This window comes from Propithecus coquereli, unplaced genomic scaffold (genome assembly GCF_000956105.1).
Source record: "Propithecus coquereli isolate 6110/MARCELLA unplaced genomic scaffold, Pcoq_1.0 Scaffold37, whole genome shotgun sequence".
Classification (NCBI taxonomy): domain Eukaryota; kingdom Metazoa; phylum Chordata; class Mammalia; order Primates; family Indriidae; genus Propithecus; species Propithecus coquereli.
This window is the reverse complement of record NW_012149396.1, coordinates 10,351,621-10,423,709: the sequence shown is the minus strand read 5'-3', so window position 1 is coordinate 10,423,709 and position 72,089 is coordinate 10,351,621.

Here is a 72,089-nt window from a genome sequence, read left to right as displayed (position 1 = left end):
GGGACTACAGGCATGCACCACCATGCCCGGCTAATTTCTCTCTCTATATTTTTAGTTGTCCAATTAATTTCTTTCTATTTTTAGTAGAGATGGGGTCTCGCTCTTGCTCAGGCTGGTTTCGAACTCCTGAGCTCAAACAATCCGCCTGCCTCGGCCTCCCAGAGTGCTAGGATTACAGGTGTGAGCCACCGCGCCCAGCCTGAAAATGAGGTTTATTGAGGAGAGAAAGATAGGATTATAGAGCAAGAGCAAGATACAGGTTTACAGGGCATGATATATACACCACAGATGATGACCGGACCCATCGTTGCAGCAAACGGAGAGCAAAAGGAAGGGCACCCAAGAAAAGGGCAAGCCTTTCTGAAGACACGGCATTTAAGCAGACATTGAGTGAAGTGAGGAACAAGCCAAGGGAAACAGCCACACATGGAGAACAAAGGGAAAAGTCTTAGAAGCAAGCAGCGAGAAAAGACCCACTACCCACCAGATCAGCGGGTGCCTTTTCAGCACCGAGGGTAAATGCTATAAGAACTCTGTCCCCAAGTAAAGCATTGAGGAGTGAGAGTAGAATAGACATTGTCAGACGCCAGAGCCGGGAGGGTTTGCTGTGAGCAACCCTTGCTGAAGGAACTACTAAACTGTATATATTTCCTACAGAAGAAAGTGAAGGGAGAAGCTGCGGTCCACAAAAATATTGTTAAAATATGTTGGGTCGATTGTCCAAAATAATAAGCTATGTTTTTCCTATATTTCTAAACTCTCGTATGTAATATACAAGACAAACATCTTGAAGATGGAAAGTAGGGAAATTCGGAGACGTTAAAGTGTTTAAAGTCCTTGTCTTGAGGAGGAAGTTAGAGATTCTGATAAAATTTAGACTTGGTTAGAAAAAATACACAGCCTCTCCTCATTCTTCATGGCCTGGAATGGATTGAACCTCCTTCACGAGTCATCTCCAATTACCCCAGCACTCTTTCATTCATGTCGGGAACCCCTCTAGCACTCACGGCCTGCCCGTGCAATTTAGCACTTGGCTACATGGTGTCACTTGTCAGCACAGGGCTGAGGGCTCAGGATCTCAAGTCCCCCCTGACTAACAGGCAGGAGTGGCATTGAGAGGAGAGCCCCGCTGATGGCCTGCTTCTGACACTGCCGCTCGTTAGCTTGTGAGCTTGGACACATTGCCAACCGCTCTATGTTTCAGTTTCCTTTTAGTCTGTAAAACGAGAGGACACGATGAGATGAGCCCTAAGATCCATCCCGGCATGAAGAATCTGTGCTTGGTTCTTCCACTCCCTTCCTGCATGCCCTGGAGAACCATCCAGAAGGACAGTCATGTGAATCCATGATATGGCAGAGCTAATGGGCAGATATCAATAGCCACCCCTTTGGGTGCGCCCCACCTCTTCTCCAGTTAGGGGCTCTCACTCCTCTCTTAGCCTTGCTTGAGGACGGTTCCCTGAAGCGCTCTGGAGTGGATACCATTGACTCAGTTGGGGCCAAGGGGAGCTTTTGGTCATCAAGGCTTTTCCTTCTGCTGGTGCGCTGGGCTTATCATGCAACACCTCCCACGAACTTGTTTCTCTGTTGCATGCTCTTTTTACCTTCCTGTCCCTCACGCACTGACATTCTCCCTAGATTCTGAACCCTTGACTTAATCCACCCTTTGATACCTGCCTAATCCTTTAAGCCTCACCCAGATCCCGCACTTCTCCACAGATGTCCTACATTGGCTTCTGCCCCCGCTGACACCTCCCTGGGTTTGGGTGACTCCCTTATCCTAGGTCATCAGCCTTTTCTTTAGCTCCTCAGCTCCCAAGTGCTCACTCATTGTATATAATGCAACATGACAGCAAAAAACATATAATTCTTAAAAGCAAAGACCTTAGGAACTATTGGGGATGTTGAAAAAATGATTCAAAATACGTAAGGTATTATACGTCTCTCTGCTGGCCGGCTCTCTTGCAGCACATTCCTCTATAGCCTCAAGGTCAGGTGTTAAGGGTCAGAGCCGGTGTGCTGTGATGGAGAACAGTGAGCTCTCTTCTTCTCACAAACATGACGGCATTGATTTGGTTCTCCACCTCCACCTAGACTCCCTTGGATGCATATTTTTAGGCTTTTTAACACAAACAATAATAATCTTGTTTTCTCATTTAGTGACAACTTTTTTGTATGAATTTAAGGGGTACAAGTTGCAGTTTTGTTATGCAGATGTATTGCATAGTGGTGAAGTCTAGGCTTTTAGTGTAACTATCACCTGAATAATGTACATTGTACCCATTAAGTAATTTCTCATCCCTTACTAACCTCTCACCTTCCCACCCTTCTGAGTTTCCAATGATAGTGACAACATCTCACAGTTTCTGTGGGTCAGGAGTCCAGGCCCAGAGTAGCTGGGTCCTCTGCTTCAAGGACTGTCACAAGGCTGTAATTAATGTATGGGCTGGAGCTGCAGTCTCATCTGAAAGCTCACCTGGGGAAGAATCCACTTCCAAGCTCACATGGTTGTTGGCAGAATTCAGTTCCTGGAGGGCTGTTGAACTGAGGGCTTCAGTTCCTTGCTGATTGTTAGCTAGAGGCCACACACAGTTCTGTATGTAATATAATCATGGAAGTGAAATCCCATCACCTTTGTCATGTTCTGTTGGTTGAGAGCAAGTCACAGGTTCTACCCACACTCAAGGGGAGGAGATCACACATGGTATGAACACCAAGTGGCAGGGGTCCTGGGGCCCATCCTGCAGTACATCCACCACAGGCAGTAAAATATAGTGGGAAAGGTGTGGACTTTGGACTTGTCTGCCTGCTTTCAAATCTAAGCTTCAGCATATAATATATCCATGCCTCTCTGTGCCTCAGTTTCTTCACTTGTATAACAGGGATAAAAATGCCTTAAAGGGTTGTTGTGAGGATTAAATGAGTTATTGTATTTAGAGTGCTCAGCATGGCCTGGCATATAGTAAGTGCCATATAACTGTTAGCTAATTATAACCCTTTCTCTTTTGTGGTGTGTAATACTTTTGGAGAGATAGGTGTGGCACTTGGGCAATGTTTGCCTTCTCCCTGAGAAGATTTTACACTCCTAGGCAGCGAAACTTTTCATTCATTTCCACATACATATCATGTGCATGCTGTGGTTTTAAGATAATTACAAATAAGCTGCACGTTAAGCATTTGACAAATTGCTTCCTATTGATTTATATCAGGTTCCTCAAGGGGAAGGAGGAATGCCACAAATGGTAAGTAAAGTGACTAGAGCCAACTATTCAGATAGAAGAGTCTTTGGGGACAATTTGATACTGTACAAAGTGGTTTCATCTTTAGGAACTGTTAAGATCAACCATCAAATATTTATGGGCCGTTAGCAGGAGCTGTTGTCCTTCAGCTAGCTGTGGAGTCTGATACAAGGGTTATGAATAAAAACTATTGCCTACAGGGAGTCTTTGGGAAGAGTTCTCTGTAGAAGATGATCTTTAAAGATATTTTAGCTTTGCGATTGAAAGAGTGGGTGGAATTGGACCCTGTGGTAGTCTCCAGGCGGAAATTTTAAGAACTTTGTTTACGAAAGTGATGTGAAGTTTTAGGAAGAAAAGGAGGTTTAGAATAAATCCAGAAAAATCATACATCATTGTGATATTGTGAAACATATCTTTGGTCTTTGTCCCCGTTGGCATACAGCTCTTAAAATTCTTGGAATCTCCTGAGCGATAAGAGTGTCTTTTGTATGCTAATGATTTGACTGGTGGCTGGGGGCCCCTAAATAGGTTCAGGATAGGGCTGGTCACCAGATAGAACAAGGGATCTTGTTGGGATTGTCAGCACAATCCTCCAACATCCACGCGGGGAAGAGGGGCTGAAGGTTGAGTCGATCACCAATGGCCGATGATTTAGTCAATCATGCCTATGTAATGAAGCTTTCTTAAAAACTCAAAAGGTCTGAGTTTGGAGAGCTTCTAGTTAGCTGAACACATGGAGGTTCCTGGAGGGTGGTGAGCCCAGAGAGGGCATGGAAGCTCCACACCCCTTCCCACATGCCTTGTCCCACACATTTCTTCATCTGTATACTTGCTAATATCCTTCATAATACACTGTTAGATATAAGTAAGTGTTTCCCTAAGTTTTGTGAGCTGTCCTAGCAAAATAAGCAAACCCAAAAAGGGGGTCATGGGAGCCTGATTTATTGCCACTCAGCTGGAAGTACAGGACACAACCTGGGACTTGCGATTGGCATCTGAAATGGGGGGCAGTCTTGTGAGACCGAACCCTTAACCTGTGGGATCTGACACTGTCTCCTGGTAGATAGTGTAGATAGAAACCCCTACACATCTGGTGTCAGAAGTGCTGTGTTTTGGGGGGTGGTTAAAAAACTCTTTGTTTTTTTCTCCTATCCCTAATAACTATACCTCATCAAATTAAGCAAACATACACTAGTAATGAAAGATTTCAGAATTTAAATAGCAAACAAAATTGGAATAATCACCACTATTCACTATTTTCAGGAAGTCTGGCAAATGACAGATTTTGTCCAGTACCATACCAGTAGTGCAGGCCCAGGGAGGCGTCAGTCAAGACAGACGCAAACATCTGTTGCCAGGATAAGTGGCAGAATGACAGAGCCGAGCTGGCAGATGTCAAATGCTCAGATTAAGTGCATCCATTAGGATTGCATTTAGCTGCAAGTAATAGAACGTCTAACTGACAAGACTTAAACAAGTAAGGGATTTATTTGCCACATGCAACAGAAGATCTAGGCGTAGATGATCCTGGAGAAGTACACCAATTCCAGGTGTCATTAAGGACAAGACCTGTTTTTCTTCCTCCTCTCTCTTCTCAGCAAGTGGCTTTCATTTCCATGGTGTCCAGATGGCTGCTGTACCGGCAGGTGTCACACCTATTTTAGGAAAGAAAATGAGGAAGGGGAAATGCTGAAGTATGGTAGGTAAGGATCTGTGCTAGCCAAGCCTGTCCCTTTAAAGAACTTTCCTGAAAGCTCTATTCAGTAACTTCCTTTTATCTCATTGGCCAGAACTGTGTAACACAGCCATATCTAGCCACAAGGCAGCCTAGGAATGAAAATATTTTATCCTTCTGGTTTCTATAGTAGAGGAAGGCAAGGGAGCAAAGGTTACAAATGGTCTTTGGGTTTTTGATCCGCAGAGCCTGCCATAGTAATTTCTGGAGCTGCACGTATGCCTTGTCACTCCTGGTTACATATTGCAGTCTGAGTTTTCAAACTACTTCTTTTGTCTATGAGCAGAGAGACGGTTGTAGATGTTTTATGGGGCATCAGAAAATCGGGTAATTTGATGCTAATAATTAGCTGAATCATGTGCGTAAAGAAAGACTTTATATCTGGTCATACCCATCTCAAAGGCCACAAAAGAATTCCTACCTCTAATCCCATGCATGAGCAGGCATTTGGACAATATAATTTTAGTAAATTGGGCCTTACTGCCTAGTGGTCAAGAGCAATGAACAAAAATATTGTCCACAGAAGCCTGTCCTTGTAGACTGGAGACTGTGACTTGTTTGTATTCTACAAAATCCCCATGGCTGCCAGCTAGGACATGGCAGTGCTCAACCAATACCGGAATCAGCAAGTGCACAGTCCTTTCGTCTCTCACTGTGTTTCTCTCCCATGGTTACAAGGCGAAGGCTAGTAAAGCAACCCCCTTGCATGCAATATTAGCCCTCTAGCATATAACATTGAGATTCTGCAAGCAGCAATGCTCCTGCTTGGTTTCCATTGGAAGATGAGATGTGCTCATCCATTTGCCCAGCGTAAATACCTCGATTCATGTCTTGGCAAAGTGCCTGCTCAGTTTTCTGTATCACCATATTGTGTGTCTTACACGTGGAACATTCACTAACTCATTTTGGCCGTGGCTGTTCTCATTTTGCACAAATTATCAAGGTAAATTGCAGCGATCTCTTCTTGATGCAAAGGTCCAAAGACAGAAAAAAGAGGCTGGAATCTCATTTTCCTTTTGGAGCAGCATGTGTTGAAGACCATGGGGCACCCAAGCATGTCACATCTGTCGGTAGTGGTGAGAGGGAAGAGGGGTGGGATAAGAGGGAGAACTAAGTCTGTAAAGCTTAAATAAATACCCTGGCCTGATTCCCATTTAGGAAGATGCCAAGTCTTTGAGGAAAATACCTAGCTGATCATTAAGCAAGCTGGCAGAGTGTGTGTAATGAGACTGCAATCATGTGTTCACCTCAACATTTGGTCAAATAGCTTTGACACTTTATTGACAAGAAAAATAAAATGCTTAAATGAACCCAGCCTATACATGGAAAGAGAGATTTTTGAAATTTTTTTCAAAAACACTATTTTGACAAAACAGTATTACTTCCCTTGTCCCATCCAGCCTCTGGGAACTCTAATCCTTTGAAGGCTATTGATTTCCTTTTGTTTGATATGGCAAGGCACGCTTTCTTGCGACTCAATTAGAACGCATTTTTCCAGTGGGCAACGATCTTGATCACATTAGCATTCATGAGATGAGCCTGCGTCCCACTTGTTTAATAAAAGAAATAGAATCCGAGGATATTATTCAGTCATAGTGGGCCATCACCTTGGGACAACATTACTATTGCAATTCCATTAAAAGCACTGGCAATGGAAAAGAAAGTAGCAATAATAAAAAATTGTTGCTTTTAGGCAACAAGTAGAAAATTCTTGCTTGTCGTGAATATCCTCTCTTCGCCATTTAATCAAGAGTAGAAGCAGACATGCTCCAGGTAACTGGAGACACCGCAGTGGAACAAAAGGAATGGCCATGGAGACTAGACCGAAATCTCACTCATAAAGCAGAGAGGCACCATGCTACTCCTCAACGTTGCCTTTTAGAGCTTCCGTTCTACTGCAAAGACAGCCCACTGCCACTAACAAACTCCTCCTCTTCCTTTTTGGGATATCTAAGGAGCATTTTACCAAGCATTGTGCCAGATGCCTTCTACATATTATTTCACTAAATCCTCACTACAAGCCCAAGTGGAAAGTAGCATAACCCATTTTATAAATCGTTGTCATTAAGCATCTTGCCTAGAGTGATATTGCTAGTAAATGGTAGAAACTAGGGCTCAAAATTAGATCCTTGTAAGTCACAGAGAGATAGAGAGAAAAAACACTCCATCTTGGACAATGTTGTGGTTAGAATCCGCTGGGAAGGGCAGGCTGGGAGTGAATGAGGGACTTACACTGATTGGCTGAGTGCTGACGTATAAACAGAGAACAATGACCAATGTCGTGAAATAAATTTAGGTTTGTACTCTTCTTCCTGAGGTTTATTATTGCCTCTGATTCTTACCCTTATGGATGTTTTCACCAAGCCTTGCTCCCTGGAGTGAAAGTCACACAAGTGAAGAGTAAGCCCATACAAAGGTGTGCTCTCGTTAGCCAAAATATAAGAGCAAATAAAGATTCATTCTTTGTGTTTTCCCAGATCACTTCCTTGGCTACACCCATAAGTGGTCCCTATATTATGACCCCTTCTCAGGAATGAGCCATTGTCTTAGTTCGCTCATGTTGCCATAACGAAATATAATAGACAGGGTTCCTTAAACAACAGCAATTTATTTCTTACGGTTTTGTTTGTTTGTTTGTTTTTTGAAACAGAGTCTCCCTCTGTTGCCCAGGCTAGAGTGCTGTGGCGTCAGCCTAGCTCACAGCAACCTCAAACTCCTGGGCTAAAGCAATCCTCCTGCCTCAGCCTCCTAAGTAGCTGGGGCTAAAGGCATGTACCATTATGCCTGGCTAATTTTTCTATTTTTAGTAGAGATAGGGTCTTGTTCTTCTCAGGCTGCTCTCTGACTCCTGAGCTCAAGCAATCTGCCTGCCTCAGCCTCCCAGAGTGCTAGGATTACAGGCATGAGCCACTGCACCGGCCTTCTTACAGTTTTAGAGGTTGGGAAATCCAAAATCAAGGTGCTGGCTGATTCAGTTCCTGCTGAGGGCTCTCTTCCTGGCTTACAGATGGCTACCTTCTTCCTATGTCTTCACATGGTAGAGAAAGAAATAACAGGCTCGCTGGTGTCTCTTCTTATACGGGCACTAATTCCATCATGAGGGCCCCACTCTTGTGATCTCATCTAACCTAATTACCTCCCAAGGGCCCCATCTCCAAATATTATCACATTAGGGGTTAGGGCTTTAACATGAAAATTTTGTCAGTGGGGGTGGGGCCCAAACATTCAGTTCATAACAGTCATCAACAATGTCTTTCTCAGGCCAGATGCTTAGGGCACAACAAAAGCACTTATCCTGTGTAAGGATGCTCAGCAAGCCCAAGGTGGATGTGCTCAGGAGGCCAGCCCAGGTCTGCCAGACTGGGGTAGCATCCAGCTTCAGGGGAGGGGGGGAGAGCAAGGTAGACATTCCCAAGGGCTGCACACTTCATCCAGATCCTCAAGCCCAGCCACTTCCTATCCTAGGTCCTTCTCTTTGATTTTTCCTGGTTCTCTGTGAAGTCCCAAGGGGAGTCATATATTAGTCTTTCTTACAGAGGAAACAGCATCGCTTCTTTCTCCATGCCCTGCCTGCATCCTGAGTCAGGCTGAGCTCAGCCCCAGCACTCAGCATCAGGGCTGAATGGTAACAGTCCTGGTCCAACCCACAGAGGCCCAGTCTGCCCTGTGGTGCCTCCAGCATTGCTCTGTCTGCAGCACCCCTCCCTTTGGGCCGCCTGTCCCTGGTTACTATTCCTTCTCCTGGGGTCCTTGGGTTCATTCTGTTATTGTTTGTGTTCTTCCCACTCTCCTGGCTGATGTTTCAGCCACCATAAATGTACTTTCAAATCTTTCATATGTAAAATTCACATAAAGAGACCTCATGTTGAGTAGACATTAGGGAAGGACATAGAAAATTCAGGGCTTTTCATCCATTCTGTGAATGTGAATGGGTTTTTATTTAGAAGAAGCCTTTTTTTTTTTTTTTTTTACCTTAACCAAAGAACACTTAGTTACTGCATAATGAATAATTAAAAAGCCTCTTCTCAGGATTGGAGTCAGGAGTTTTTCTTTGTTCAAGTTAATCCTGCTCCTTTGGCAAAGGAAATCTTTATAAAGGATAATACCAATATAACATTTCTAGTTATTATGGAATTGGGATTTCTTTTATTGAGTGGTTCAGAAATAATGATGCTTTCTCTTAATTGGGTAACTGAAAAATGTAGAGGGAGCTATTATAATGACCTTGGGGTTTTCTTGAGACCAAGAGGCTTCACAGTGGCCACCCGTGTCCTTGGCCGTTTTGGGGTAATTTGATACAGTCTCTCAGTAATGAAGGAAGAGGAAATTTAGCCTGGAACAGGGTGCTTTTGCTTAATGAAAATTACTGCTTTCTTACTTCTTTGAGAGTTCAAAGACCTAGGGTGATTTCCCTAAATGGGTTCAGCTAACTGGATGCAGAAGGGAAGATGAGAATTAACGGCACCCTCACTGGAAAGTTTAAAGTCTAATGAGCTCTCAGGCTGGCTGGGTTTTGTTAATTCATCAATGGATTCTAGGAGGGCAAGCAGGCCACGCAGGCAGTGAGCGCTAAGTTAGAACGAAGAGTGCAGGGAAAAGCAACCAACCGGGATGATTTGTTCCGCATTTGGACCCACCCGGCACATAAGCCACTACTGACTTGTTACCTTGTTAATAGGTTCCAGGAGAAACTTGGAATAGTGGCCCACTTACACTTCTGATTAATTTTCTATAACTCAGGATGCTGTAAGTAAATGGATTAAAGAACCATTTGATCTTCAAAAAGAGGTTTATGGTTGCTTTGATGATTAAGTACCCAGGGGACACATGGATTATCATGGATAATGGATTAGGAGAAGTGGGATATTAAATATGAACTCTCCTCCCTGGCCATGTATAGATGGTGCTGAGTGGTTAAACGGGGACTGGGTTAACGCTGTCATGCACTTGACCGAACAGTAGGGATAAGCGGAGTGAAGTTGGTTAACCCAAGGGAACCCATTTTTCTCATTCCTAGAGGGAAAATCAAGAGTCATGTTGGTGGAGCTTTGAAATGTAACCTCCCTTATCCCAAGGTGATACATTCTTGGGAAAATACCTTGGCAAGTAACAGTTCAGACCTGAAAAAGGACTCAGAAAAATGACACGACCTCTGTTTGTTTACTAGAGGTTTACCTCTGCCCAAGGAGGCCCTACGACAAAATATCAACCCATGGAGAAAAGCTCCCATACAGAAGACTCCCTTGGCTGGGTGCTTCATTTCCACTCTAATTTTTGATCTTTTCATGGAATTATAGCTCATACGCACAGAGTAAGAAATGGCTGTGTCCCTGAGCTGCAGCTGTGGGGTGGGAAAAATGGTGGGAGAGGAGGGTGTTTTGTGATACAGCATACGACTTGTCATGGTGCAAGAAATAATATTGTCCATTGGTCTCCTATCAGGGGTGACTTTTCCTGCCAAAAGGAAACAAATTTCAACTCTCTCCTTCATTTCAGCTCTTGCAAGAAGGTGTATCAGGAATTGGATTTGCCTGACCTTTGCAGGCAACCGTAACTGAAATGATACTTTCGAGTTAGTGCATGTTTGTTGACACCTAATTTGTTGTTTGGATTTTGGAATGCAATTTGTAGCTTTGCTGCCACGTACTATTTTTATTTCAATCAAGCAATTGCTGTTCACTGGGCTTAATATTGAAACATCTGGCCCTCAGTAGCTGTGTGACATTGAAAAGATCACTCAACCTCTCAGAACCATGCTAATCTTATCTGTAATATCTTAGTAGGTGCTTTAGGAGACTAGAAAGAACATGTTAAATACTGTATCTTATACATTTTAAAAATAGTGACTTATGTAGATTATGTAAAAGACCTCCAAGACCACTTACTCTGTTTTCTCCTGTTGCCCAGGGAGAAACAGTTGATGATAAATAAAGTGCCACAAGAATATTTTGGGGAGGGGGGAAGACACACATACACACACACACACACACACACACACACACAGTAGCTTACTAAATACCTGAGAATATGGATGGTTTACATGTATTATATACCCTATTGTTGGTATATGAAAGCCTAATATTAATAAGTAAGCCAAAAATATTGTTGAGACCAATATGTATCACCACTCAATTTAAAGCAGGAGTGGAAACTCAGTTGCCTGCCATGGTCAGAATGGTAACCAATGAGGAAGTGAGGCCAGACATCACTGTGTGTGCATTTATTATGTGTGATGGGGGCTGTGCTTACCTAGAAAGTAGGCCTCTTCTAAGGGGTAGACACTACTTGGCTCCAGCTAACTGTTGCAGTGTAAGAATGTGAAGCCTTGTTAACCAGATTTCCTAATTTTTCAAGAGAGGGTACAAGTGTGGAGTTTTTAATGAGAAATTTCTCCCTAGTAAAATTCTCTACAGGCTGAATTTGCCCTGGAGGGAGTTTAGTTTATGATTTTTGCTTAAGGGTTAACTAAGTAAACCACATTAAACTAATGATAAAGTTACACCCACAATAGTTTATTATTAAAAAGCAAGAATAAATGACATATTTAGGTGTATATCTAACAAAATATGTACAGGAGTTGTATGCTGAAAACTATGAAACACTGATAAAAGAGATATACTGTGTTCATGGATTGGAAGACTCAATAATGGTGTCAATGTCCTCTAAATTGAGATACAGTTTTAACACTATCCTTATCAAAATTCTTGCAAGATTTTTTGTTGACGTATAGACAAGATTATTCTAAAATTTATATGGAAAAGCAAAGGAACCAGACTATCTAAAATAATTTTGAAAAAGAAGAAGAAAGAAGAAGTAATTACTTTACCTAATTTCTAGACTAATTATATAGCTATGGTAAGCAAGACTGTATGGCTTTTGTGAGGGGATAAACACATAGATCAATGGAACAGGGAACAGAACAGGTAACCCAGAAACAGACACACACGAGTATGGCCAACCGATTTTGTACAAATGTGCAAAAGCAAGTCAATGGGGAAAGATAACTTTTCCAACAAATGGTCTGGGGCAATTGGATATCCATAAACCAAACAAACAAACTAAATTTGAAACTGTATACAAAAATTAACTCAAAATGGATTATAGATTAAAATGTAAAGCATAAAAATTTTAAAATTTTAGAATAAAATATAGGAGAAAATATTCAGTATGTAGAACTTTATGAAGAGCTCCTAGATATAACACCATAATCTAGAAAATAGAAAATAGGCAAAAGACATGAAGATAAGGTCACCTACAAAGATAAATGGATGTCAAATAAGCTCATGAAAAGATGCTCAATATCACTAGCCACTATGGAAATGCAAATTAAGAAAATGATGAAATATCACTATGTAGCTATATGAAGAGTAAAATAAAAAATAATGACAATACCAAATGCTGGCGAGGATGCAGAGAGACTGAATGTCTCATACTTTGTTGGTGAGAATATAAAACAGTGTAGCCACTCTGGGAAATAGCTTGGCAGTTTTAAAAAAAATCCAAACTACTCTTATTATACCATCATTCACCCCCAAGAAGTGAAAACTTACATGTACACAAAAACCTTTACATGATTATTCATAACAGCATTATTTGTAACAGCCCCAACCTGGGAATCTTCAGTGGGTGAGTGGTTATACAAATTGTGCTATATCTATACCAGGGATCACTACTCAAATAAAAAGAAACAAACTATCGATAGACCCAATGTGGTAGGCAGAATAAGGCCCCTCCCAAAGATATCCACATCATAATTCCCAAAACCTGTGACTATGTTACCTTTCATGGTGAGAGGGATTTATCAGTTGTGATTAAGTTAGAGACGTTGAGAGTGGAGGTTCATCCTTGATTATCCTGGTGGGCTCAATGTGATCACAAGTGCCCTTTGAAGAGGGAGGCAGAAGAGACAGAGTCAGAGACAAGAGACGTGATGATGGAAACAGGTCTGAATGATGCAGAGCCAGGAACCAAGGAATACAAGCAGCTTCTAGCAGCGAGAAGAGGGTGCAGGAATCGACTTTTCCTTAGAGCCTGCAGAAGGCATGCAGCCCTGCCGACACCTTGATTTCAGCCCAGTGAAATTGATTTTGAGTTTCTGACCTCCAGAACTGTAAGATAATAAATCTGTGTTAAGTCACTAAGTTTGTGGTAATTTGTTACAGTACCATAGGACACTAATGCTCAACAGCTTGGATGGATCTCAAGGGCATTATGATGAGGGAAAAAAGTCAATCTCAAAAGGTCACATACTATATGATTCCGTTGATATGACATTCTCGAAATGGCAATATTATAGAGATTGAGAACAAGTTAGAGGTTGCCAGGGCTTAGGGATGTTGGGAGGTGTGCGTGACTGTGAGGGTAGCCGGAGGGAGATCTTTGTAGTGATGGGGTAGTTCTGTATCTTGGTCATGCTGGTGGTTACAGGAACCCACACATGTGATAAAATGACATAGAACTGTGTACACACATTGTGCCAGTAGCAATTTCCTGGTGTTGATACTGTGTTATAGTTACATAACACGTAACCAATGTGGAAACTGCGTGAAGGGTACATGCGTTCTCTCTGTATTATCTTTGCGAACACTTGTGAATCTATAATTATTTCAAAATAAGAATTGTTTTAAAAAAATAACAATTATAATTAAAACAACTAATTCAAAACTTGTAACAAAATATCTTCTCTGAAAATATCTTCAACTGTAACTATCTGTGTAAACACATACAAGACTACAAATTTTGCTATTTGGAGTCCATCTGCATTAGTACATAGCTCTAGTAAACTCTAAGTGATCATTCTGATTTATGAATACCAAATCTCGGTGACCCTTTACTCAGCAGCTTATTAGAAAGTAGCTCTTAATGGTTCATAAAATATCTGAAAGTCTTTGCATTTGTGGTTCAGCTCTTGGCCCATCAAGAGGATCCTGGGCTGCCCAAGAATCACTGGGCATTTAAGCAAGTCAAATAGTGTCTGAAGAGAACTGTCCCCTGGATTGAGTTCAGAAGGACTCTGTATTAGACAGCTTGTGCTGCCATAACAGCTGTATTTACTGTATTTGGGCTGTATTTACTGCTGATGGGCGATTTAGGCAACTAAGTTATTTCTCACAGTTCTGGAGCCTAGAAGTCTTTATCAGGGTGCCAGTATGGTTAGTTTCTGGTGGGGCCATATTCCTGGCTTGCAGACAGCCATCTTCTCACTGTGTCCTCATGTGGCAGAGAGAGGGAGGGAGGTGAGAACAAGCTCTCTGGTGTCTCTTCTTATAAGGGCACTAATCCTGTCATGAGGGCCCCACCCTCATGACCTCATTCAACCCTAATTATCTCCCAAGGTCTCATTTCTAAATACCATTATAGTGTGAGTTAGGATTTCAGCATAGGAATTTGGGGTGAGGGGGACACAATTCAGTCCACAGTAGACACTGAAGTGGATATTCCAGTCTGAAGGCACAAGAAAGAAATTAAGACTTAAATTCCTAAGGAAGTGGATAGTTTGGTGCTCCCTAGGCTATTTCCTGGGAGCTTGTCAGAAAAATTATCTATAAAGGGAAAATACCTTGTTATGAGTGTGTAAAATATTTTCAGTACAGCTGTATATTTTTGATGATTTTAAATTTAGAAATAGTCATGTGTCAAATGTGGTAGAATAAAAAGTTGTTGAAATTGAACTTGGGTTTAAATCTCTGTTCTGTGTATCTTTGAGTATGTTGCCTTACCTGGCTGAGCCTTCCTTGCCAGATTTGCAAGAGAGAATAGTACCGCACATTTGATTGTTGTAAATGTTAAATGCGATCATCTGTCAACTACCGAGGGCATTGTTGAGCACATAGTAAGTAACAGAAGTTAGTTTGTTCCTCTTTTCTTTTTATATTATTCTAAAACGTAAAGCCTCTTTACTAGAAAATATGATGTGTTTTACAAGTAGAAAAATGGATGAGAGATTCAAGATTCAGTGGAAGAACTGTGGTAGGTAGAAACCTACCAGCAATAAATACTGAGGATTTGCAAGGTCAACATCTTGAGGCAAGAAAAATTCCTGAAAATTAGAGGTGACATAGCAGATACAACACTTCCAACCTGCAGTGACCCCCAAACTGACAAGGTCAAAGATTTTTAAAATTACCTTTCCATGGATGATAAACCAGGATACCACCCACAGTAAATTAATCCTCCCAAGTTAAATAAGCCACCAGCGTTTGTAATGGAAACACTATTTCAAGTCTCATCAAACATTTTTTTTCCAATTTGAAGCAGAAAAGGAAAGTCATTTCTTTCTATAACCCTTTAAACACTACTCTTATTTCTTTCTTTTGTTTCTTCCAATAGAACATCATTGCTGTTTTCAGACATTTTAGTCTAAGCTTTGCCAGGCAAACTAAGATCAAGGGCAGAACAAAGGAAAATGGAGGAACAATGGGACACTTGAGATGGACATTTGCTAGGCTGGATTATATTTCACTTTTTAAGTTAATGCAGAGTCACGACTAAATGGAAAGTAGAATCAATTTAGTGCAGACCATGTTCATGTCTTTTTCCAACATTATTGCCTTCTTAGAGCTTTGTGGTCTTGGTCACAGATATGAATAGGACAGATCTCCAGAGAGTTATTGGCAAATACTCCACCCTGGAATGGAAACATCTGCTCTTTAGTCTAAATGACAGATTTATAGAACTGTCACCTGATATTTTAATTATTATCTTAGAGTGAGTTTCTAAAAATTCATGCCAAATACCAGTTAAGCTTTTGTAGAGCATTATATGCTCTTCCTAGTAGTTATTTATCCTCATGCTTTCCCATGGTAAGCATGTTACTTTACACACAGTAGGTGTTCAATGCGTGTTTGATTTGGGTTGTACTAGTGACACAAACCAAAAAAACCACATTATTTTCAACTGGAATTATTTACACAAAATTTTGAAAACATTGCTGTGGAATATCTCTAATTTACATGTTGAGGAAGAACCTTCATTTCCTTGGCCATGTGTTTCCATGGCAAAAAATGTCAGCCACTCTTCTCTGTCATGTGAAGAGTTATCTAACAGGTGACTGTAGGGAAAACTGAGTGTGCTTGGACCAGCCCTCCCTGAGGTTCTCTCCTTCAGAGTCCCTTCACTTCGAGAGGTTATGGTCTGGTCTGTTCTCCATGTGGCCAGTGTAGTGCGGAAGTCGTAGTGGGTTGGAGTGGAAGCACTTTCCTGGGAGATACACCATGAATTTCTTCTGGCTACAAATCAAAGCCATATTGAAGCTGATATCAATGGAACGGAGGGACTATGGAAGGGGTAAACTTTGAGATTTACATCAATTGTCCACATGTTCAAGAGTCATTACATAAACTCTGATCAAAGCTTCAATTCAGATATCCAAAATTTGGCTTTATTCACAGAAATAATGTGGTTTTATCAAGCATTGTCTTTTTTTTCCATATTGTTACATTCAATGTAGTTAAATTTTGTTTAGAATCTCTGCATCTATGTTCATGAAGAATATTGGTCTGTTGTTTTCTTTTGTGGAATGTCCTTGTTTTGTTTGTTTGCTTTTTTGTTTGTTTTTGAGACAGGGTCTTGCTCTGTTGTCAGGGCTAGAGCGCAGTGGCATCATCATAGCTCACAGCAACCTCACACTCCTGGGCTCAAGCAATCTGCCTGCCTCAGCCTCCTGAGTAGCTGGGACTACAGGCGCGCATCACCATGCTTGGCTAATTTTTTCTATTTTTAGTAGAAATGAGGTCTTGCTCTTGCTCAGGCTGGTCTCAAACTCCTGACCTCCTGCCTCAGCCTCCCGAAGTTCTGGGATTACAGGTGTGAGCCACCACAATGGGCCCAATGTCTCTGCTTTTGATATCGAAGTAATGCTGGTCTTATTTTCAAATCTCTCTTTTTCAAATTTTGGAAAGATATTATACAAAATTGGTCTGTTTCTTCCTGAAATTTTGGCAGAATTCACCAGTGAAGTTGTCTGGTCCTGGAATCTTGCTTGTGGCAAAGTTTTAACGACAAATTCAATTTCATTTTTTTTTTTTTTTTTTTGAGACAGAGTCTCGCTCTGTTGTCAGGGCTAGAGCGCAGTGGCATCATCATAGCTCACAGCAACCTCACACTCCTGGGCTCAAGCAATCTGCCTGCCTCAGCCTCCTGAGTAGCTGGGACTACAGGCATGCGTCACCATGCCCAGCTAATTTTTTTTCTATATATTTTTAGTTGTCCGATTAATTTCTTTCTATTTTTAGTAGAGATGGGGTCTCGCTCTTGCTCAGGCTGGTTTCGAACTCCTGAGCTCAAACAATCCGCCCGCCTCGGCCTCCCAGAGTGCTAGGATTACAGGCGTGAGCCACCGCGCCTGGCCCAATTTCATTTTTTAAAAGATTTTTCACTGAATATAGAATTCTAAGTTGACAGTTTATTTTTTTTTTTTAGTGTTTTATTATGAAAATAGAATAAAAACTTGAAAAACAAAATGATCCTTTCTAATTTAATGGAAAATTTGTTATTGTTTTCTGTGCATGAGTGTGTGAGTTATATGCAACTTGAAAAACATTAAATAGTTCTCATGGCTCCGAAGGTGAAGAGATGTGTGAGTTACATATGCTTCAAGAGGCCTGGGCTCAAAACTAGTGTGAGTTAAATACAACTCACGTGGCAGTTAATGTGTTAAGTGTATCCTTTTTTTACTGATATGGAGACACACATAATCCACAGAACTGAAGTCATAGGGATTGCTTATTTTCTCCTTTGTAAGAAGTCTTAATTCAGTGATTCTAATTGATATCTTAGCAGCAATAGAGTTTCTTTTAAACATTCCACTCTTTGGTAGTAGGGCCTTTGTTTTCTTTCACTAAACACAAACCAAAATTGATTAGGTAATATTTTGATTTTTTTTTAAGAAAAAATGTCTACCTCCTTTGAAACTTGTTATTAGTCTATCTATGTTTCTCTGTTCAGGTAAAACAAACTGAATCTACTCCTTGCTCATAACAGAGGAGGACTTTTTCTAATAAGAAGGGGGAAAGATCTAGGTTCTTAATTAAAAAGACAATTTTTAAAAGGCCCTGGTGTATGCCTTCCAAGGGAGGGGCAAGGTTACCAAGGTTCTCTCAACAGTTTTCACTTCTTGCAGACAGCCCTTCCTCCAATTACCAAATACTGGACTTTTAGTTTAATTTAAGAAAACAAGAGTTAGGTGCTGACACTGATCAATTGTGAAGGTCATAATGATTAAGCAAATATGCTGTCACTGATGAAACAATTCCAGATTAAAGGAGAAGGAGAAGAGAAAGAGAGGAAGACGAACTAGTTGATGACTTTTTTTGATGATGATGATGATGGTTCTAAATGTTCAAAATAATGCATCCATATAGTTTTAAAAAATCAAATGATGCTAAAAGACTTATAAGGAAATGTGTCAGGGTATTGAGTCATTCTAGGCCCCTCCTCTAACACCCATCCTTTTTTGTAAGGCAGCCAGTTCCAATTCATACGAATAAATACCATGCTTGCTAATAAAAATCATGCTTATAATCTATTTATTGAGATCAAGTTTGCACATTATCAATAGTACATTAATTAAGGATTTGTTTCTTACACACTTCTATTTATTTCCCCCTCTTCCTTCATTTCAATATAATTTTAAATCAAAATTTTTGATAAAATCTATCAGAATTTACATTTATGAAATGACATAAACATTATTTTACCGCTGAAAGTTATATACTATCAGTACATTTTCTTTCTCATGCAACTTTTTGTTTGTCTTGGAGTTAGCTTTCGAGTTTTGTTTTTATTTGTCAAGTTTTCTATGTGCATGTGGACATTTTTTTCCAAATGCTCTAACACGTATCACATGTCTATCAAAATTTTTTACAAATGTTAGAATGCAATTGCAAATATTATATAAGTCCATATCTACCCATTCCTCCCACCTCCCCCAAAGCTCTATTTTGAATTCCTCCATCTCCCTATTCCAATCTAGACTTGTTATCTTTTGGCTGTGCACGTTTGTTTTCCTGGGTGCTGCTTTTCTTTGTCATTCTCTCCTGTTTACTGGGTCCTGTCTTCCTCTTTCTTGAATTATTCCCTTATCCTGCTAAAATACATCTTCCAAGAAAAAGTACATGGATAGTACATGTCCTTATTTTACCTTTCCATATAATTGGTAATTGACTAACAGGGTGTACAGGCTCCGTGGTGTATGAGCTGTGCATGGCCTCAAGATTAGAAGGCCCCATACTTGGTTTAAGGCTCTGTTGTTGCCATCTTGAAATTCTTAGTTTTGAACAAGGGGCTCCACATTTTTATTTTTCACTGGGTCCCACAAATTCTGTAGCTGGCCCTGTTGGCTAGATATAGAAATTTAGATTGAACTAATTTTCCCTCATAATTTTGTTGTCATTGCTCCATTCTCTTCTGGTATTCAATGTTGCTGCTGAAAAGTCTGGTGGAATTCTGGTTCCTTTCTATTACATTTGGTTCAATCTTTTTCTCTCTGAAAGCTCATACTAGCCTCCCTTTATCTCCAGTGAACTGAAATTTTATAATGATGCCTTTGGATTGGATCTTATTTTTTCATCTATTACCTGTACACTTGGTGGGCTCTTTCAATCTTGAGGCTTCTGTACTTGAATATTGGGAAAATTTCCTATATTATTGTTTTGATAAATTTTTTTTTCTTTAATATGTTCTGTGGTTTTTCTTTACGGAATTCTTATTATTTGGTACTAGACTTCCTGAATTGATCTTCTAATTTAATTCTCTTTTTTTTTTCCTGTTATCTGTTGGCTTGTTTCTGTTCTGCTTTCTGAGATTTTTTTAAACTTTATTTTCCAATACTTCCATTAAATTTATTATTTCAGCTATCATATTTCACGTGACACCTCTTAGTCTCTGATTATTCCTTTTTCTTGGCTTCTTGGCTTCTTGTTCTTTTATTATGGGTATACTATTTTCTCTTATCTTTCTGACTATATTAATGATAAAATCTTGGGAGTATTCTTCTGTTCAATTTTATTGAAATATTTTATATTTCCTCTGTGTTATTCGTTTCTTTTTACTTTTGTCTTTCCTGTTGTAGACTTTCTTTAAATATTTGTTGATTCTTGACACTCAATTTATATTGAAGAGTAATAATAAAAAAACTGATTGGAGGATGTGTGTGTGTGTGTGTGTGTGTGTGTGTGTTGTCGTCACTGTTGTTGACTGGTGGGCTGTATATAAAATGATTTGACAGAGACTTTGTCTTTTCATGGAGGAAACTCCAAATGCCAGCATTCATAAGTCTTCTCTCTCTGGTATGTCAATTTTAAGAGTAGGCAGGAAAAGAGGAGAATGGTGTTTCACTCTTCAGAATACAGACTTCCATTGAATTCCCATGATTTTTCAAAATCATGTCTCAGACCTTCTCTGCATTAGGCCTGCTGTTCCCCACTTCAGAGATGAAACTGATTCATTTTTACAGAGAATAAATCTTTAATCTCCTATGGTGAGAGGATGGGCTGGAGGTACCCAAATGCAGTCTTTTTCACTAACACCTGGGTCTTTAGCCCCAGGCAACTTCTACTTGCCTTGTACATGGAAGCCCTGAGTCTTTCCTGGGCTTTGCAGAGCAAGCTGACATCTCATCGTTGCCTCTTATAAAGGCAGATGGATTTATGCTTCCCCTGTTTGGCTGAGTTTCATGCCACCGTCCATTTTTAATCCTTCCAAACTTGGTAACATCTACTGTTAGCTTTCATTCCTACTCCTGCTCTTTTTGTCCTTCTGACTTTATACCTTTTTTATTCCTTTACTTACATATAGTGTTTCAGGAGGGCACAGAGGCACTCTTTTTCTTTCAGTCCACTACATTTAAATAGAATTCTTAACTAACCTTCTAAAGTCTTTCTAATACTCTAATTCTATGTCAAAATCAAAGCTGGCAATAAAATGGTATGGAGAGTATCCAAAAGTGGGAAAAATGTAATATAAAGAGAAAAACAGAATGCTATTGTTTGACAAAGAATGGTCCAAGCTTTATGAATAGATCTTTAATACCAAGGACAGATAGGGGACTTTTTTTTTCTTTTGAAGGTTATTTAGCTTTCTTGTTTTTGGAAAATATAAGTGATCAAGTGTCAATGTGGGGAAAACCCAGCCCTTTTACATGAGAGAAAAAGTGGAAAAAATATATAGGAAAAAAAACCTACTTGGGAGACCTAGATTGGTTTGGATGGAACTTTCTAGCTCTGGAATTCTGTGTGAATTTATTTTAAAAATTATTCATAGAGGGAAAAAGAAAAATCCTCTTCAATTAAAACTGTGATAAAAACCTGAAAGGGAAGGGAAAGAAAAGTGTTAAAAATGAAGGTTAGGAACTGATGTTGGCAGTTTATTTTGAAATACATTTAAAACATAACAATGTATAGAGGGATGGATCCATCGGTATATATGTCATAAAGTAAGAAGAGTAAATTATTAATGGTATAATTTAGGTAGTAAGTATTTGAGTGTTCATGGTAAACTTCTTTCAACTTTACTGTATATCTGAAATTTTTCATAGTACAATGTTGGGAAAAAATGAGGATTTTGGTGATAGAGACAGATGAAGGAAGCAATACTTTCAGACACATACTGACCAGCAAAATGAGCCCAGACATTGTCACCCAGATTTTCCTGGGGAAACATTTCCATGTGGGATTTAGAATTTTACCTCTAACGACTGAAATTGATGCTGCATTCTTACAGCTATAGGTATACACGGGGTTCCCCTTTCTGACCCTTGCCCTTCAAATCTGAAATGAACACAAGAGCTAAATTCAACTAAAAACTAGAGACTCCCAATCCACGGTCTGGGCATTTCTACAAGGAGGAAGTGATATTGATTCTTATTGCTGTAGTAGAAGGTCAAATTCCTGACGTGCTGATCCCGGAAAATGTTTTTTCGATTGTCTACTTTATCATCATATAAAATCTAACCTTGTAGTTTCAGTTGGCAAGTTCTGATGACTAGAGCATGGCGCTAATGAAATCTAAGGAGTATTGGCCAAATGGCCTTTAGCCTAAAATAGCACAATTCTGACTTGATATCAGAATTATGGGTTCAGTTATCGCACAAACCCATTTGCTTTTTATATGAAACCACTTTCTAATGGTCACAGATACAACCCTGATCTCAGAGTTATCTTTTGAAGCTGTGCCCTTTGGGTCAAAGGGGAGCTGAAAGCAGGTTTATCTTAAGCATACTTAGCCCCACTTTTGGAAAAACAATTCACTTAATGGCCATAGGAGCTGATTGATAAGATTAACTTTCTCGGTGTTAAGAGCTCATCTGGGCTCGTCTAAAACAACTTTCCTTTTAGGAGGAGACTATTTTAATAAAGTGTTTTAAAAATTGACAGTATTATTGGAAGAATGCAGAAATATTGCCACAGGAAAAGATTCTATATAAATAGAAATATCAAATGTACGTGCCCACGCATTCTATATGTTCGTCTAATCTCACGTTGAAAGATGTTGCTGCTATTGTTTGGGACAGTGTGTAGGGTGTGATGTGACTTAGTGTACAATCAGCATTATTGTGAGCTGTAATCACAGGGCTGCAAGAGACGTTATAACTGCCTAGCTGATTTTTTCAATGATATGGAGCCTGTTCATTAGAGAATTACCTCCCAAGGATTGTCTGAACATGTTGATATCTGCCATTTTGCAAGGAAAACTCTTTCATGTTTCTTCAATTCGATTTTTTTCAGACATCAGGAGCACCCGTGAATTTAAAAAAAAAAAAAAGTCATTTGAGCATTCAGATATGGTATACTTTGCAGGATCTTTCTGGCTATTTTAAACGTTTATTAAAAGGAACTACTTACATGTTGGAACTGGGAAAAAAGCTTGGTTACTTTAGTGCAATCCCCTTCTTTAGAAATAAAGGAGTAGAGGCAAGAGGACCTATGTCACTTGTTTAGGATTGTGGAAGTGAAGAACATCAGAGCAGCCACTAGATACCAGCTCTTCTGACCACTGGTTGGCAGTTTTTCTCTTCACTGTATCATCAGTCCTGTTGAAGACAGAATTTCTGTCCTGGTTTGGAAACTGTCTCTGTTGTGTTGTTAATCATTTGGCAGAGCTTCCTAAACCCCAAATTGGAAATACTTTGTTATTTTTGTCCATACATGTTAGGGGGGAAGAAAACTTTCAAAAGTAATGGTTACAATAGTAAGACAAACAACCTGATTAAAAATGGGCAAAAGATTTAAACAGACACTCACTTCGTAAAAGAAAATATATGACTAACTAAAAAGCTCATGAAAAGATGTTCATCATTGTTAGTCATCAGGAAAATGCAAACAAAAGCCATCACGAGATATCATACACGTTCACTGAAATGGCTTACATAAAAAAGTCTCTTACAAACACCCAGTTTTGGTGAGGACATAAAACAAGCAGAACTCTCATATCCCGCTAATGGGAAGGTAAATTAGTACAATCACTTTGGGAGATTTCTTGGCAGTTTTGTATAGAGTTAGATACACATTTGGGTAAAACACACTTGCCCAAGAGAAATGAAAGTGTATATATACATACAGAGACTTGTACGTAAATGATTATAGCAGTTTATTTGTAATAGTCAAAAACTGAAAAGAATTCAAATGTCCATCTGTTGTTTCCTTCTGCTTGAGAAACAAAAAAATAAAAATAAAACAAATGTCTGTCTGCAGGTGAGTACATAATTAGATTGTGGTATAGTCATGCAAAGCTATGTCCAAGTTCTAACACCTGGTATCTATGAAAGCGACCTTATTTGGAAATAGGGTCTTTGCAGATGTAATTAAGTTAGAAGCCTCAAGAAAACATCATCCTGGATTTAGGGTGTCAAATGACTGGTGTCCTAATAAGAGAAAAGACGCAGAGGCACACACGTACAGGGACGAAGGCCACGTTAAGACGGAAGCAGATTGGGGTGATGCTGCCACAAGCCAAGGAACTTTAGGAACCACCAGAAACTGGAGGAGGCAAGGCAGGATCCTCCCTTAGAGCCTTCAGAGACTTCATGGTCCTGCTAACACCTTGACTTGAAACTTCTGGCTTCCAGAACTGTGAGGGAATAACTTTCTGTTGTTTTAAGCCATCCAGTTTGTGCCAATTTGTTACAGCACCTCTAGTAAACTAATATACTCTATGATTCCTTCATATAAAGAAAATTCAGACTAATCTACAGGACAGAAAGCAGATCAGTGATTGCCTGGACTTAGGGATGGAGAAAGGGACGGATCGCAGAAAGGCCAAGGAGACTTGGCGTTGATAGAAGCGTTCGTTCTGGTGTTTAGAGTGTGGTAGTGATTTCGCAGGTGAATACACTCATCGAATTGTAAATGAGCACATTTTAAATAGGTGCATTTTGTTGTACAAAAATTTACCTCATTAAACTTTATTTTTAAAAAGCAATGGTTATTTCCTAAACACATATGATCTCTGAAAGTCAAGAAGAGGGTTGCGAGAATACCTGTGAGATACGTTATAAAACCGCGTCAGTTGAGCCTCTCCCTAGAGAAGCATGGTGGTTTCATTCCCAGTTTGAGAACTGGATGGTAGTTGCGCAGTAGTTTTCTAGTCTTTGTATTCTCTAAGAATGTTAAGTAAACCAGAGTAAAGAAAGTGGTTTCACTAGATAATTCAGTTTTATGTTTTACTTTATAAAGTTCAAAATTAAGGTTGGAACATTAAAAAAAGAAACAGAAAAAAAGCCATGAAGTTGTTCGTATCAGTTCCAGCTGTTTTCCCCAAATAGCTCAACATTGCTTAAGGCAATTGTCTGTCTTTGTGCGTACGTGTGAGAATTTGCAGCACCTCACCGAGGAGGAGCACCCAGACTCTGTTGGATAAGGTGGCCCTTCCTACCACTAGATTCTTGTAAATGTCTCAGGAGGGCCCTCCCTCCTACTCAGTACCCTCCGTCCTGGGCTCCTCGCCCTGGACTGTTTGCATTCCCTGAGCATATTAAAAGATGTGATTCAGAAAGTCTGGAATCTGAATTTTTTTTAAACAAGTTTCCTGGTTCTGGGGTAGGAAGTCCATGGACTATATCTTTAGAAACAATGTCCTTGGGAGAATTAAGTGAGCACTTTCTACCTTTATTCTTGAGAGTTAACAGTTTCACCAGGAACTCTGTCCTGTTTCCATTCATCCTATCTGGAACTCGAGGAACCCTTTCAGTCTGTGCAAGCAAGTCTTTCTTGGGACAGGGAGGGTTTGTCTCTACTATGTATTGAATTAACTCCCCTTCCTCTGCTCCTTCTTTTCTTTCTAGACCTCTGCTTCTTCCATGAAAGGCCTCCTGGATCTGCTTTCAAGTTTCTTTGTTTTGTCCCATAATTTCTTTCCCTGTATTTTATCTGTGCAGCAATGTAGTTCTTCCAGCGCTCTAAGTTGGTTCTTGATTGTGAATGTGCACTTTTATAAATTGTCTGTTCAATAATTAAATTTAAAATTTTCATTTTTATGTAAAAATGAATGATACATATTTTTGGTTTCCACAAAGTCTTCTTTTGTGCAGTAATTAGATCTCTTTGAGGACTTTTGTTCTGCTATCGTGAAGTTCTATCTGACTCTTCTATCAAGTCTCTGGCGATTGGAACTGCCTGTTACAGCTGCTGACTTTGTCTTCCTCCTCTGGCCACTAAATCTTCCTTTGCCTGCTCAAGGCTTCTCTATCCTCAGAAATCGAACCAGGCCATTAGGCTCTCTCAAGCAACGTGAACCCCACCACCCCTGTGCCTCCCTGAAATTCTGTTTAGAACACTGATGCGGATTAAGGATGCAGTTAGGCCATGGTGTTGAAGCATGGGGCAGCCAGGGAAAGAAACAGAGGTTTAAGGCTCTTGCTTCTTTGTGCAGTGTTGTCTTTTGGGTATCAGTCTCTTTGGAATATATGTAAAGATGTTAATATATTAATATAATGTATACTTATGTGTTATATTAAGATATTATGTATAAAGGTATAAATTACATTAAGATATAATATATATTAGAATCTATATCTATACATACACCCAAACACATACACACACACACATATATATGTGTATCTCTCTTCTTTTTCTTAATTCTATGCCGGGCCTAGGACTACCTCTACTTGGGCAGAGCCCTCTGCCCTAAAAACCCTCATGGAGGCATTTAGGGAAAGAAAGTGTGCGGGATGACCGATGCTGAAGCCTTCATCCGATCCTGGCAGAAGGCTCTCTTTGCTCACTTGTGGTTTAGACCAGCTCCTCAGGTCTGAACTGGCCAAAAGTAGCAAGTGGATTGTTTGCATGTCATCTTGCACTTACTCTCCAAGAACTTGGGGCTGCAGCTGGGCAGGAATCAAAAACTCCAACTCGTCTTCCCTTTGTATTCCACTAAGCAGCTCTCGCCCACCCAGGGATGAATTCCTCATCCTTTTCAAAAGAACTCCTCCTCTCCAGATTTTTTTAGTCTCTTACCAATCAAGCAATTCAAAGTAGCTCTTTGGGAAGGCAGCTCTGCAGGACCAACTCCTGATCCTGTAGCTCAGATTCTCACTGCAGGGTACAGTAGTGGAATGAATAATCAGAAAGAAAAATACTCATGGCTGTGAATTAACAGCCTTTAAGAGGGTAGAGCCAGTCTGATTTAAATCCAGGTGAGAATCGGGTTTTACTCAATCTCATTACACAGCTGAACACAGGCTTGGAGAAGCTCTTAATGAAGGGCTGCAGTTGCTAATTGTTGATCTGATTTTTGCATGAACCACAGTTCTGTTTCCAAAATCTGACCCATCTGATCTGTGCATAAAGCTGGAGGTTGAATCAGCAAGTCCACAGGGAAAAACAGCAGGATCCTCTTTTGAGCTATATTAAAGGTTGAGGTCATAGCAAGATTTATACCTTTTTAATTAAAGAGAGATACGTGCTTCTCCCTAATTCATCACCAGCTTAGAGAGGGGATTTCTGTCCCAGAGGCTTCTGCTATTGACATCCCAAGGAGATGTCCCTTCTGCAGCCACACTTTCTTGGCTCAGTAGCAGGTGGGGTTTACCTGGATCTCTGAGCCACTGGGAGCCAACAGGTGCTAGAGAGCTGACTACTAACTGTACTGACTTTGGAAAGCCATTCGAGCCACAGACTCAGCAATGAGAGGAAAGCGGAAGACAGTCTTATGTTAGTCAAAATAAGTCTTTCTCTTATTTACAAGGAGCTTTTCAAGATCCTATACACAAATGTTTCTTGTGAACCTCACTCACACTAGCCTCAAGAGGCAAGTTTTCTCATCTCATAGATGAGAAAACTGAGCCTTAGGGACTTGCCGAAGGTCCACGTGGCTTCTTAGAAACAGAACTGGGAGTGGAATCCAAGTCTCTCAGTTCCTAGTTCCTACCTCTTGGAGATCTGGCAAGTTGCCTACATCTGTTGGTGAATACCTTCCTTATCTTTCCCTCTCTCTTTTGACCACAGAGATTATTTAACTAGTTACACCTGCGTGGAAAAAATCCTTAAAGGTGCTGGGAATTGACTCCCTTTTGTCTTGAATGGCAAAGGTAAGATGGCCTGAAACCAGTGTGAACCAAGCTCACAGACCTTTCCTACTCCAGGCCTACTGCCCCTCCTCTCCTAGTTGCTGTCTGAGGGCAGCCTAGTGCCTGACACACTGGATTCTCGAAGTCCAGGCTGGGCTTACGCGGGAGGCAACCCTCGGAAAACCGTCTCCAGACTGTTAATGCACGCCGCTCTGGGGACTGCCCTTTTTCTATCAATAGGTGAGCGCCTCTGGCATCGATTTCTGCGGTTTACCTTCTCTAGGCAGATGTTGGCTAGTTTTTAGAATTTTATCGTCGGCTGAACACTAGCCACAGGTTTGGTGCAAATGGAAAAGTGGATTCAAACTCGGATTTCTCTTCTGACCTCTGCTGAGTCCGGTGGTGAATTCCACAAAATGTCATCAGTGCTTCTGAATCCCTTTGGTCCCTTTGGTGGAAGTGCAACCACCAAGGAAAAAAACTTTGCTTTTCCAGCTACCAACACCAACCAGGTTGTGCCTGTCAGACAACCCTGGTTTGTATCTCTCGCTGAAAGGCGGAGGAGCCGCTTATGAACTCCTAGAGGGATGAGAGCATGTTGTAACAACCTTGAATCTGCCTGGCTAGAAGTCGCCCACCTTGCCTAGGATGCCCACGGGTGCCCAGCGTGTGGAGTGAGCATCTTTCGGGAGAGTGGGGAAGAGGCTCTCACTCAGCAGACAACCAGCCCAGGAGCCACGTTGAACTCGGTAATGGTTGAACTTTGCGCGTTTTCCTATTTTCAAAGTAGAAAGAAATATCATAGATCACATTTAGAGGTCTGGGTGAATGTGTGGGGCCGGGGGGCAGACTTCAGCCTGCAGCTGTGGACAATTTCAGGGAGTGCACGGAGCTTTTTAGTCACGTGTGCAGAACGTTTCCATCTCATAAACAGTTACAACTTAGACTGCAAGTCGTATTTTTCAGAGGTTGGGTTTTATTTAGTGTTGTATGCTTAGAGTTACTCAGAGGGAACTTGGCAAAACTTTCTTCCATTTTCTCTGCTCTCACCCAGACTGTGGTGGTGAGGGGCAACATGGTCTGTGCATGGACAGGAGTCAGAGTTCTAGACTCATTTCCATCACTACTTTGGGCAAGTCATTTGAATCTCTTGGTTCTCCGTTTTCTGTTGTGTAAAATGGAACCTGGGAACTGCGGGAGTTCAAGTATAATCTAGGCTTTGTTCCGAGCCTCAGCAGGGCTTCAGCTGCACAGGGAAGGTGCTGGTTCTGCGTTTTACCTGAGAGGGACATCTCGACAGGCAGGACAGAGCTGGCGGAGGGCCGTGCCTACCAGAGGGGCTTGAGCTGTTGCAGTCTGTCCCTGCTGTTCCCCAAAGGATTAAATGTGCTACCATCTTATTTGGAGATATGGCCTATAGCTTTACGTTTCAACAGTTTCTTGAGTGGATTGCATTAAAATTGCCAATCTTGTAGGGGCTAAAACAGCTCTGCAAAAAAAAAAAAAAATAACAATATAATAATAATTTTCTATGAATTCCTTTCTTGGCTTATATTTGATCAAATGCCAGGGCTGAGATGGCAATAAAAAGAAAAAAAAATGCTCAGGAAAATTCACTGAACTTCCCCCTTTGTCCTGTGCTTATTTTCATGTCTTCGTCTGTTTCAAGGTACAACCAAGCTGTTAATGTTTTCTGTTTAATAAACAGAACATCTGTAACCTCCACTCCCAATGTTCCCATCAGCTTGGCCATTAGCTCACAGGAAACTAGTGAGAGCCACAGGGCTCAAGGTCACTTTCCCTGTTCTTTCATTTGCATTCTCCATATAATTCACTGTGTTAATGCTCTTTTTGAAAACACTCTGCTTTAAATATATCATTGCTTTCTCCCTTGGGCCCAGGACAAATAATACAGCCCACATTGTACAGAACCCTACGCTGGATTAGCACAATGATTCATATTTGTGAGCTGTGTTCCTGGGGCTCAAAAAGTGACATTCATTTATACCTTCAAAAATAATCCTCAGAGCACTGAGAAATTAGTCACCAGGCACTGCTGGCTGCTAAATGGCCTACTTTGGCATCTAGACCTGAGAACCACAGGAGTCTTAGTGTGTAATCTGGGCTCTGCTCTGAGCTTCAGCAGGGCTTGGGCTGCATGGGGAATGTGCTGGTTCTGAATTTTACCAGAGAGGGACATCTCGAGAGGCAGGACAGAACTGCATTGTTATCCTTGCGCAGTTAATAACCACATCCAACAAGATAAACCCTTGGAGAGGGATGTGTAAGAGATCGTGCCATCTTCAGCAGTATCTCCTCCTCCTACAGCTGGTACTCCCTGTCCCCAAATTCCCCCCATTCCCCATCCTCACTTTGAAGAATTTGTCACTTTATTACTCACTGTATTGCTAAGTCATTTATTTTTATGTTTTTCTTTCACTTTAACCTGTTTTAATTTTAACCTATTGGTTAAAAACTTCTAAGAACTCATAATAACAGTGGAATCATTTTTTAAAAGTATTCCTCCATGAGATTTTCCAGCATCTTTAGGTTTCCACATTGGCCCACCACGAGCAATTTATAACCACCCCATGCTCTCCCTTCCTTTTTTATTTAAGTAGGCAGATTTCCTTAATTCCCTTAATTTCTTAAACAGAAAAATATGGTAGAAAAAATGTAAAAGATCTACACAGCAGTAACATGCTGGTGACTTCAACTGGTACTTTAGGTAGAACAGGTAAGTGGACATGAAATAGTTAAGCTGTAAAAGAACATAAACGCAACAAGATTCACAGCTCACCAGTTGCCTGGATGGAGGGATTTGGGCAAAAGGGGAATAATGATGTGGCAATGCAAGAAGTAAACACAGGCTAAAGGTCTTGGGCTAAGCAGGAGAGAAACTTTAACCTGGCCTAGAACCTAAATTAACTCTTCATAACCTTGGTTTGCTCCCTGTTGCCAATGAGTTTATGCTAAATTGCTAACAGCCAGTGAGATTCTTTGGAAACTTTGATCCTTGATATGCAATCTAAAGATTGAAAGATTATATTCTCTCTCTAATTAAATCCTTCTCTAACCTTGAATTGAGTGCTGGCAAGGTGAGTGGGCAAGACCCAACCTGCTGTGTGGAGTAGATTCCCAGGAAGGCTGGGAGAGTCTGTGTCATGCTAAGGGGAGATCTCTGATTGCGATTTGCAGCAAGAATTGCTGTGGCAGGGCTATATGTTCACATAGGTAAGTAGAGACAGATAGTGAAGCGCATTGGAGTGCATTTTGCCTGAGATGCTGAAGTTGACCTGAGTAGCCCTAAGAGGATTGCAATCTATCCGAGTCAATGGGAGCATTTGCATTTAAAAGTCTATGGTTTTCATCAGGGAGTTGTAAAGATATAAATCTAAAAAAATTAAAAAAAAAAAGTCTATGGTCAGGACCCAGTACTCCAGTACTATAATACAAAATAGGCAATTGCAGGCACAAAATCTACTGTGATTGAAGCCCTGGGGAACATACGGGTTCTAAGCATTTGTGTGAGTTATTTTCCCCTGAGGAGGATGTACTCAAGGTTCCAGGGGTTTTTCATGTTCTCCCCATTGCCTTTCCTTTGGTCTTAAGGCCCTTATTCGCTAAATAACTCTATGACATTAGAGACCCTAAAGATGTATTGTTCAGCCAGTTCATTTTGAGGAAATGGAAGTCTCAGAAGCTTAAGTCACCCCTGAAGGTCACACAGCTGACGAGTTTCTGTGCCAGGCATTGTGTTCAGTGAATTACTTGAACTATTTCATTAAATCCTTTCAAAATCTCCACGAAGCTCATATCATTATTGTCCCCATTTTACAAGTGAGGAAACTGAGGTTCAGAGCAACCTGGCCAGCCTTGGGTTGTTTAGTTCCTAATGTCTATTGGCTGCAGAGCTCCTCAATTCCGTGTGTCTCCCGGTAACCTGACGCTTCTGTAAATAGGGTTGTAGAGAAAGAAGAACTACAGTCACTCAATGCTGAAAATTTCAATACTAGAGATTCCAGATTTGATGGGGCTGGGGATGCGGGATGGAGACGTAGAGGGGCGAGCCGATCTTTGGAGGCAGACTGTGCAAATCCAAATCCCTGATCAACTACATATTAGTTTCTTCTTGCTACAGTAACAAATTACCATAAATGTGGGAGCACAAAACAACACAAATTTACAATTCTGGAGTTCCAAACTCCAGGTGTCAGCAGGGATGCGTTCCTCCTGGAGGCTGCAGGAGAGGATCTGTTCCTTGCCTTTTCCAGCTTCTAGAGGCGCCTGCATTCCCTGGCTTATAGCTCCACCCTGGCGTTGCTGCAGCCTCTGCTTCCATCGTCACATTGACCCTTCTGCTTCCATCTTATAAGAACTCTTGTGATTACCTTGGGCCTACCTGAATAATCTAGGATAATATCCCCAACTCAAGATCCTTAATCACATCTGCAAAGTCTCTTTGCCACATGAGTTAACATTCGTAGATTCTACGAATTAAGACATGGACATCATTGGGAGGCCATTGTTCTGTCTACTACACTGTGTGACCAGAGTAAATTACTTAATCTCTTTAAAGCTCATTTTCTTGCTTGGAAAAAAATTGACAAATAATGGTATTTGATTGGTTGAGTTGTTGTGGGGCTAAAATGAGATTATGTGGCCTTAAAGAGTAAGTAGATGTAGCTGTTATTATCACTATTGTTTAAGACATGAGCCAGGAACTGTCATCATGGACTAAGGTGACAGAGTGTCCTTAGTGATGAATGTGGTCTCTGTGATATTCACCCAGGACCGAAGTGAGTGACAGGTGCCCCCATTTTGCAAATAGGCAAAGCAAGGTTGAGTGAGGTCCAACCACCTAGATTTGATGAATTGGGACTTGGGAAAACAAAAGGCTTTACAACTCTACTGAGACCATTTCCTTTTGTGCCTGAAACTATTCTGAAGATTCTATGAAAAGGTGAGTGAGTCATCTAAGTTTAGAGCCTGCTTTATATAGGTTCCCCCAAAGGTTGGGGAAGATTGAATTCAGGCCAAATCAGAGGACACTGTGAGGCCTGATGGCCCCCAAGTAAAGTCCCAGATGGCAATTTCGCCTTTGAGGACATTGGAAGCCTGATATCATCGAGTCTGACTTCTCTCAGAAGTCTTTTCTGGCTTCTGTGGCTGAGGCAGAAACAGGCTTCTGGGCACATGAGCTCCATGGAGCCAAACAGCCTACAGTAGAACAGAACTCATTGGCTAATTTATTGAGGTACAGAAACAGGCCTTCTCACCCCAGTGTCCCCTCCCACCATTGCCATCATCCCTGTGCACTTTCTTTACTTGTAAGTGGCATGAGTAGTGGGATTTATGCAGGAGAAATTTCAGCTTCAAATTCTCACCAGTTTCTCTACCTCCCCACCATGGGATCTTTTGGGTCAAGGCTTCCAGTCTCTGGGAGGACCTTGCTGAAATACAAACGCCCTTGACAGAGCACTTGGCTCCACAAGGAACCTTTAGAGATTATTTCTTTCAATGTTACTATTTTAAAGCTGAGGAAACTGAGGAACTGTGAGGAGTTAGGGCCAACTACCAGGTTAGAGGAGACAGTTTCCATACAAGACCACACTCACTTCTGACACCAACTGCAAGTTCAGGGAGTTCCCAAATCATTCTCAGGTTTGATAGTTTCCTAGAAAGATGGATAGAACCTACTGGAAGCTGTTATACTCACAGTTATGGTGTATTACAGGGAAAAGATGCGTATTAAGATCTGTCAAAGGAAGAGACACAAAGGACAAAACCCAGGAAGGTACCGAATGCAGAGTTTCTATCGTTCCCTCCCTGTGGAGTCAGGATAGCATTTTGTGCCAGGCCTTGATTTGTGACAGCCAGGAAGGCTCACTGAGTCTTAATGTTCAGAGTTTTTACTGGGGCTCTGTCACATAGGCATGACTGAGAGAGTGAGTGAGTGCCCACATGGTGGAGTGGTCTCAATCTCTGGTCCCCAGCCCCTCTGGGCATGACCCAAAGACCCCAACCTAAGTCACAAGAGTGGTCAGTGCCCACCCTAAACATTAACACTCCTATAGAGATTATCTCCTAGACAGAGGCAAAGGCCAGACATCCTTTGGAGAAAGGTTAAACTCTATATTATACTGTCCTGAGAAGTTGAATGACTCAGTCAAGGTTGCATGGCTCTGCCAAAATATTTGCAATTATTAACACTCAGTAATTCTATATGTTCTTAAATGATTAATATAGAATATGAGACAACATAGCATAGGGTTTAAGAGCTTGGAACCAGACTATGGGGTCAGGCTACAGCTCTGCCATTTACTACTAAGCACCCCTGGGCAAGTTCCCACTCAATTTGTGCCTCAATTTCCTCCTTCAGGGGAGAAATAATAAATGCTAACTCATAGAGTAGTCAATACATGTAAAGTACTTAAAACAATATCTAACATATAATAAGTACTCAATGATTTTAGTTTTTAGTATTTTAAACAAAAAAATGTTAATAAATCATCAAAATTTATTCATAATCCTCTTCCTTTTCTTCTCCTACCTAGTTGATAGCCAAGTGTATATGCTTCCAAATATTTTCTATTCATAAACAACAGCGAATCACATTACACGTGGTCTTCAGTTTCATTTTTACCTAAGATTTTCATCAAGGATTTATTATTTTTCAATGAAAAAGAATATTTGAGCTCATTGAAATAGTTAAATATTGAATAAATGTGCAAACCCTAAGCAACAAAATAATGACTTTTTTTGTTTGCACTAGAATTAAATATGTGAGCAGCTAAAAGCCACCTGAGTTACAGAGGCTGAAAAAGTCCTTTTGATTTGTTTAACGTCACAATAACAAATGTTGTTTGTCCCTCACACAGTCCTGTTGCGACTCTAGGATTCTTTCATCACGTAGGAGAATAGTATTTGTCAGGAAACACTGCTTTCCTAATGTTGAGGAAGAAAAATAACCTTGTGGAGGTTTCTGCTCACCTCAGTGGCAAATTTCCAGTTTTCCAATTGTGAAGCAGTAAAATATTGTTTTTAGCTGGTATGTCTAAAACTCAGAAGAGTTGTATAAAAAAAAAAATGACAATTATAGTCAAGTGAAGGAAAATTTGATCAAGTTCTTATCCTGTGCCAGGCACTGGGCTGGTATATTTAAGGGAAATAAGGTCAAAGAAGACCTCATTTTGGGTCCCCTGGGTCCCTCAGCCCAGCAGGACACACGGATGCACAGAATGCGATAAATGAAATGCTAAGTAGGTGTTCAGCCCAGAGGATACGGGGCTGCAGCAGAAGAAGCACTTTATGCTGGCTGGGCTGGTGACAACAGGGACACTTTCGCTGTGCCTGTAGTGATTTCTGGGGCACTGGTGGGGGAAGGCACCTACTCTTGGTGACAACAAGACAGCATTGCTGAATCGAGGCTGACCGGACATGTACGCACCTTCCATGGATGCTGATTCAGTCATCTAGAGTCTTTCATCTCACTCAGCGAGAGAATTTAGCGCATGCCTTTTGGGGGAAGGCAGGTAGAAGTGTCTTGAAACATTATACTCTAAAACAAAAATGACTCTTCTCCCTCCATGTTGGGTTGAGACTTAACCGATTAATAGGCATTTACAGAAGTCTTTCTTACCTATCGAGAGATTTTTAGGGTCCCCAGCATGCTCAGAACAACATTTTGAGAGACATTGAACCCAAGGAGGACAGTGAGGCCCAGGTTCGTAGCTTGAGATGATAACGCCACACTGGGAGTGGAATCATGGTCTTCCCTCATTTCCATCTTAGCACTCTTAATATTCTTCGTACTTTATCTCGGAACCACTCAGCTTTCTGGATATCTTTTTTTTTTTCTTTTAACGGGCAAGAGTCTTCAAATTGCAAGGCACGCTGGCACCATTTACATTTTAAGAGGCTTAAATTTTTAATTTTCTTTTCCATTTCATTGGAATACTTTAGAAAGTTGCACTGCTTTTTACTATGCCACATTCTGAACATATCCTACCGCTTTGATCCTAACCCCTGCAGAGCCTGGGCAGAGCTGGACTCTCAGGGAATCAGTAGAGGTACTGAGAAGTCCAGCAGGTTGAGAATGTTCCATGAAGCACAAGTGGGCCAAAGTCCTACCTTGTGAGACCCCATTATGTGAAGGGGCTGGAGGATGGTGGATCAGGATTGCTGCTTTCCAACAGCCCAAATGCTCCACAGCTTCCCCAACATGGGCTCTGCAGCTTCAGATAGTTCTGCAGTATGTCCCCCAGAACATTATCCAATGGCAGCATTCTCCCCTGCCCCAGACTGCTGAATCGCCTTAGGCTGTTTGTCATTGCATTCCCCGACTGACACTGATGGTATCTATCGTTGAATTTGCATCTGAGTGCTGGCCTCACTAGATTGCAGGAGGAACAGTTTAGTGGCTCCATTAAAATTTCCTGACTTATTTTGGTTTCACCCTTAAGCAACTGCTTAATTGGCTTGTTTCCTCTGAGCCCAAACATTTTCCTGCGGTGGGAGCAGAGAAAATTAATAGCTTCTGGAATATAGAACAATTAGGCAGGGACTTTGGAAAGAATTCTCCCTTTTCTGAGGTTCTTGGCAGGGAATCTCTGTTACCAACTTAGTGGGCCTAAGTCCTACATCCTAAACATTGCCTGAAGCTGCCTTGGGTATCGCCAGGTCTATCAGTTAAAGGAGAGACGAGCAAATCAGCAACAAGCCTCCTGTTACAAGAATGAGATCCAGGTGGAAGGTTAGTGCTCACAAGTTCAGGCAAAAATCGCCTATGGTTCCTGGGAAAGCAGAGAAAACACACAAATGAACAGCATGTCTCTGTTTCTCAGTAGCAATTTCTTTGTCCTTGTCATCAAATCATCTCTAGTTTTGAGTTCCTTAGCACAAGGAATGAGAACAAAAGGGATTTCTACTTGCTAATTGTGGTGATGTCCCTGCATTTAAGTCTTCTTTTGAGCTGTCTATTGGGAGGGGTGTACCAAACGGTTAAAAGAAGTGTGGAATTTCTGTTTTAAATAAAAATACCTAGTTTTGAATTTTCCTGCGTCTGTTGACAACTGGTTAAATATTGTCTTCCTCGCCCAGGAAAATCATTATCCCGGTGGCTCATGCTAGGAACTGTTCAATCCTGCCTCTTCCTTTTCCCCTCTCCAGTCAGCCATGCACATTCATTTATCTAATTGTTCAGCACATATTTATTGACTGCCTTCATGTCATATCGTGCTCTGCTAGGTGATGGGTGTATGACAATAAGCACGAGACATGGTTCCTAACTCCCTAGAACTTTGAGTCTTGAAGGAGAATCGGATATTTCAAAATATTTATATAGACACGTACACACACGTGTGGATATGTATATACATATACATGTATCGAAACTTATATCACAAAAATTGAAAACATGATAAATGAAGAAAAAGAAATGAAAGGTCTAATTTAAACTGGGCATTTGAGAATGGCCTTCCTAAAGAAGCAACTTTTGGGAAGAATTGGGCCCAGAAGACAGGAGAAGAGAATTCTAAGGCGAGGGAGCAAGCTGAACGAAGGCCTTCAGAGGGAGGGGCCTTCTCGAGAAACTGACAAAAGAGTGACTAATGGGAGCAAGCAGGAGCCACATGGCCATCGAGGGTTTTGGAGTGTGCTAACCAAAAAGTCAAAGCAATGCAGTGCCTTGAGATGAGTTTAGTTTAAAAAGATCATTCTAGGCCAGGCACGGTGGCTCACACCTGTAATCCTAGCACTAGCGGGAAGCTGAGGGTGGAAGATTGCTTGAGCTCAGGAGTTCAAGACCAGCCTGAGAAAGAGTGAGACCCTATCTCTACAAAAAATAGAACAATTAGCTGGGTGTGGTGGCATACACCTATAGTCCCAGCTACTCAGGAGGCTGAGGCAGGAGGATTGCTTGAGCCCAGGAGTTTGAAGTCGCAGTGAGCTATGATGGTGCCACTGCACTCTAACCTGGGCAACAGAGCAAGACCCTGTTTGCCATGGAAATGGAGCAATGCGGTGAGAGGGTGAGGGATTCAGGTTCTCTCCTGTTGATGGATTGGATACAGAATCAGGGAGGGAGATATTAGAAATGACACTTTTTCTTCTGATTTATCCTCTGACTGCCCAGTTAATTTCACTTCAGGTGCCCTTTCTCCTATGACTGTGTAACTTGTCTCACTCCCAGTCAGAAATAAGCTGAGCTGGTTTTTCCATTCTGTTCCAGGAACTTAACTGGCTGAGGCCAGTCAACTCCACAGGTGGCATCTCTGGCTGAATAAATAAATAATACTGGGTTTATTAACTCCAGGTCTTGTACAAACAAATAAGATGGAAGCTACTAAAACCATGCTCTATAGTAGTGATTATTTACAGGCTTTATATTATATGCAATGAACTATTGCAGATATAAAATGAGTTCTCTTATAAATATCAATTCCTTTTCAGTAGGAAATTGGCTTTACCCCTTAATTAGCATCAACAAAGAACAGTTTCGGCCTGGGATTTGTTCCTCCTCCAGGTCTGGGGATATTTTTGTTTGCTTGGTTGCACCATATTGGCTTGTTTCAGGACATCTGGGTAAGAATATTCATTCCTTGGTTGGAGGCCTCTTAGGAGGAACTCATGTCTATTCGATTCTGCAAATATGTGTAGTACACTTTGAATAACAGGTCTTTGTTGATTGACTTCCACAGGGGGCTTTGTTTCTCTTCAAAATGTTCTTTCAATTGTATTGTCTGTTTTATTAGTAAATAATCATAATTAACAATAAACATAATAGCTACTATGTATTGGATGCTAAGAAACTCTGCTTTTTAGACATAATCTTGTAAACTGGGTGTCAGTGTTTTCCGTCAAAGTCGTGTGGTCAGTAAGTGGTGGAGAAGGGGTCTCAACCCAGGCCAGGTGAAGCCAGAGCTGTTGACCATTACCTCAGGTGCCCGAGGAAGGTTCCCAGTAACCTGAGTCCTCCGGGCTGAGGTTCTCTGGCCACATTCTTTGGTGTGACCTGTGATCACCCTCTGCTTTGGCAACAGGAGGACATGTCAAATCACCTGAGGAGGAAACAGTGACTTCCTCCTTGGCGTCCCAACTGAATTTAATCACTTCTAGGTCTAGCATCCTGTAGGTTACTACATGTCCTCTTGGATTTTCTTTTTCTTTTCAATTTTCCTCAGTTACATTAAAAAAGGAATCCTCTTCTCCAACTTTATCATTCCCTCTCTAAGCAAAAAGGATGATTGAGTCACCATGGCTGTTAAAAGTAAGAGTCATTGATACAGTTTTATTTAGAAAAGTCTGTTCTAGACCTTGTTCTGCCATGCAATGGTTGTTTCTAATTTCTAATTGTGGGTGTTATCTTAGATAAACCATTAACTTCTTTTTTATGTCAAAACACAGTGGCTGGTACAAAGTAGATATATAATCTGTGTTAGTAGGTTTTGAATCCTAAATATGAAAGGGGTTAGGCATCCATCCATGTGACAAACGAGGACCCAGGACCTCTATGTGCCAGGCACCATGCCAGGGCCTGGGGTGCATGGATGATGTTGAGATTTAGAAAATCCAGAGTCAACAGGCTTGGATTCTAATTTTGCTCTGCCCCACATGAACTGTGAAACTTGGTAAATTACTTTATCTCTCTACGTCTCAGATTTCTCATTTGACAATTGAGGTTAATCAGAGACCTAGTGCATAGGCACCATGTTGGGTGGATTGGATGGGAGTTCGTAGAAAGCACTCAGTGCAGTATCTGGCACATTGTGGGTGCTCAGTCAATGTTACCTGTTGTTGTTGTGGAAGGCAAGACCAAGGGAGGATGAACTAAATCCTCTAATGTCATTGATTTCCATAAGCATTCAGTAAGCACACACACGCCCATGTACACATATGCTTATTTACACACGGGGGGGGAATTTAATTTAATGTTGGGGAGAAGGATGGATATTCACTCTAAAATTCTTTTTATAAAACTAAACAATACATTTTCTACATTACACAAACTATGGAAAGTCAAACTTAGCAATCTGTTTGACATTAGCATCTGCGGGAGAGAGCAGCGATTTTCAGAGTGGGAGGTGGAAAGGGAGCCGGCAGGGTAAGACAATTTCTGGAGACTAAAATTTCTGTTTGTCAGAGGGGATGACTGGATGAAGAATAAGCAAATTCAAACGAAAGACTTCCAGTGCCCCTTGATGTTTCCATAGTATACTAATTCAGGAAAAAAAGAGCAGGCTTGGTTTCGATGTAAATTTAGACCATACAGCAACCCGGCATTAACTGGATTTTCAGAGTGAAGACAGACATGGCCCAGTGAACTGTGGACAGAGAAGCACACTGGCCAGGGCCAGGCTTTGGGAGCCAGCCACTGTAGTGACGTTGCTGCTTGGTGTCAGCCCAGCGGCTGGTGTCAGCCTGAGGTTCAGTGTGGTGTCCAGGACAGAGCAACCAAAGGATATGACAAATGTGGGCAGAGTCCTGGCGGGTACTCAGCACGGGGTGGGGGCACAGACCTGGCCCCAGAGATCAGAATGTTCCACCAGGCAGGCAGAGCATGATGGAGGAGAATGGGGGAGGCGATACCCGAAGTCCAGCAAGATGGGCAGTTGACATCAGAGAAGTGCATCAGCAGGGAGCAGGACCCTAACCTCTGGGCTGGGGCTCAAAGATGGGCACTGGCCGGAGCAAGGTCCATCTTGTTTGCAGACCTTGAACTCCAGTCCTTTTGCATTCCAGGTTTACGTGGCAGGATTCAGGACCCAGAACTTCACATGATAACCTGGAAGGACCCACACACCTCTATTTAAGAGCCTCCCTGACTGGCGGTGGGACTGGGCTTGCGGGTAGGGGCAGGGTCAGGTGTCATTTACTCTGAGCAATGGAGAGGTACAGAGGCCAAGAAACCCAGAATTCCTTCCCGAATCTTCACAGACAATTCCTACTCTCTTCTAATCTTCCTATTTTCTAGTTACATTTAGTTACTAATACACCACATAGTTTTACTTAATAAAAAAATTCAATATATGCTATTAAAATGGCATCCTGCGTCTAGTAACCGTATGATTTGAAATGTCCAGCACAGCCTCAAGCTGTAATCACTTTGTTTTCAATATATGGAAGTCATAAAACCAACTACATTTTTAAACATAATTTTATATATGTCTTCTCCTATAAATTGATGAATAGGAGATAATTCATTTGTACTTCACATTTTCCAATTTGGGGTTTGAAAAGCAGTCCCTACTATTGAGAAATATTTAAAAAGAACATTATTGCTGGGTCGGAAAAGGGATCACATTGGTGACAATTTTTTCTATCGAAAAATACATTTCAAATTTAAAACAGCCACGTTGGAAGTTTCTTCCAGGCAAGATCTGTTTGGAATACACCATAGTGTGGTGCACAGAACCTTCTGTACAAATGGTGCTTAATAAATGTCAAACGTGGCTGAGAGCAGGGAAGGATTCTTAAAGCAATGCCTCCCTGAAAATTGAAGCCACTGGGTCCAAGGGCCTTTATCCTTGAAATCAAAACAGGACCAATCCTCTATCGGGTGGAATGCTAGCTACTGAAACAGAGCCAAGTCAATTAATCATCCTTTTTTCTCCCTCAGCCCCTCAGGGCTCTCTTCCCCAATTCCCTGTATAGTGAAAGTCGCGGTGTCCGTGTCCGTAATCTTGGAGGCATCCTGAAGCAAGGGAAAATTGGTGCTTTGGTGCAAAACGATGCATTGCCCAGAGGACACCCCTCTGAGTTATCTGACGCTGTGGGAGCTGTCGCACACCCCTGTAAGCCCGGTGTAACTGACAGGATGCAAAATCGTTCCTGGCTATAGACGTGCAAGTGCTGCCCCATCTTGCTTCCATCGCGTTCTCTCCCCCACTGTGCAAGAAGCTAGTTTGCCTCCGTTTGCACATTCATTGCAATATGCCTGGTCTCTGAATGTGTCTGTTTTTCAATTTCTCCCTTGAACCAGTTATAACATCTGCCTAGCACCTTCTTTATGCATAAAATAAAATCTTTAACATGTGTTCATTTTATATCCTTATGAGTCATGACTTTACTTTTTTTTTTAATTATCTTTTAACACTGTCTTTTTCTCGCTCCTGGCTTCTCATCCTTCATTTTGTTCACTCAGTTCTCTTTCTTCTAATGTCTCTCTAACTTTTCGCTTTCTCTGCAAGCCCGCTGCTGCTATCTCAGCTGAAGTCATTGTCGTTTTTCACATGGGTCACTGCAACCTCCTTCTAACTGGTACTCTCTCTCCAACCTTGAGTCTCCCGCCCCTCCCACTCTATTCTGCACACTTTAGCTCCCTAAATGCGAGTCCTCTCCTATCCCTTTCCTGCTTGAAGCTCCTCAGAGGTTTTGCAGCACCCTTAGACCACTGGCTTGTTAAGAAGCTGGGCCTTAGGCCGGGTGCGGTAGCTCATGCCTGTAATCCTAGCACTCTGGGAGGCTGAGGTGGGTGGATCGCTCAAGGTCAGGAGTTCGAGACCAGCCTGAGCAAGAGCGAGACCTCCGTCTCTACTGAAAAATAGAAAGAAATGATCTGGACAACTAAAAATATACATATATATAAAAATTAGCTGGGGGCATGGTGGCGCATGCCTGTAGTCCCAGCTACTCGAGAGGCTGAGGCAGAAGGATCGCTTGAGCCCAGGAGTTACAGGTTGCTGTGAACTAGGCTGACGCCACGGCACTCTAGTCTGGGCAACAGAGCGAGACTCTGTCTCAAAAAAAAAAAAAAAGAAGAAGTTGGGCCTTCAGGATGCACTGTGAGCTGGGCCCGCAGGGGCCTCGTAACTATGTCCCCTCCTCTTCTGCCTTGAACCTGAAGGCTGACCACCATTAACGTCTTTTTCTTCTTGTTTTTTTTCTTTTCTCTGCTTGCTCTATCATTATTTTTCCTTCTTCTTTTTCTTCCTTTTTTTTTTTTCCATTAACTTATTTTAATACCCTTTAATACATTTTCACTTCTGGGCCTTCCCTCATGCTCTTTCTTCCACCTGCCTACCTTCCACATGCGCCCTCACTGGGCCAGCTCCCAGGTACCCATTCGTTGCCGCTCAATGTCACTTTCCACAGGAGGCCATGTCTGTTATCTGCCCTGTTCTTTCTATACAGAGAGTATGACACTGCAGGGTAACACTCCTTATCCCTCGGAGGACTGACTGTAATCTCCATGGTGACAGGGACTGTCTTCTTTACTCTTATAACCCCCACGGCCTAGTTTAGCACTCCATTGAATATTTATTAGATGCATGTGACTTAGGGCCTAGGCACTGAGTGTGGCCCAGGACAGCAGTGGTGACTTTTTTCCTACTAAGGTTTTGCAATAGTTATTAAATGATAGAGCTGGATGGTATCCAAAAATCATCCTTCCCAAACTCTCCTTGTAAACAAAGAGGTGAATCTGTGTTCTTGGAGCACGTGGCCAGAGGGTTTCTGGTAGAGCTGGTCCTGCAGCTTGGCTCAGAAGGTGTACCTAAGGTGAGCTGAATTCTAGATCCTACAACTCAAAGCGTGGTCTATGTGACCAGCAGCACCGACGGCCTTTGGGGGCTGTTAGAAATACACTCTCAGCCCCCCACCTGCCTCCTGAGTCAGAATCTGAATTTTAAGTAGATGCCTAGGTGATTTGCATGCATATTAAAGTTTGAGAAACACTGTCTGAGAGGTCCATGTTACTAGCTGAGTGATCTTGGGCAAATTACTTAACCACAGTGACACTTCCACAGTTGTAGAATGGGACTCCAACTTTATCCGTACCTCATAGGGCTAAATTGAAGATTAAAGGTGTTAATGTATACAAAGAGCTTAGAATAATGGCATTTAGTAAGGCCTTGACAAATATTTGCTCTTGATAATATGACACCAGACTGGAGAGTGAGACACGCCTTTGAGATGTCAGACACCCACCTGTAGGGCGAGCCCGCAGGTAGGGGTGTTGCTGTGAGCCAAAACGTGAAAATCCAGTTTGGAGATTTATTTTCAAGAGTTTGTTTTATTCATGTGTGACTCTCTCACGCAGGAAAGATGCATCTTTTTGTGGTCATCTTCAAGAAGGCTTTTTGACTATAGCAGGGGCTGTTTAAAGACAAGGCCAAGCCATTCAGCCTTTCTGTGAATTGTTCTGCATGCAAATAAATATCTTGTGAGTTTTTTCTGGAATGCGCTCAGTACATTCCTTGTGGTTTCCTGTGACTCGCTTCTCCTCTCTTCCCTCTATTTCCTCTCTTGCCTTTCTTTCCCCGCTATTGCTCTCCTTCTTACCAGATAGTCCTTCTGTTCTCAGCTTTTCCTGGTGAGCTGAGGTCTAGAGGCCTCACGCTGGCCAGGCTGGTGGGAGCTCTCTCTCCACCACCGTGTTGAACCCTGTGGCTGGCAGGTGATGCTGCAGCACCTGGTGGGGAGAAGCCAGAACCAGACGTGGGGTGGGAGTTTCCACCCCTTCACTTTTGCTCTCACTAAACTATTTTGCAGCTTAGTTCTCAGAGCATGACTGAAGCCGAACTTGAATCATGAAAAAGCCACATTATCCTCCACAGCTGGGAGTGGGAAGTGTGAAGCCCCATCCTGTCCAAAACACTTCCTTGTGGTGTCAGCCACTGGGCAGGAGAGGAGGAATGCAGGGATGAACATCCCAGAACACAACCTTTATGAGCTTGTCCCAGTATTTGGGGGGTTACGTGATGATCTGAGAAGCCTAAAACAGGTTGTGTTTTGGAATGTTCAATCTACACCACAAAATAAGATGGAAAACTGATAATTCTATCACTTAAATTTTTGGTATGTGTCATTCCATTTTGCAACTCATGTATGACTCCTCTATCACTTATATGTCTATTTGCCTTTGTTCATAAGCTATTTTACATAAATAGAATGAGTCCATATGTATATATTATTCCACAATTTGATTCTTTCATTTAACAATATATTACAGGCATTTTTCAGCTCAGTATTTATAGAGACACTATATTCTTCTTAATGGGTAGATAATATTTATTGAATAGATGTACCATAATTTATTTGATCACTTCCTCTTGTATACATGTTGGTGTATTCATGTGTAAACATTATTGTAGAATAAGATTCTAGATGTGGACTTGCTAGGTAACCAGGTATGCATTTGATAAATTTTAAAGGGCACTGAAAAAATGCCTTCCAAAACAAAAATTCTGTTTATATACTTTCATATACTGTTATATGCCTGCTAACAGTATATAAAAGTTCCAGTTTTTACACACACACATAATTCTGTTTATCAATATGAAGAGAAAAATGTTATATTTTGGATTTTTATTCTTTAGTAGGTTGAATATCTTTTCACATATTTGGGGGCCATTTGTGTTTCTGATGTGAATTCCCTGTCCCTAATCTTTTTTTTTTCCTGTTGTCTTGATCTTTTTCTTAGGTTTATAGGAGGTCTTTGCATAGTATGGCCATTAACCTAATGTCTTGTAAATGATACAATATTGTTTCTCTCTCTTGTCTTTTAATTTGATTTTGTTTGTTTACTTCATTTTTGTTGTCACCCGGCAGAAGCTTTTATTATTGTTGTCACATGGTCACATCTGTACATGTTTCCTTTATGGCTTCTGAGTTTCGTGTCTTGTTTGTGAAGGCCCCACCCCACCCCAAGATTAAAAACCTAACACTGTCGTATACACGTGGACGATATGGTTTGGTTCAGCAGCAATACTTTATTAAAAAAATACAGCCACCTAGTGCCTTGAACTAACAGGCAATTATACTTGTTAAATCATTGAAGGACATCCATTAAAGGAAGGTTTGTTTACCAAACCGTTTACAGTAGACTGAGCTCTTCATATTTGCAATAGCTCTAGAGAATTCTGAGTCACATCATTTGATCCTTTTCAAGAAAAAGAACTTAAAGAAAATTCTCTTACTATCTTGATGTGCAGAGGTTCTGTGGACGGAGGGCTCTTGCTCCTGCTGGGCTGAAGCCAGCATGGAGCTCCTTGCTTGCAGGACTCCTCCAGTGACCGGCTGCCCCCCTGCACCTAGGGCAGGGCCTGTCTGGTGAGTGTCCCCACATGTTGCCTGGAAACGCAGGTGCTGTATGTCTGGGGTCTCTGGAGAAGTGGAAGCGGCCTCTCAGGGAAGCTACCGTGAGAAAGCAATGCTATGGCACAATTTAGGGAAGTAAAAATTAATGATGGATGAAACTGGCTCATTTTAGAAACCACATCCTGGGCAGAAACAAGCTCCTCAGTGGCTGCTTCTGCAGCCTGGGCCCTGCCGATACTTCTCCTGGCGGCCTTCTTCCAGCTGGCCTCGGCCTGTCCCCTCAATGCCGTCCAGCTCTGGCAACAAAAGGGCCTTTTTAAAGCAAAGGCCTTCTGAATACTCCATGGCCTTCCTCCTTGAGTATTCTGAAGGGTTCAAAGAAACCCAGTCAGGGGACAGAGTTTCAGAAGCCCTGACATAGCCTGCTGTGTGGTGTCCGAGTTGGTCCTGGTGTGTATGAGACCCCGAGTGTGGGCAGGAGGCACGCTGCCCGCATCACCGAAGGTGGGCACCTGTGAGCCTGGTGTAAGCAAGGCTGGACATCTGCTGCCACACACGGGCTGATCTCAGCCATGGGTGGACATACAGGCTTGGGGATAAAGGGCTCAAGGCAATTAGGGAATCACGGGAAATTCTCCACATCTTCAGGGTGATCCTCCAGTCCACTTTTGTTTGGGGGCATCACAAACCTCCCATGCCTAAACATACCCCTGTTCCCTATTTCCCCTCACCTTCAGCTAAGTTGCTCTTCCTTGTACTTGAAATTTGACTCTCAAAGTAGCTTCAGGGGAGCAAGGTGGGGGAGACAGAGAAGAGGGAGAGAAGCAGTAAAAAGTGACAGTGAATCCGGAGCAGACAAGGAACTTTTGAACATTCATAGGAAAAAGCAGGAACCCCACTGAAAACCGGGCGATGCTATGGACATGCCACGCACAGAGTGTATCGGTAATAGTTTCCTAGGGCTGCTGTTACACAGTACCACAGGGTGGGCAGCTGAGAACAACAGAAATGTGTTGTCTTAGAGTTCAGGAGGCCAGAAGTCCCAAGACAAAGTGTCAGCAGGGCCATGCTCCCTGTGAACCTGTAGGGGAAGGACTTGCCCCTTCCAGCTTCTGGTGGCCCCAGATGTGTCTGGGCAGCATCGCTCCAGCCTTGATGTGTCGCTCTCCCTGGGCCTCTTCCCATCGTCTGCCCTCTGTGTATCTCTCTCTGTGCAGATGTCCCCTTTTTATTTTGTTTATGTATGTACATACACATGTATGTATGTGTGTGTGTATGAAAGTCTGGCTCTGTTAGCCTGGCTAGAGTGCATTGACATCATCGTAGCTCACAGCAACCTCAAACTCCTGGACTCAAGTGATCCTCCTGCCTTAGCCTCCTGAGTAGCTGGGACTACAAGTGGATGCTACCACGCCCGGCTAATTTTTCTATTTTCAGTAGAGACAGGGTCTCACTCTTGCTCAGACTGGTCTCAAACTCCTGATTTGAAGCGATCCTCCTGCCTCAGCCTCCCAAAGTGCTAGGATTACAGGCGTGAGCCACCTCACCCAGCCAAATGTCCCCTTTTCATAAAGACACCAGTCATATTGAGTTAGAGCCCACTTTATGACCTAATTTTAACTCGATTTCCGCTATGAAGACCCTATTTCCAAATAAGGTCAGTCTTCGGAGGTTCTGGGGGTGAGGCTTTCAACATATCTTTTTTGGGGGAAGGGCTATACAATTCAGCCCATAACACAGAGGAAGAATTTCCGAAAGCTAATAAACCAGTGAAGAGACTACAGGGGAGGAAAGATTTCTTTCCTCACCCATCGCTAGGTTCATGGCTGGACCCCTATAACAAAAGACAGATTGGCAAGGGAAAACCATGCAAATTTATTTAATGTAAGTTTTATGTGACACAGGAGCCTTCAGAAATGAAGACGCAAAGAAAGAGGAAAACCTGTGTATTTTTATGCTAAGTTTTATGTAGAAGTGGATAGTTCTGGAGAAGTAAGATTAGACAAAAGGGGTGTGATCTAATGGTAATAAACTGGGGGAGCTTATTTAGATTCTCCTCTGTGTCCCTAGTCTTCAGAGATAAGGACGTTAGTTTTCTCCAGGTATAGGAAGGGTAACTCGAGAATGAAAGTTTTATGGCCTGCCCCAGGGGAGAAGATTGAGACGAAGGTGAGTGTGACCTTCCAGCTTCTGCTGTTTCTCAGATACCAAGGGGCCATATTTTGGGATAGCACATCCTGAACCCCATCAAGATGATCAAAACCATTAGCAATCAGAGGAACGCAAATTAAAACAACACTTTCCTCCATTAGACTTGCAAAAATTAGAAAGTTGTTAATGCCAAATGTTGACCGGAGCGTGAGGACCGAGAAACACCTGTGCTCTGTTGGTGGGCAGGCGTGTAGCTGGAGCTGCCACTCTGGAGTACAACAAGGTAGAACTTGATTAAATTTAAAATGTCCCAGCGATTCCTCTTCTAGGAAGATACCCCGGAGAAATTCTCACACAACACCATGATGGCACACACCCAAGGATGTTTATTACAATTTTATTGTGGTCGCAGGAAATGGGAGGCAACATGGATGTCCACCGGGAGAAATGGGAGTTAAATGTGATGGATACAGGAATAGGGTATTATGCAAAGGATTAGAGCATGCCTAATGTGAACTGAAATAAAATCTTAAGGCTTCCCCCCAACTGGCTGACTCAATGGACCCCCTCCTGGCCAAGGGGATACCCTAAAACTGAACTGACTGCCATGAGGAGGAAGGTCAGGTGTGTGTCATCATGCCCCCCTCCCTTCTTAGAAATATCCTTTGTAACTCATTAACAGGCCTAAGGCTATGTAAGAGAAACCTGCAGGTCCTCAATTCACACTACAAATATATATCCTGGTAGCTTGCCTCTGATTAACAGACTTCTTCCTTTTCTTAAAACATTCCAAACCTTTAGACAAAAGCTTCACTTTTAACCAATTACAAGTGAAAGAATCTTTAAACCCACCTATAACCTGTAAGCCCCCCCTCCGCTTTTCAAGCCAAACCAATGTATGCCTTCCATGTATTGATTTATGACTTTACCTGTAACCCCTGTCTCCCTGAAATGTATAAAACCAAACTGTAACCCAACCACAGCGAGTCCACTTGCTCAAGGCTTCTTGGGTGTGACTCCAGATCATGGTCCCCAAATTGGCTCAGAATAAACCTCTTTAAATTATTTTACAGAGTTTGGCTTCTTTTCCGTTGACACTGATGACATGGACAGATCTTTACAGTGTAGTGGTTAGTTAAAAACAAAACAAAAAAAAAGCTGGTGGCTCACACCTACGATCCCAGAACTTTGGGGAGGCTGAGGTGGGAGGATCAACTTGAGGCCCAGAGTTCAAGACCAGCCTGGGCAACAAAGCAAGACCCCACATCTCTACAAAAAATTTAAAAATTTAGCTAGGCATGGTGGTGCCTATCTGTAGTCCTAGCTACTTGGCAGGCTAAGGCAGATTGCTTGAGCTCAGGAGTTCGAGGTTACAGTGAGCTATGATTGTACTACCGCACTCCAGCCTGGGTGACAGAGCGAGACCCTATCTCAAAAAAAAAAAAAAAAAGTATATGCACAACCATATACATATATCTTCATTGTGGTATAAGTTACATAAATCTATGTATGTGATAAAATGTCATAGTAGTATATATCAAGATATACAAAAAGAGAAAAAAGAATGCATGCAAAAACTGGTAAAAATCCGTCTAAGGTCTGTAGTCTAGATAATTGTTATATGCCAATGTCATTGTCCTGGTTTTGCTATTGGACAATAGTTATGTAACATTGGAGGAAACCTGGGGAAAGCTTACAGGGACCACTCTGTACTGTTTACCATTTAACCATTATTAAGTGTTTAGTTCAGTGGTATTAAGTACCACACATTATACTACAACCATCACTGCTATCAGTCCTCAGAACTTTTCATCATCCCAAACTAGATCTCTGTACCTATTAAACAGTAACTCCCCATTTCCCCTCCTCCTCTGGTAACCACCATTCTACTTCTGTCTCTATGAACTTGACTATTCTAGGCACCTCAGATAAGTGAAATCATATAATATTTTTTCCTTTTGTATCTGGCTTGTTTCTCTTAGCATAATGTCTTCAAGGTTCGCCCATGTTGTCGCATGGATCAGAATTTCATTCCTTTTTATGGATGAATAATATCCATTGTGTGTGTATGTATACAAATATACCACACTTTTTATAAATCCATATTCATCTGCTGATGGACACATGAGTTTTTCCGACCTTTTGGCTGTTGTGAGTAACGTTGACACGAACATTGCCATTTAGAGAGCTTCAACCTTCTCTTTGGCATTTCAGCATTTCCAATGCCAACCTGAGACCAGTTAATACAGGCGGAAAGAATTTCTTAATGGGTGTTGTCAATTTTTAAAAATCCAAACAGAACTCAGAGAAAGTTGAGCCAAAGGTTGTAGGTTACAGGGAGGAGAGTGAAAAGCCTGTTTTGTTTTAACTGCATTTAAGTACTTGGCTTCTTTTAAGTAAATACCACTAAACAGCATTTGCCAGAAATCAACTTCAGCAGCACATATGTGTGAATCTCGCCCGCATTGCCCTATTGGAAAGGCTGACAGCTCCTCTACAGAGCAATTTCCCTCACCAGGATGCGGAAGAGAAGACTGATTTCCATTATTTACATTACAGCAGGGACACTTTTCCATTCTGTTTCACTTAGGAAATAAGGAGCTAGAAATCTTTTAATTAAACAACTTGTCTTGCTTTGTGCTGTTTTTGTGGTGACTACCTCGGTGGAAGCAGCACCGAGGGAGCATGTGGCGGAAGGTGGGGCTTTGCTGGTGGAGTCCACGAGGCCCAGGCTCAGCAGGGTGGCTGGCAGTGTTCACCTGCTCAAGCCCCAAAACCACTTGGCTTGCAAGTCACCTCAAGGAAAGTCAATTTGCTCTGGAAGAACCAAATTCGGAGATTAGAGGCACGACTTCTCATGGAAATTTACAGGTGATAAACGCCCCTCAGGAGGACAGCCCTTTTTCTTCCTTAGCCTCAGCCAGTTTTAGAATAATAAGCAACGTTAGCCAGAGGGGAAAATAAATAAATTCAGGAATTCAAACTCCTTTTCCCAATTTACTGGAAAGAGCCCGTTTTCAGTATATAAATCAGTTCGTGTTGGGTTTTTTTTTTTTTTTTTGCCATTTAAAAAATTATGAAAACAAAATGATGCCAAAGATGTATCATCTGAAGAAAAAAAACTATTACCTATGTGTTGCTTTTAACTAATCTCAACACAACAGTTCTCAATGGTACTAGAAAACAAAATGTGTGTGTATACTAGCTCATTTAAGTGAGACTGTAACAAACCTGATATTTGTTTACAGTGACCTGATGTGAATCCTATATATGCGGACACACAAAGGGATGGCCCAAGAGCTGTGTTGGCTGGAGTTTGTACCATTTGGACCCTGCAATTTTTAGGAAGTGTGAGAAGTCATGCAGGTTTAGTGGCCTTCAGCGAGACTTTAAATAGCCCTCCCCAAGTAAGCAGATATGGAGAATGCAAACCGAGCCGAGGTGCAAAGAACTGCAGAAGGCAGCCTGCCAACAAGTACACACACACACACATGCACACACACAAATGCACACGCGTGCGCCCTGCGTGCTGGCTGCTTGGCATGTCCGGGTGGTGATCCGTCCATTTCAGTAAAATGCCCCCAGCATTCTGTTTGATTCCTTCATGAAAATAACACTGGGTGTCACCAGGACAGGACCCCAAGCTGCTTAAGTAGAACCAAACAAAGGCTCCAGGAATACTCTTAAATGCTTCAGAATACAAGTTCCCTGAAGAAAAAGGAAGAAATTCTGTGGCTTAATAGTTTGGAAGGGGCTGCAACCTTTCCATCCCTCTAGGAAATGCTTGGTCTTAGCATACTACCTTCTTGGAAATCCTGCGGCCAAGAACTCTGTTTAAATTAGAGATGGTTTATAAAACGTCTTCCAGGAAACAGCAGTTTGCAAAATGCTCTTGGGGGCTTGGAGATGGGAGAGTTTCCTGAGCTTGAGAAAAGTAACCACTCCCTAAAAAATGGCCAGATGGATACCCAGGCAGGAATCCAGTTCCACTTCTTCTTGCCTTTGGAGGAAACAGGCACAGGAGAGTGTAGGGTCCGAAGAGACTGGAATCCTACCCAGTGATTCCTTGGGAAAGGACTTGAATTTGTAAGTGGCCCACTTGAGACAAAGAGGCACCCAACGGAGCCCTAACTCCCATCTTCTGTTCAGCCTGTACTGCGAGAGCTTTCCCACAAGGTCCAGTCAGGAAGCTTTGCCAGAAGGTGAGGAGGGGGCATGTTTGGCCCCTCTGCTGGGTGACCAACTCCTCCCGGCTTTCCAGGACTCTCCCAGTTTTAGCACAGAAAGTCTCAAACTCCAGGAACCCCTTTAGCCCTGTGCAAACTTGAACATTAACTCTTAGAAAAAAAGCAACACATTCAATCTAATCTAGTTTTGAAAAGAAAATAAGGGCGAGAGGTCTTTGGCTGTAAAAGATTGCTTTTATCTTGGTTATTCTCGCTATGCTTATTTTTGTTACCTCTTAATCTGTTTCCTGGTAGTAAATCTTGCAGAAGAAAATGGACTGTGGGTTTGCGTGGGGCTGGGTAGGGCGAGGTAGCTGGGGACAGCTGGCTTAGAAGAGGGGGAAATCTCTTAAGGCCAGAGTAGCTGAAGGCAGCTTCAAACAAGAGAGGAAGGCAGGGTACATCCTGGGGCCAGCAGGAAGGAAGCAGGGGAGCTGTGCAAGCTCATCTGGGCCCTGAGTGGCCTGAGAGGGGAAGCTCTTACCTGGGGATGAGGGGGCTTCAGCCTCCAAGAGCCTCTCCTACCTCCCCCCACTTAGACCTTCTTCCCCACAATCTGATTGGATGGATTAATTCCATACTTTGATTGACGTTGGGGAGGGAGTAAGCACTTGGGAAAAACGTTAAAATGTGTCCGTGGCTCTTTTCATACCACACTTGTTTTCCTTCCTCCCTTCCTTCCTCCTTCCTATCCATCTCTTTCATTTTTCTAGGGCTCAATTTTTAGAGTCCCACTAACCTTCAAGCCCAAGTGCCGCTACCGCCCCCTTGTGTTTTCTTGGTGGAAGAACTCAGTCCCAGGGCTGCCCACACACCGAGAGAGCGCTGCCGGGAGCAGAAAGGGGTGATACCTTTTCTCACCCATCCTAGGGTCAGGAATGAGGCTCCTATAACAAATGACAGGTTAACAAGAGCAAAGCAGAACAAATTTACTCAGTCAAAGTTTTACACGACACAAGAGCCTTCAGAAATGAAGACGCAAAGACCCAGGGAAAACTGTTTTTATGCTTAGGTTCGATGAAGACAGCGTGCAGAAATGTGACTGGACAAAGGGTAGGACCTAATGTAATAGAGCGAGGGGGGGGAAAGCCAGTGAGGCCCGTCTGTTCAGATCTTTCTTGGCCTCTCTGTGTAGCATCCCTCCGAAGAGAGGGTCTCAAGGGAGAAGGGAGAGAATGACCTAGGCTTTATGGCTTGCCCTGGGGGAGAAGGGTTCTAGTTTCCATGACCTGCCTTGGAGAAGAGGAATTCTGGTTGCTGTGACTTGTTTTGGGGAAGAAAAAGGATAAGAGAAGGTCAGAGAGAGATTTTGCTTCTGAACCTGCTTCTAAGGTCTTCTGAACTCCTCAGCGTGACAAAGCACAATATTTGGGGTATCATTACCTGAGCCCCAAAGAACCCGAGACTATGGGATGTGCAGACGGCTGTGAATACAGCTGAAAGGCTAGTTGATTAAATAAGGTTGGCAAAGGAAATACACGCCGTGGTGACATTCAGATGGGTGGCCTGACCGGCATCTGGGAGGCTGTACGGCCTTGGCTAACTGGGGAATTCCCTGAGAGAACACCTGATCCCGTCTGTGTACGATGAGCTAGGGGGGATCTTCATCTTCAGCTTTGATAAGCACACAAGGGCAGGGACCGTGTCTGTTTTAACATTGAATTGTTAATGCTTAGCATAGCAGCTGGCCCATATTCACTGAGGTCTATGAGAGTAAGACGCATATCACAGTTACATTATATCGTAATTATATATGCACATATGACAATATTTATTGTCTTTACTATGTGCAAGGCACTGTTCTAAGCATTTTATATGTATTACTTATTTGTCACAAGCACCGTATAAATTATTACGCCCAATTTGCAAGTGAAGAGAGTAAGGCAGAGGATAAATAAGTCACCCAGGGTAACTGGCAGAGTCGGGATTTGAATCCAGCTGTCTGCTTCGTGAGCTGTCTCATAGACTTTTCCATTTTATGTCTCCCACTTACATTTCATCGCAGTGCAAGAACATCTGCCGTTAGCACAATAAAATGCACTTTTTAATCTAGAAAAATGATACATTATGGTTTATACTTGAGTACTGCAAACTATCCAGGGTTTCTTAATATTCTCAGCTACTAAAAACCATCAAATAATGTATACATATGTAATTATTAAATTATACTAAATCTGGCCTGAGGCTGCCTCTGTACCTTACATCCCTACCTAATCAACTGCATCCTAAGTTAGCACATAAGTAAACTAAAACCCTAAGTTAGGAGTGTATTTTTTGTAGCAAGTAGCTGAGTCTCAGCCAATCACAGCAGCCAAGCTTCGGCCAATCACAGGCTGCCAGCTGGCCAGGCCCTGCCCAGATACAGCAAATGCGGAGCTGGAGGCGATTAAGCTGGTTTGCACCTCACTTCCACTGTCTATAAAGGCTGCCTGCCCATGTGGCCAAGTGAAGCTCTCTGAACCTCTCCTGGTTCTGAAGGCTGCCTGACTCAGAAACCATGCTTTGCTCAAATAAACTTTGTTAAATTTAATTTGTCAAAAGTTTTTCTTTTAGCATGCGAAAGGGCAATGTCTTGAAGAGTACGAGTGTGCATTTCTTTTAGCTTTCTGAATTCTAGGCCTTTTGCCTACTCAGTCTCAGCATCTGTGTGCCTTGGGGAAAGGAGAGCGAGAGTATGGGACTGGAGGATTTGGCAAATGACAGTGCGAGCGCAGAGGACAAGCTAGCTTTCAGCTTCCGACATGTGAAAGGGAGTTAAGATTTTGTCCAGTTAATCTTCTGGCCCGCGGGGATTGTGGAGAACATGCCTGGAGAGGGAGGTAGACCAAGAATGGGTTGAGTGTACCCAAATTTTTGCCTCGTTTGGCTTTGGCTCAAGTAGCGGGAGAAAAAAATCTAAGCGCGGAGGAAGGGCTCTTCTAAACCAAGATGTGCATTGGGACCTTGAAAACCTCTTTGGGTCAATTCTCAGAACTGCACGGCTCAAACTGGGAGACAATTGCACTTGCACTAGAGAGCGAGGCCCCAGGTTAAAATATCCTGAGCTGCCTTTGGGTGTCGCATTGCATGGATGCTGAGTAGAGAACCATGGGACATCCCCAGGCCTTCAGTGGTAGTGTGAAGGGATTTCAGAGCTGGTGGAGGTCTTAGGGAGCAGGGGACCATCACGATGGCAGGCTGGGTGGAGGATGGGCCAGGGGCTTAGAGGTCTATAGCAGTACGGTTGAGTGAACTTTGGGGGAGGGGGTGAGCCAGAATGTAGCACCAAACCAAGAAAGACCAGATCACAATTTACACCAGTTGCAGAATTCAGCCATGAATGCTGGCAAAGCGGGCAGCCATACGCTCCCCTGAATGCTCAGATGTCGTCTACAGGAGAGAAGCTGGAGGAGGTGGAAGCTACACGAGAGCCTGAGCGCTTTTATCCGGGAGGTACTGGACACTTCCTAAAGCATTGTTTGCAATATCAGGTTGGATTTGGTTTTAAACTGGTTTGGATATTTAGTTAATTTTCTTTAATTATTAAAAAATCACGAGAGGAAGATTTCTTATGATTACTTATGGACCAGATCACTTAAGAACAAAATAAAAAATTACGTAGTCTCTGTGCAGGTTACGGTTTGCCACCCTGCTGCGATAGATGCACCCAGGCAAATGCATTGAGGACCATGACAGTATTGGTTCTTCTGTTTTCACTCTGAGTTATGCTTTTATTCCCTCAATTATCTGCTCTGCTAGCTTCCTGAATGCGCGAGCTGTCTGCACTGCAGACAGAAGCTATGGTAAGGGGCCACTGGCTTGTCAAAAGGACAGGCCAAGTAATTATAACACCTGCATTTGCTAACCACTAATGGGCCGAGGTGTTTCAGGTGTGTAGCAATCTGAATAGTTCGAATATCTTATTTATTTAATGTATTTTAAGAGGACTTTTAAAATTGAGATATAATTTATATATTATAAAATTAACTCTTTGGTTTTACTTATTTATTTATTTTAGAGACAGTATCTCTCTCTGTCACCCAGGCTAGAGTGCAGTGATGCGATCATAGCTCACTGCAACCTCAAACGCCTGGGTTTAAGCAATCCTCCTGCCTCTGCCTCCCAAGTAGCTGGGACTACAGGTGTGTGCTACCATGCCCAGCTTATTTATTTCTAAATCTTTCATAGAGACAGGGTCTTGCTATGTTGCCCAGGCTCTTCTCGAACTCCTGGACTCAAGTGATCCTCCTGCCTTAGCCTCCCAAAATGCTAAAATTGCAGGCATGAGCCACTGTATTCAAAATTCACTTTTTTAAAGTGAACAATTGAGTAGTTTTAGGTATATTCACAGAATTGAGCAGTCATTACCACTATCTAATTCCAGAACGTTTTTGTCACCCCAAAGAAGAAACCCTATACTCATTAGCAGTCACTTCTCATCCCCTCATCTCTCAGCCCCTGGCCACCACTAATTTACTTTTTAGTTCCGTGGATTTGTCTATTCTGAACTTTTCATTTAAATGGAGTCACACAAAGTGTGGGGTTTTTTGTGTCTGGCTTATTTCAGTTAGCATGTGTTTAAGGTTCATTCATGTTGCAGCTGGTATCAAAATTTCATTCCTTTTTATGGCTAAATAATATTCCATTGTATAGATAGACTATATCCATTCATTAATCGATGAACATTTGGATGGTTTTTATTTTTTTGGCTATTATGAATAATATTACTATGAACATTGGTATATAAGTTTTTGTATGGACATAACAAATTTTCAGTTTTTCTGGCTGTATACCTAGCAGTAGAAATGCTAGGTCATATGGTTACTCTGTCCACACTGTTTTCCAAAATTGCTGTACCATTTTACATTTCCACTAAAAGTGTACAAGGGTTCAACTTTCTCCACATTCTCACCAACACTTTTATTGTCCCTCTTTTTTGACGATAACCATCCTAGTGAGTGTGAAGCAATGTCTCGTGTCAATTACCTTTTTCGAAGATTTCCAATAATTAACCTTTTGCAGACATTTCTGCAAACCACCCAAAAAATAAGGAATAAACTTCCCTTATTTCTCTTAACATGGCTTCACAATTTCTTTCCCTATAGCTTTGTGGTTTACCACTATTATACCTTTCATAGCTCCACAATAAATACTTTCTTCTAGACTTTTTAAGCAAGTGACTAATCAAATGACATTATATAGAAAGTCATTTTAATTGCCGTATATATGGAACTATTTCTTTATTTTTGAAAGCCCCAAAATAAAGTTACTGCAGGTCTTAATGATTCCCTCTCTGATGGCATGGGGTAATTTTTGTGCTCTGTCACACTCTGTATGACAGATGTGTGACCAAACCTTACTCTGTTAATAGCTTTACTTTTTAATTGAACTTTTACCCGTCACAAGCTGAGGGGCAGGTGATATAGCTGATTCTGAGTTAATTATAACTGCCATTATTTTTTATTTGCAGTGCCTGAGCAAGCAGTAAAACAGCAAGTTAAGTCACATTTGCAATGGGACCATGACTCAATTAGTGTTTTTGAATAATAGGCAATAGTAATTAAGGTCATGGCAATCGCAATAGCAGCATTATGTGGTCGCCTGGCTTCAGCAAAGGCTATTTTATGATGCCTCTTCAGGGAGGGGATGCAAGGGAGACAGAACATACCAGATGGGGGCTCTCTCCTTTGTATCTCTTGCAAACCAGGAATGGAAGTTCTTGAGAATATCTTCAGTACTTTTTCAACATCAGTTTATCAGCTTCTAAGTCAGAAGCTCAAAATTCAGTGTAAAACTCCTAAGTTCTGCAGAGTAATATTTTTAGTTCAGTTAACCTTGTCTGTGGAAAACTAGACTCCTGAGACTGAAAACCGTATGCAAACATTAATATGTACCTGGACAAGAGGATATGCAGGGGAAAATTAATAGTCCTTTCAATACTGGCTTTGCAAACCCAAGCCTATAAAATTTCTTCCAGTACAAGAGTGACCGAAGTAGAAGGGTAGGAGAGGGGTGAGAGAAGAAAAATTACCTATTGTTTACAAAGTACACCGTTCAGGTGTTGGGTACCCCAAAAGCCCAGACTTCACCACTATGTAATATATATCCATGTAACAAATCTTATACCCCCTAAACCTATAAAAATTAAAATAAATAAATGGATAAACAATGTATTATTTTTTTTTTAAAGTGAATGTACCCATCTTAAGGATAACAAGATTGAAGCACAGTGTGGTCATATGACCTGAGTGTGATCTCTCCAAGAAGGGCTCTGGGGGAGGCATCTGATTCTCATTTTGGATTTCAGCTGCCCACAGTCCCATCCCTCCTGAACTGCAGTACTTACACTGTTGCCTCTAGCCTGATAGAAAACCTATTTAGGGAATAAAGAAAAGTTTAATTCAGAAGATGAGGCATTATGAACATTAGGATTAAGAAGTGCTCCCAAAAAGAGAAAACCCAGATTAACACTCTGAGTGCTGTTGACATGGACATCAAACCATCCTTGAAAGTGAGGAGAGGTTGTCAGAAGAGAGAGACTAGGTTTGGGGATAGACAGTGTCTAGGCATCATCCTGTTTCTCCTGCATCCCCTCGATCTCACAGTTCTACCTGCTCAGAAGCCCAGTCCTTGCCCCAACTCAGGGCAATACAGCTGTCTGTCTCCGCTGCTTCTCGGGGCCACTTGTGGATATTTCCTCCCCAGTTTGCAGTGAGGCTGTTTGGAATCTTGAGGCCCACGAGAAAGGCTCCACGGTGTCTCCTTTGCTATAGTGTCAGTAAAACTTACACGAAAGATGTTGTAGGTTAGTCTGTAGGAAGAGTCTTTGACATGGAGGGTGGCAAGCAGGAAGTTTATTCAGGAATTCTCCCAGAATACACACCAACAGCGGAAGGGAAGGAAGCAGGATTGAAGGAAGGGGGTGGCGGAGATAGTGGGAAGAAAAGCATAGGGACAGCAAGGACATCAATTTGTTTGACTACGGTGTAGGATGATATCAGAGCAACAGGATAAAAGCCTGCCACGGGACTGAGGCAAAACAGTTGGAGACGGTATCAAACATCAGGGCAGAGATTTGAGCCAGAAATTTTGAGCAAGAGAGGAACCTAATGAGCAAAAAGGACTATTGAGGCCACGGGAAGCTACCAGGAGGAAGACCGGAGTAGGACTCGGTCGGAAAATGTAGACTGTTCAAGTTAGCTCCAAATGAGAGATGGAAGTTGAGAGAAGGTTTAAGTTTAGTCAGCTCAGAACTTTAAAAGAAATACGCATTATGCAGTAATCATTCCTTTGTATCTTCCTGGGGTTTAAAAGATTGTCCCTCTTTTGAATTTTAGGACTCATACTTCTTTTTTTTTTTTTTTTTTTGCTTTCAATATATTTTATTCTGATGAAGTTACAAAAGTAGATACAAAATATTTTTTTAGAAGTACAGTTAACTGACTTAGAAAAATAGGTAAAGCCCCTAAAGGTTTAAAAATACAACATAAATTTTTTATGTAAAGAACATTTAAAAATATTTTAGATGGTAACCAAGACTAACTTATGCAAACCATTTTTGATGTAGACCAAACAGAATGTTGTTCTATAAGCAGTCTGTAGCAAACTGGTAATCCGTCTGGATTTACAGAATACTTGTTTGGAATATGATCTGATAATGAGAGAAATCTGAAGTGAATTTCAATGCAGTTGCGTCAGTAAAATTACTGCTACCACACGTAGTATTGTCCCCCAAAGCCTTTTACAGTACTGAATCAAAACTGAATGCAAAAGAGAATGACCAAAGGACTAATATTTTCCCTCTTTGCCAGAATTCTACAATAGTAGAAACCAAATCCACTTACTGAACTGATCTCAGGAGGAGATAATTTGTCTGTTGAAGGTGCTCAATGTTTGGTGTCCAGGCCGGCATTTTTTCAGGCCAGGGTTTCATACTAACAGGAGACAGCCTCCTGTGACAAGGCAGCAGTAGCAACCAGCACCATCTCTGGGGCTGCTTAGAAACAACTTTCTAGGACTCATATTCTTTGGGCCCAATTTGTTAACGCTTATGAGGTAATGATGTCATGTTTGAGAAGCTCTACTTCTAGTATAATCTCATTGCTCAGAGAGAAGGCCAACAGTATGATCAGAAAACTACAACATTGGCAAAAGTTAGTATCACCACCAGGATTGTTTCTCTTGCCTCTGAACTACTAGAAAAACTTTATCTTTGTTATCAAAATCATGGTGAGTACAGATTTGCATTTCTCAAGTAAGCAACTACATGAGTTAGGGCTCTATGAATCTAAGATGAAAGGAAATACTTTGTTAGGTAGCAGCCCTATAATATCGCTTTATTCACAATCTGAAAAAGAATAAAGGATACATTTGGCTGCCAATACAAAAACTGTAGTTTAGGAAAGTTTGAATATTTAAACAAAAATCTGTACATCATTGCCCAAGTTTTTTAAATGCCTGAAAATTAAAGCACCATAGGATCAACTGCCTAATTTAGCAGGCACTCTCCACCCCGTGATTGTAATCGTGTATGAGGAGCAGAGCAGACACTGAGAGGAGCTGACTTCTGATTAGGAGGGCAAGAGGAGCAAGTGCTGTGGAACAGCAGATCCTGGGCATGGAGAGAAATCAAAAGCGAGCAGAGAGATTGTTTCTTCAAACTCTTATCGAAGGTTGGCCCTCCAGCCAAGTCGGAAAAGGCACCATCCTCTTTCTATTCTCTCCCCTTCCTCCAATTCTCCTCCTGCCCTCTACTCCCTGGCCTTAGAAGTAAACAAATAATACTAACACTAATATTTAGGTGCACTGTTGCTTAAATCAGATTGGCTTGGGAACCTGATAATGTTTTTATTTTTATTTTTTTAAAAAGGACATTCTGAGTCTCAAAATAGCAACAAGTTTTTGATTTATGTCCCATTTTATAAGCTGCTTTTACTACTGTAGGACTCATACTTCTTAATTTAACATTAGACATTTTTTTAGGATAGAGCTGATGAGGTTCAGGGCATGGCACCCCAAAATATGGCACCTTGGCATGTCAAATATTTTAGGCTAAAGGAATTCGAGGAGATGGCAGAAGCAGGAAGGTCGGAGTGAAGCAGATCGTAAGACCCTCACGTGAGAGGTGCCCTCCCTCAGGAAGGAAAGGCACATCTTTGTCTCCAAAAACACAGGGACGAGGAGAAGAATCTGAACAGAAAGGACTTGCTAAGTTCCCCCCAGTTTATTAGCCCAGATCATACTCTTTGCCCTGTCCTGTTTCTCCACGACTATCCACTCTTCATCACACCTACTCTAAAGAGTACTCAGTTCACTGTTTCTCCAGGTCTTCATTTCCTTATGATGGATTTATTTAGCCATTTATATTATACGTATATATACAGTTGACCTTCGAAAGTAGGTCTTTGTGGGTCTACTTATACAGGTTTTTTCCCCAAGCAAACAGTGCGAAATGAGCATATACGGAGGGCCGACTTTGTGCAGGAGGGTTCCAACTGCAGGCCTTTGGTATGCCCAGATTTTGGTAAATGCAGGGATTCTTGGAGCCAATGTTGTTAGCATGCTAAGGGATGACAGTATATATTAATACCATAGTCCCATTATGTTATATTGTAAAATAGACATAAAATATTAAATAAGTAGAATAAAAATAAAAAATAATTTTAACTTAAAAACAAACTGACAGTTGGAATAATTGGATGCTACACTTTACTCTGAAGACCACTGTCCTGGAAGGTGACTTTGGTCAGAGTGTACTGGGAACAAAACAGTGAATTTACAGCTGATTTTTAGATCCCTGTCATCCACTTATCCATTGTCTTATCTCTGAGTTGCTTAGTTTCAGCAAAATAACAGATCCAGGAACTCCCACTATCTCCAACAGGCTAAGATTCCTGGCTGAACTCTGGTCTATTTTGGCATCAGATATATTTTGGTGAATATACAAAGAATATGGTGCCTTCCAGCATTCCCAGTAGAGGGAGGGCAGGCAGGGGAAGGAGTGGAGATGGGGCTTTCTATACTAATTATAGGAAGAGGGCCAAGATTTTGATTTGTATCTTTACAGAGCCTTATTTAGCATTCACAGCCAAAGCCTGCCCTTTAGTTATGAAAATTTCTGAGTAGCTACTTGTTGTCACTGAAATTAAAGACTGCTAGAAAAGGAGAGGAGAGTGAAATTTTATTTACTTGCAAATAACTCCAGGCCCCAGTGAATTTAGGATGCAAACCCAGCTTGCCTTCCAGACACTTAGGTGTGAATTAAACCTCCCAACCAACAGTGTAGTTGAAACGCCCTCCCTAGGGTAATAGGGTTTCCTCTGAGAAGTTCTGAGTGGGGGTGTGGGAAGAAAGGAAAAGGAGTGGAGCATCGATTGTTATGCTAATGTGCCCTGAGCAGGTGGAAATGGTCAGTTCTCAGTTCACGCTTCCCTTCTGTAGAGTTTTGGATACTTGTCCGGTAAAACTCTCATACAGATATAAAAATGAACATGTGCTAAAGATTTTACTTAAACTAGTGAGGTGTAACAACCAAGCCAAAGGAAAAGTAAAAAAAGCACCAACATATGGAGTAGGAATGTTGAAATTATTGTGCAAAAGCACCCCGAAATTCTATTACATTAGGAGAGTGAAGTCAATGGGCCTCTACCAGGTAGGACAGAATTTGCCTGTCTGTAGTTAAGAATTATTTTGCATTGCTATTAGTCCTACACACTCACGGATTTGTAAAACAGCCCAGAGAGGCGTCTGCTAGAGCCTAGACAATGTATAGATTTCCACTGAAGCACAATTCTGTCCCCACTGTTTAATTCCAAGGGTCAATGTGAATGGAACCCACTGAAGGTGTGCAGCCCAGTCCTGATCTCTCTTCCTGTCTTTTCCTTTGGTGTCTTGGCGCTCTGGCTTCAAGTACAGCTCCCAAGCCAAGCCCCACAGAGATGGACTCCTTAAAATTCACAACTTTTATAATTTATTTTTACTTCCCTTAGTTCCTACTACCTTTGTGATACCTGGAGAGAGACAGAAGAAGGAGGATGTCTATTACCCTTTTGATATTTCTGTGGATGCCCTCTTATTCTCTGGGTGCTATATGAGGAGGCTGGAGTGAGGAAGAGGAGGACAGTGTAAGGGAGGAAAAAATAAGTTTCCCTCTCCCCTTCATAGGTCTTAGTTGGCATGCAACCCTATAACAAAAGACAGAGGACAAGAGAGAAACAAATGGAAGTTTATTATGTCAATGGAAAAGAAGCCAAACTCTGTAAAAATAATTTTAAAGAGATTTATTCTGAGGCAAATTTGAGGACCATGGCCCGGAGTCACGCCCAAGAAGCCTCAAGCAAGTAGACTCACTGTGGCTGGGTTATAGTTTGGTTTTATACATTTCAGGGAGACAGGGGTTACAGGTAAAGTCATAAATCAATACATGGAAGGTATACATTGACCTGGCCAGAAAAGATGGGCCATCTCAAAGTGGGGGGATAACAGGTTGTAGGTGGGTTTAAAGATTCTTTGAATTGTAATTTGTTAAAGTACATGAAGCTTTGTCTAAAGGCTTGGAATGTTTTAAGGTTAAAGAGCTCTGTTAATCAGAGACAAGCCACAGGATCTAAATTTGTAGTGTAAATTGAGGGCCTGCTGGTTTGTCTTGCATGCATAGCCTTAGGTCTAATAATGAGTTATAAAGGATGTCTCCAAGAAGGGAGGGGGGCATGGTGAGGCATGCTGACCTCCCTCCTCCTGGCAGGCAATTTAGTTCTAGGGTATCCCCTTGGCCAGGAGGGTGTCCGTTCAGTCAGCCGGTGTGTGTGTGGGGAGCCCTAAGATTTTATTTTAGTTCAGAATTAACATGTCTACCTCCTGTATACATGGGAGATACTCAGGAAAAAATGAGTAAATCTCACAGAGGTTTCTTTGAGTTCAAGCTTAAATATCATCCTTAACTGCAACAAAGCAAGAAGGGTATGAGGAAAGCTAGTTATGGGGAGGTATTCGGGAAAATCGTGGTAAACAGACAAGAATAAGGTTTGTTATGAAGATTTGTTGATGCCTTCTCTATTGATAAGAGTTTTTAGTGGTTTAGGGCCAGCCCTCTTTTGCTAGTAGAGTGGGAGACACTCTTACAAGTGGGGATTTCCTTCATAGGTATAAATTTCCCTTACAAAAAGGTAACTAGTACTCTGTTTTCAGAGCTCCCCTCTGTTACATAATTACATATGCATGCATGAGAGCTCCCAGAGAAAAAATTGTGGCTCAAGGAGGCAGCCAGATGATTGAAGTCTATATACCATCTTAGATTAAACAAAGGGAAGGGGATTTGCTCCTGCAAAGGGAAAGGCAAGTTATGGGGAGGGGAGGAGAGAAATATAGTAAGAGTTGCATATAAAGTTCTACAGGTGATAAGAGTTGTCTCCTAGAGTAGCCTTGTTCCTGGTATGGAGGCACTTTTACAAATGGAAATTTCCGTATAAATTTCCTTTACAAAAGGGAAAATTTTTACTTTAGTTTTTGGCAGTTAGGGGGAAGTAAAGAGCTTTTCCTGCATTGCTGGTTTTCAATTGCCTTTAGCGCAAAACGATCCTTATGCCAAAGTGGCGTATTTGGGAGTGTCATATTTGGTACCCTTCATATCTGAGCAAATCTTGACTCAGGCGAACATTTTCTCAAATGATGGTGCATTTGGCTAACAAGTTGCCCAGGCTGGGCAAAAGATTTCAGGGTGTCAGAGAAAAGGTTGCTGCTCATTCAGGCATCAGCCCTCCTCATGTGTCTACCTCATGCCCTTTTTCTGTCTCACACTACTGATTCGAATTCAAACACTGGCTCCCCTTAGGGCTTATTAGAATTGGTTGGCTCTAGGCATTACATATTCAGCATTTTGTCTGTGTTCAAAATTTCAGCTTAAAAAGAACTCTCCAAGTTGTGCAAGACATGATGGAGTTCATTCTTTTAACAGCATATTTCACTAGTTTTGTGTTTACCCGAGGAGATGGCAGCTAGATTCTCTTCTTTTCATGTAATAGACCAGAGGGGAAAACGGGTCTTAGAACAAACCAGAAGCCAAACTACAATGAGAACAAGTACTTGAGAACTCATTCAAGAATTTTTTTTTTTTTTTTTTGAGACAGAGTCTTGCTCGGTCTATAGTGTCATGGCATCAGCCTAGTTCACAGCAACCCCAAATTCCCGGGCTCAAGTGATCCTCCTGCCTCAGCCTCTGGAGTAGCTGGGACTACAGGTGCTCGCTACCATGCCCAGCTAATTTTTTCTATATTTAGTAGAGATGGAGTCTCACTCTTGCTTAGGCTGGTCTCAAAATCCTGACCTCAAGCGATCCTCCCACCTAAGCCTCCCAGAGTGCTAGGATTACGGGTGTTAGCCACTGCGCCTGGCCTCATTCAGGAATTTTTGGGGGCAAAAACTGTGTCCCGGGAAAAGACATTCCAATCAATACAAATTAATTTCCTAGGAAAAATTCTTAATATTTTCCTCCTCCTTTATTTTGTCATTGGCATTTTGACTATAGGATTCAATTCATGCCCCAAGAGGCAGGACATGGTTTGATTCTGTCCAATGCAAGTCTTGTTGGGAACGGAAAATAAAACTAGGTACTAAAAAGGTGTCAGTACCTTAATGGATGAGAAATGAGTAAGTTCTTCTGGTGCAGGTACCATGTCTTATTCATCTTTATGCCCTCCTAAATGACAAGCACAGTTACCTGTGTGTGGTAGATGATTGATAAAGGTTTACTGAACTGAATTATTGAAGACAGGGGAATCTTGGGATTTGATGTGCGCTCTTAATCTTTTGAGGCTATTGTCAAGGACACTATGAATCTTTTGGGGGCAATGTATGTTCCTTCTTATTTTTAACTGTATTCCTGAAGGTTTATAGTTGGTTATTTAATGAACATGGCATAAAATCTGAGTACATAGCTCATTTGCATTCTGCTTTATTTAAATTAGACTTAGGGAAATCTGACTCAGCCCACTCCATTATTAATAGATGACTAAAATATCTAAAAAAGAGACTTAGATAATGGGGTGGGGGAGGGTTAGTTCAGACCAGGGAAATTTCTAACATATTAGTACTGAGTACTACAAACACTTTGTGTTTCAAATATAGCCTTGACTTGGAGTAGTGGAATGACCAGATCAGTAACTGGTTTTTTCTGTGTCTCATATCCAGAGTCATGTTTACCCCCATTAAAGTTATGACAGGTAAACAACTGTGCTTCCTACAAAACTGAAAAAATGCTTGCAATGGTCGTGTTTGAGTGTAGCATGTAGCAAAGCCAAGTGGGTGGTGCAAACCGAAAGATAATGGTCACTTCTCCACTTAGGATTTCTTTTCATTGTTTTTAGATGAGAAAATAAATGTGGAGATTTTTCAGACAAACATGGTTTCTTGGAAATGCATGTAAGCGCTCCCATTGGTGTGCTCTGAAAGCGCAGCGATGCTCGCTGGGATGGATCATGAGCTGACATTACATTTCCAGGCTGGAGTGCTGGCCTTTATCAGGGCTCAGAGGAGAAGGAGGCTGAGATTGAATAAGGCTGCAAAAGAGCTGACTGCTGAGACCATCACTTTTGCATATAAATTTTAGGTCCTCTAATAACATGAAATGGTACGGGTACATTAAAATTCCACATTAGGCCTTTGCTGGCTCTAGACATCCAGGCAGTGCAGGGGAGGAAAAAAATCATTTTTTCTCTATGTTTTCTGAGTTCTTATAGCTGGGATGGACCCCTGTAACAAAGACTGCTTAGCAAGAGAAAAACAAACAGACGTTTATTAATGTGTCTACCTCATGTATACATGGGAGACCCGGGGAAAAATGAATAAATCTCAAAGAGATGGCTTTGAGTTCAGGCTTAAATACCATCTTTAACCGAAACAAAGAAGAATGGGGGAAAGGCCAATTATGGAATGAGACTATCCAGGAGCAGAATGGTAAACAAGGTAAGGTGTGCGATGCAGATTTGTCAGTGCCTTCTCCACTGATAAATCTCCAGTGATTTAGAGTCATTCTTCTCTTCCCCATACAGACAGGAGACACCTTCACAAATGAAGATTTCCTTTATAGATACAAATTTTCCTTACAAAAGGGTAATTTATATTCTGTTTTCAGAGCTTCTCCTCTGCCTGTGGTTTCTCAAAATAATCAGCTCAAAATAATTCTTATGTCAAAGAGATATATTTTGGGGTGGCATATTTTGGTCTCCTACATGTTCGTCGTATCCCTTATAGGGTTTTTTTTTGGGGGGGGGTTAAATTGTTCTCCTGTTTAAAAGTGTTTACCCTTAGTTACTGTGAACTAAAACAAAATCTTAAGCCCCCTGGCTGACTGAGTGCAGTCCCTCTCGGCAACAGGACCCCAGGAATACCCTCAAGCTGAGCTGCCGGTCATGAGAAGGGAGGTCAGATATGCCTCCTGTGGCCCCTTCCCTTCTTGGAGATATCCTTTGTAACTCATTAACAGGCCTAAATTTATACAAGACAAAGCTTAAGTTATACCTGCAGGTCATCGATTTACTTAACAGATCTCTTGAGTCTGGGTATCTGTCCAGTGGCTTGTCTCTGATTAACGGACTTCCTTATCTTAACTTAAAACATTCCAAGCCTTTAGACAAATTTTCATTTCTTTAACCAATCATACATCAAAGAATCTTTAAACCTACCTGTAATCTGTAATCCCCGCTTCAAGATGTCCTGCCTTTTTGAGCCAGACCAATGTATGCCTTCCATGTATTGATTTATGACTTTACCTGTAATCCCTGCTTCCCTGAAATGTATAAAACCAAACTGTAACCCAGCCACAGCAAGACCACTTGCTCAAGGCTTCTTGGGCGTGGCTCTCCCAGGCCGCAACTGCATATATTTGGCTCAGAATAAACCTCTTTAAATTATTTTACAGGCCGGGCGTGGTGGCTCACGCCTGTAATCCTAGCACTCTGGGAGGCCAGGTGGGTGGATTGTTTGAGCTCAGGAGTTCGAGACTGGCCTGAGCAAGAGCGAGACCCGGTCTCTACTAAAAATAGAAAGAAATTAATCGGATAACTAAAAATATACATAGAAAAAATTAGCCGGGCATGGTGGCACATGCCTGTAGTCCCAGCTACTCGGGAGGCTGAGGCAGGAGGATCGTTTAAGCCCAGGAGTTTGAGGTTGCTGTGAGCTAGGCTGACGCCACGGCACTCACTCTAGCCTGGGCAAAAGAGTGAGACTCTGTCTCAAAAAAAAAAAAAAAAAAAAAAACTATTTTACAGAGTTTGGGTTCTTTTCTTTTGACATTACATAGTTCTCATGTGTAAACCTTAAGAATGCAATTTAATGAACTCATGAAAATCTTCTCACTTTCTTTGGGCCACTGAAGCATTGAGTCACTCGAGAGCCTTCCAGGAAAGGGGAAGGGACTAGGTCCCTGGGTTCATCCTTCACTGGCACACCAGTTATCTCTGCCTGCAGATGAACCAAGGCGTCCTTCAGACAGGAAAGAGGATCTGAGTGGATGGTCACCTGTGTTGCCAAAAGGTTGGCACTTGTCCCTGACACTGCATCAGAAGAACGAGGACAAGTGGTTTGAGGAGAAGGAAAGAGACGTTTATTAATTTGCCAGCAAATGAGGAGGTTGTCAGACTCCCATCTTAAAGTGTCAATGTCCTCCTCTGAGCAGGAACAGAGTTTTTAAAGGGGAGGTTTTCAGCTCCAGGCTATTGCTGTTCAACTCTAGTTGCTGGTCCTGATTCATCCCATCACTGGCTAAGACAATCTCCTGCTGTCTGCCTGGACAATTTCCTCCAGCTGTCTCCTGTGTTAGAAAGAACAAAGAACACTCCCTTGCCCCTCCTGACCACTGGCCTGAGGCAGGGAGGCAGGTTTTACTTCCCAAAAGGAGTGGGAGAGGTTTTAGAGAGACAGAAAACAGTTTAACCCTTTTTTCAGGCCATTTCCTCTGTCACAACAGTGGCACCAAGGAGGTGGAACAGAGGTGCTAATTTAGAACAGAAGTGAAGACTAGTTTCTTCCCACCCCACTACTTTTCATGCCTCACATTCTAAATTATTTTGTGGAAACTAATTGCTTAATCTCCCATCCTTTAGCCTTTAAAATATTTTCTTCTTCCTCAATTATTTATTTTTAGGCATGTTAATGGAACCCTCCTCCCTACCCAAAACTCTGTAAAATAATTTAAAGAGATTTATTCTGTGCTGAATGTGTGTGACTGAAGGCCCAGAGCACGTTTCCAAGAGATTCTGAGAAAATGTGCCCACAGCGGTAAGGTTACATTTTAGTTTTATGCATCCATAGAGACAGGAATGACATATAAGACCATAAATCGATACGTGGAAGATGTACATTGGTTTGGACTGAAAAGGCAGGACATGATCTTGAAGGGGGGGCTCACGGGTTATAAGTGGGTTTGTAACAAAGGGAACGGCCAGGAAAAAAATGGCGAAAATATTTTCTGTCTCTTTAAAACATCCGTCACTCCTTTTTGAGAACTAAAGCCTGCATCCCTGCCTCAGGCCAGTGGTTGGGAGGGGCAGGGTAAGTCTTTTGTTTATTTGTGCAACAGGAGATGGCTCAGCCTGACCTGGTAAAGGGAGATCCTGGGCGGAGGTCATGAGAGTGTCTTCAGCAGAGATGGGATAATCAGAATTATCAACTGTAGTTGAACTATACTTGTCTGAAGCTTAGAACCCATCCTTTAAAAGCTCTGTATTTCTGCGAATGTGGAGGGAAAATTTGGATTTTGAGACAAGAAGGTCTACCATTTTTCCTCCTTTGCTGGCAAAGTAAACTCTCTTTCCTTCTTCCTCAAACCGTTTATCCTAGTTCTTCTTCAGCCTCGTGGACAAGTGCCAAGTTTTTGGTAACGGGTTTAAAGATTCTTTGATTTGTGATTGATTAAAGAAATAAAGCTTTGTCTAAAGACTTGGGATGTTTTAATTTATGATAAGGATGGGCCAGGCGGGGCGTGGTGGCTCACACCTGTAATCCTTGTACTCTGGGAGGCCGAGATGGGAGGATCTCTTGAGGTCAGGAGTTTGAGGTCGCTGTGAGCTAGGCTGATGCCACTGCACTCCAGCCCAGGCAACAGAGTGAGTGAGACTCTGTCTAAAAAAAAGATAAGGATGTTTGTTAATTAGAGACTAGCCACTGGACATTTTTCTAAACTCAAGTGATCTGTTAAGTAAATTGATGGCCAGCAGGTGTGGCTTAAGCTTTGTCTTGCCTGGCCCTAGGTCTGTTAATGATTTAGTATCTTATTGTAACACAGAGTAACTCCAAAAGGGAGGGGGCTGACAGGGCGCGTCTTACCTCCCTTCTCTTCGTGGCTGGCAACTCAGCTTTAAGGTTTTCCTGGGGTCCCCTTGGCCAAGAGGGGGTCCATTCAGTTGGCCGGGGGTGTTTAAGATTTTACTTTAGTTCACAGGCAAAAGCAAGCCTTTAAGAGCCTCTTGGTTCTTCTCTTTCTCTCTGTGTCTTGCCCCTCTGCCTTGTGCCCCAGACTGCTGGCAAGCGAGCTGGGAGGTGGAGAGCAGCTGGGATTTTCCAGTGGAGAAGTTGCTCAGCGGGAGGAGATGTGGAGAGGCTGGGATTCACGCCTGTTGGGAGGTGCAGAGCTCTCTCCCTCAGATTTCCTGGGAAATGCAGGAGAAATAATAGGCAGTTCGAATGAATTCGCAGCCAACCAGCCTGGGTGGTATTCCGTGAAGTGAAGCGCTCATAACTCCCTTCTGGGGCAAGAGCTGGTTTGACAAGCCGGAGGATTTGGGGTGACCTGCCGGCTCTTTGGGGGCAGCCTTTGGGAAGCTGAAGAAATCAAATCAGGGCCTCAGGCCCTTTGCAGACTTGCTTCTACACTCAGTGGCTGATGAAAATAATTATGCGACACTTAATATGGTACAATTATCTTTCTTTGGTGGTTCCTGGCTCAAAACAGACTCGTATCAGCCTGTGACTGACTAGACAGGAAACCTTTTTGTCCCTGTTTTTGAAATAAAAATAGGTAGAATCCGAATATATCCAGTGCTTACTTCTAAGGAGAGTCCAACGGATTCTTTTAAAAATCTAACCCGGTGGTGTGCATAATAAGAATCATCCATTTCATTATGTTCTTTGCTCAGGCAAATAAATACAGTATCACAATTGCTTTCTTTGTTCTCGTCAGATGGTTCAGGTTTAGATTTCTTCCCCCAGAGAAAGAGGGATGTGTATACAAGTACGTTTGGCAAAATTGCTTTGCAAACGTAGATGGGTGTGCTTCTGAATGATGAAGTTTCCCGTGTTTTCTTTTCATTATGGGTTGGAAACATGGTATATTTCCCTACTTGCCAAATGTAAACACAGACAAACAAATAAATATAATTAAAAAAAAAAACAACTTAAAAACCAAACAACAGGAAGGCCAGAAGCAATCCAATCCCAGTAACATTTTCAATAAATTAATGGCCTATGTATGTGGCAGTGTCTACTTGGAAAAGATCAAGCTGACAGATGGCACAAATAAAGCCACAGGAAAACTGGGAAGGATGATAAATATTATCTGCGGGCCATTTTTATCCCCCTTGTTAATTAACCATCCTGCTTTTCTTACAACAGCGAAGCTTATTTTCATTTTTACTCTGAATTTTTTTCATTTCATATTGCTTTCTTTCAAACTCTCTCATATTTTCCCTCCTGTGGGTTTTTTTTTTTCCTTATCTCAAATCTGCTTCGATTTTCAATCCTGGGTCCTCTCCTAAGTTTCCTCCAACAAGGTTTTTGCAGGGGTGAAAGCAAGGACATTTCCTTTCCCCTCCTGCCAGCTTCCTGACAATTGTCTTGCTATTAATATCTAACAACTTTCCAGCCCCAGGGAATACACATTCCTTCTTTTTCTGTAAATTGCTGTGTGCTGTCCTCCCTGCCCACCCCCTGAAAATGCAACACTGCGTTATTGATCTCACTCTCCCTCTTTCATTCTTCCTAGAAGAATTTTACAAATGAATAAGTTCTGCCATATGTCTTCTAATGGTTTGTGTTTTCTACTCTCCAGTGTGGCAGCCTGGCAGGGTCATTTAGTCAAAAGAACATGGGCTTTGGAAACTGCCAGTCCTTGGTTTCTGTTCTGGTTTTGTCACTTATTAACTGGGTGACCTTGGGTCAGTTGTTTTGTGCCTCTGAGCCAGTGTCTTCATTCCAGCGATTCCTACCATCCAAGTTTGCTAAGG